The following is a 72,089-nucleotide window of genomic DNA, read 5'->3' on the forward strand; positions in this document are numbered from 1 at the left end:
TCCGATTGTCGGAGAGGTATCTCTGGGCCCACTCGGTAATGCACATCACTTAAGCCTTGCAAGCATTGCAACTAATGAGTTAGTTGCGGGATGATGTATTACGGAACGAGTAAAGAGACTTGCCTGTAACGAGATTGGACTAGGTATTGAGATACCGACGATCGAATCTCAGGCAAGTAACATACCGATGACAAAGGGAACAACGTATGTTGTTATGCGGTTTGATCGATAAAGATCTTCGTAGAATATGTGGGAGCCAGTATGAGCATCGAGGTTCCGCTATTGGTTATTGGCCGGAGACGTGTCTTGGTCATGTCTACATAGTTCTCGAACCCGTAGGGTCCGCACGCTTAAAGTTTCGATGACAGTTATATTATGAGTTTATATGTTTTGATGTATCGAAGGTAGTTCGGAGTCCCGGATGTGATTATGGACATGCCGAGGAGTCTTGAAATGGTCGAGACATGAAGATTGATATATTGGACGACTATATTCGGACACCGGAATGGTTCTGGGGGTTATCGGATATATACCGGAGTACCGGGGGTTACCGGAACCCCCCGGGGTTTAATGGGCCTACATGGGCCTTAGTGGAGAACAGGAGGGGCGGCCAGGGCAGGCCGCGCGCCCCTCCCCCTCTAGTCCGAATTGGACAAGGAGGGGGGGACGGTGAGGGAGTCCTGGATTAGGGGTCCTCGGACAGCTGGACTATATCCTTTGGCCGGACTGTTGGACTATGAAGATACAAGATTGAAGACTTTGTCCCGTGTCCGGATGGGACTCTCCTTGGCGTGGAAGGCAAGCTTGGCAATACGGATATGTAGATCTCCTCCCTTGTAACCGACTCTGTGTAACCCTAGGCCCCTCCGGTGTCTATATAAACCGGAGGGTTTAGTCCGTAGGACAACAACAATCATACCATAGGCTAGCTTCTAGGGTTTAGCCTCTATGATCTCATGGTAGATCAACTCTTGTAATACTTATATCATCAAGATCGATCAAGCAGGAAGTAGGGTATTACCTCCATCGAGAGGGCCCGAACCTGGGTAAACATCGTGTCCCCCGCCTCCTGTTACCATCCGCCTTAGACGCACAGTTCGAGACCCCCTACCCGAGATCTGCCGGTTTTGACACCGACATTGGTGCTTTCATTGAGAGTTCCACTATGCCGTCACCACAAGGCTTGATGGCTCCTTCGATCATCGGCAATGATGCGGTCCAGGGTGAGGTTTTCCTCCCCGGACAGATCTTCATGTTCGGCGGCTTCATACTGCGGGCCAACTCACTTGGCCATCTGGAGCAGATCGAGAGCTACGCCCCTGGCCGTCAGGTCAGGTTTGGAAATTTAAACTACACTGCCGACATCCACGGAGACTTGATCTTTGACGGATTCGATCCTATGTCAGGTGCGCCACACAGTCACGACGAGCACGACTTAACTCTGTCGTCGGACGGTGTTCGAGAGATCACACCTGTGGCTACTCCGGCCCTTGATCCGGAGTCGATGGCGCCATCCGAGGGCGGGTGGATGGACCCCGCCTCGAAGGCCACACACTCAGTGGCGATAGAGCCGAATACTGACTTCACCCCCTATGAGACCTGTGTCGCCAGATCCTCGGATTCATCCCCGGCCACAGGCCCCGAACCGCCTGCGTCCATGCCTATCGAATCTGATTGGGCGCCGATGGAGTTTACCTCCACGGATATCTTTCAGCACTCGCCCTTTGGTGATGTGCTAAATTCATTAAGGTCGCTCTCCTTGTCAGGAGGCCCTTGGCCGAACTATGTCCGGCTCGAGGGGGAGGCGGACGACGAAGAAATCCGTTCCCCACCCACCACCCACTTAATAGCCACTGTCGATGACTTAACCGACATGCTCGATTTCGACTCCGAAGACATCGACGGTAGGGACGACGATGCAGGAGAAGAACAGGAACCACCGCCCGCAGGGCGCTGGACAGCCACTTCATCACACGATATATATATATATATATATATATATATATATATATATATATATATATATATATATATATATATATATATATATATATATATATATATATATATGGTGGATACACCCAAAGAAAACAATGACGAGGAACAGAAGGATGCAGCGAGGGATAGTTCCCTCGAGAAGCAACCAAAGCGACGGCGTAGGCGCCGCTCCAAATCATGCCTCGGCAAAAACAACGATAATAGCGCAAGAAAAAATAATACCCCGGTCGACTCCAGAGGAAACAACGACCACACGGACCGAGCGACAGAGCGGGACGAACCAGCGGATGGTGAACATAGTACAGAGCCGCTGTCCGATCACAGCAACACCGAGGATAAAGCTCATCAACCTCTCTCCGAAGAGGAAAATAGTCCGGACGACGATGCACACATAATCCTGGATAGGCACTTGGAACAAGAGAATCTCCACAGAAGGCTTATTGCCACCGCGAGGAGTCTGGAGAAGCAGAAGCAAAGGCTTAAGGCCGCGCAGAATAAGCTCAACAGTAGATGGAACAAAGTGCTCAACACTGAAGAAAAGTATGGTGGCAGTCGCCACACAAAGAGCTATCCAAAGCGCAAGCTGTTGCCTGAATTCGATGATGAGGCCTTAGAGCCTACACAGCCGAAAAATAAAACGACCAACCGGTCGGATCGACCACCTCGTGGCTGCGATAGGGCGGCTAACGAGGCCGCACATAAGTCAGCACACGATTCACGTGAGGACTTGCATCAATAAGCCGGCATGACCAGATCCATCTACGGATCTAGGAAGCGCGCTCCAGCGAAGAATCAAAATCGAACACTACAACCGTCAGAACGCCATGACACATCCAAATATAGGGGTGCCCCGCACCCCCTATGTTTCACCGATGAGGTGCTGGATCACAAATTTCCAGAGGGATTCAAACCCGTGAACATAGAGGCGTACAACGGCACGACAGACCCTGGGGTCTGGATTGAGGACTTCATCCTCCATATCCATATGGCTCGTGGAGATGATCTCCACGCCATCAAGTACTTGCCCCTCAAGCTAAAAGGACCAGCTCGGCACTGGCTGAAGAGCCTCCCCGAAAATTCAGTTGGAAGTTGGGAGGAACTCGGGGATGCTTTTAGGGCTAACTTTCAAGGGACCTATGTCCGACCTCCGGATGCAGACGATTTAAGTCATATAATTCAACAGCCCGGAGAGTCAGCCCAAAAGCTTTGGAACAGATTTCTCACTAAGAAGAATCAAATCGTTGACTGCCCGGACGCCGAAGCCTTAGCAGCTTTCAAACACAGCGTCTGAGACGAATGGCTCGCCAGACACCTCGGCCAAGAAAAACCGAGGACAATGGCAGCCCTAACAAGCCTTATGACCCGCTTTTGTGTGGGCGAAGATAGCTGGCTGGCCCGTAGTAGCACCAGCGACCCAGGCACATCTGAATTCAGGGATGGCAATGGAAAACCACGACGCAGTACAAGCAAGCGACGAAATAACGAAGACAGCCCAGACAACACGGCGGTAAACGCCGGATTTAGGGGCTCTCGACCCGGTCAACGGAAAAAGCCTTTCAAAGGCAACAGAGATGGACCGTCCAGCCTAAACAAGATTCTAGACAAATTATGTCAGATTCATGGCACCTCCGATAAACCTGCAAATCGCACCCACAGAGAATGCTGGGCCTTCAAGCAGGCTGGCAAGCTAAATGCCGAACACAAGGGGAGGGAGACACCAAGTGAAGACGAGGATGAGCCTCGCCAGCAAAACACTGGGGGACAGAAAAAATTCCCACCGGAGGTCAAAACAGTGAACATGATTCACGTAACAAAAAGAAGGAGCAAACACGCACTCCGAGACATATGCGCCGTAGAGCCCGTCACCCCTAAGTTCAACCCTTGGTCGACCTGTCCGATCACTTTTGATCGTAGGGATCACCCGACTAGTATCCGGCACGGAGGATTGGCTGCCTTGGTGCTAGACCCAATAATCAACGGATACCATCTCACCTGAGTCCTCATGGACGGCGGCAGTAGTCTTAATCTGATATATCAGGACACAGTCCACAAAATGGGGATAGACCGAACGAGAATTAGCCAAAGCAATACTACCTTTAAAGGAGTAATACCAGGCCCAGAGGCCCGCTGCACGGGCTCTCTCGTACTAGAGGTTGTATTCGGTTCTCCCGACAACTTCCGAAGTGAAAAGTTAACCTTCGACATCGCTCCATTCCGAAGCGGCTACCAAGCACTACTCGGAAGAACGGCCTTCGCTCGTTTTAATGCAGTACCGCATTATGCTTATCTTAAGCTCAAGATGCCTGGTCCACGCGGCATCATCATAGTTAGCGGAAACACTGAGCATTCCTTACGCGCGGAAGAATGTGCGGCGGCTTTAGCAGCCGAACACTAAATGGCCTCTCCAACTCGCATAAACGATCGGTCATCAAGACCGCGGACACGGCTAGACGAGTCCGGCGCACCACTAGCTGTAACAGCTTAGATAAACCTGAGATTGAGTTGATGAATATACCCCCGTAGGCGGTGCTAGGGGCTTCCCGCATGTAAAAAAACAAGTCTACAGTTCGGCTCGACATTATTATGAATTTTAATGGTTTATTAAGAATAACCAATTTTTCGCATGACAAATTTCATCTAAGTTCTTCTCTTTTAACAGATGATAATCATGCTACACCCTTCCAGAATACGGCACAACGGAGACACAGGCGCAGACGTGCAGCAGGGCCCCGCTCAAAGGTTTCTTTTTAGATTAAGACCCTGTGTAAACCTTTCTTACTGTCTCTTGTTGCTTCACACCCTCCGGATACTCAACATAACCGAGAGGGATGCTGGCGTTATTGCCATTTCGCCACGTCAGACTAATGCACGTACCTGGAAATTCAGGGTTCAAGGGTGTTACTCAGTCCGGTATATGTTGTAAAGACCGAATACCTTAGGGAGTGTTCGGCGTCGCGAGTTTGGCCTTATATGCATCAGCTCCGAATCATGTCTTTGGTCAAATGTTGGGTTTGCCCGGCTCCCGTGTTTTGCTACCTTACGTTCCGCTCTATCGGCTAAGGTGGCACCGGGAGAACTACTGCGATTGTGCCCTGGTTCATCTGGACGAGCACCTCAGTAGAGAAAGCCGAAAACTGACTATCATGATAAAGCGCGAGACTGGTCAACCACTCGATGACTTAGCGGAATCTTCGGGATTCCTCCGCATTAACGAAGGGCCGGTTTTCCCGGTCATGTACGTATGCGCCCCGTACTCGGATGAGCGCAGAAGTACCAGGGGCTATATAGTAGCCCAACTGTCAAACTCCTATGGTTAAGTGAAAGTGTTAAAGCAATATAGTCCGATTGCCTCGTTCGCCGCGCTACCACCTCCTTAATGGACCAAGACGTTGGATCAAGTGTGAACACGCGCTTTTGCAAACACCCCCGCATTATATGCGTGGGGGCTGAAGCCGACGACTGCAAACTTTCAGGTATATATATATATACATACATAAACGACCGCACAGGAGGCATAATAATACTTTCAGGCAAAAGTATAAACACAACCTTTATAATCATAATAGCATTGTTTTTACAATTGGGATACATGTCACTAGAACATGATACTCTTCGAGCACTGAGCCTCTATTAAACGAGCGCCATCTAGGACTTATTCAAAATAGTGCTCGGCCGATACCCGGCCTACGGCCGAACTCTGGGTTGCAATAGCGGTGGCCTCCATCTGTGCCCAATATGTCTTGACACGGGCAAGAGCCATCCGCGCACCCTCTATGCATGCCGACCTCTTCACACCATCGATATGCGGCACAGCACCAAGGAATCGTTGCACTAAGCCAAAATAACTATTCGGCCTTGGTCCTTCCGGCCAAAGATGATCCACAACAGACCTCATGGCAAGCCCGGACAACCTATGGAGCTCGGCCCACTCGGCCATTTACTCATTTAATAGCAGCGGACGCACTGGAACATTGAACTGCGACCAGAACAACTTTTCCACTTCGTGATCTTTTTGATCTTTGAAAAACCCGGTCGCATCAGCAGCACTCGCTGCCAAATCCAAGTACGCGTCTGCAGAACTCCATAATTGATCCAGAAGGGCATACTTGGGATCTCCGAACTTTGTCCGCAACAAAAAGGGCTTCCCAGCCGCGATATCTCCGGCTTGACGTAGCTCCTCCTTCGCTGCTCTAATTTTAGAGCGGGCTTCCTTGGCTGCTACCATGGCTTTCTCCAGGTCCGCCATCTTCGTTTGGCTTTCCTTTTCAAGAAGCTCATAACGGTCGGCGGAATCTTTCAACTCAACAGCCATCTTGGCTATTTTCTCTTTGCTCTGGCAATGCGCAGCCTGTTCGGCTCTTAGCTCTTCGACCGCCTTTAGGGTGGCCGCATCACTCTTCCTGGCTTGCTCCTTGGCTCGGGCAAGTTCCGCCCGAAGGGTGTCCACGGCGGCAGCTCCATCTGCAGTCATAGCATATTACAGATACTAGCAAGATGCCCGTGCTACGCTACGGATCAAATAAGATTAGGTGAATTTAAGTTACAGTGAGGAACCAATATGTTGTTAATGTATTGAAACATTGACTGAAGTGATGTTTGACAATAACAAATGTATTGCGACATTGACTGAAGCAATGTTATATTGTTGACATGTACTCCATCCATTCCTAAATATGTCTTTTTAGATATTTCAATATGGCCTACATACGGATGTATATAAACATATTTTAGGGTGTAGATTCACTCATTTTGCTCCATATGTAGTCTACATTAAAAATATCTAAAAAGACATATATTTAAGAACGGAGGATGTACATATCAAGCATCATCAAACATATGGTTTTCAATCAATAAACCATCTGATCGAAGCCAAAAATTTTCTTCTCCATCTTCGCCTAGCGAGAAGACTTGTTCTCCCTACTCACCTTTCGCATTGCTCACTATCATGTATCAAGAAAAACCAACCCACACGCATGTGGGAACTTGCGACGACTACTAACTTCATATTTCGGTCCTAGTCCAATGGATTAAACCTATCTTGATCCACCACCCACCAATGTCGCGTGTATGTCATCTCATTATATGATGCAGCATGCCGACCATGACCAGAAGATAATGATGACATACAAAATAAATCGATGTTTTAACATTCCAAACCCCTTTGCAAGATTTGACGAAAAAAGAATCATATCAAATATCACATGATAGTATCTTGAAGATAGCAATCAAGACAATATAGCACACATACTATAGCTTGAGCACACTTATATATGGTTTCATGACAAACAAGAATCAAGTAGAAGTGGTTAACTAAATGCTTTACTAAATATGCACACGAAAAATGAATCTGGATACAATGCCACCATGAAGAGAAGAAATATTCCAAACATAACCTACATAGCTAGTTCCACTTAATTAGTTACATACCTTAGGCATCTATGAGGCCATGGAATCATTTGTCAAGCATAGTATAGTCTTCTTTTAGTTGTTTGCTCAAAACATATGTGCCAACAATATTAGTTCTGTGGTTTTTGCTTTCATCCAACTGCTAGGACATCAGACAATCACTACATCATATATAAATGTCTGATATGTTCAGACAAAAGGAAGAAAACTGAGCCTGTAGAGGGTCTGTAGTATATTTACATAAAAGGAAGAAAACAATGAACAACACTTGCAATACATTTTTTACCAAGCAAAGAAACAAAATGTACTATAAAATATGCTTTGAAATCATGTGTATATAGAAGAGATACATACACAAAATTAGTACCGGACCTCTTGTAACCCCAGGTCGTATGCAACAGAGACAATCCTAAATAACATACAACTACACAATTGTGGCGTTGTTCAGCAAGAAGACGGCTTGTCTTCTATTGGTAGCTGGGCACCACCCAAACATACAAGAATTACAGAGACAATCCGTTTAGTCAGAGCAATAGAAAATTGTTCATGAACATACAGCTTCTAGATCAGTAGTCCTCACTGAAGCCTGCTCTGGACTTATTTCAGCAGCAGAAAATTGTTCATGAACATACGTCACTTCTAGATCAGTAGTCTTCACTGAAACCTGCTCGAGGACTTATTTCACTGCAGATACATATACTGAGAGAAATTAGTGTGATTTCTTTGAAACAAACTAACACAAGAATAGAGACGCAATGGCCTCACCTTACTCGTCAGTGACCCCTCTGAGAAGCTGCCTTCTATATTCTGAAATCCGCAGAAAAAAATCAAAATCAGAGACATGTTAGAACGAGATTATCTCACGAAATATGCACCTAACCGACGGCAGTCGGCAGCTAAGATGGCACCAATAGAGAAAGGGACCTCATTCCCTTCATTGGCAATTTCAGGTCTAGCTCTTTACTTAGCCAAGGTGCATCTCGTCTTCTCTTTCAATACCATTCTTATTATCTACTCATTCTCTTTCATTATTATCCTAATGTCTGCTTCTTCTTCTCCTCCATTATCCTCCTCATGTTTTATTTCCTGTCCTTCAGGTTCAGAGTTCACACATCCTCTTGATAACTGAATCATCACCTTCTTCTTTTTTATCATCCTACAAAATTATTATGTAATTCGGTACTTGCAGGTTTCAGAACTTGCACGGATCTATACCACAGTCCGCACTCAGGAAACATTTATTTTTTACATGTTGCCATAATTAAGGGATTTTACTAAATGCACATGTCATTGTAACAGTAGTATACAGTAGCACAATGCACTGAAATAAGGGGCATAGAGACGAAAAGAATTGTTAGCCTCAGCCTGCAGGCTGTCAAGCATGACTATAACTATAAGAAGGATACACGCATACAAATGTGTTGTGGAATTTACATGACATCATAACGAGCACATATAGATCCATCCCAGGAATATCTTGTTCTATTTACTTCATCCCCTAAAACAAAGCAGTATAACAAAGTACTAAATTTCCCAAATGAACCACACCAGTAAATTGCTTCTCTCTATCTCTTCTACTAAATCGATTTAGACAAAGAAAGAATAACTGGATAACATTCAGATAGAAACATTCCTTTCTTATCAAAACCACATATACATAATGCAGAACCAATGTGTGTTAGAGGGTGAAGATGGAGAAAGCTCACCAGCCGATATCACCAAAAGGAGGACCTCCTATGGTGTATGGGGCTTACATCTAATATATCAAGATCAAAGTCTTCTCACTGTTGCCGGCTACGTATCTAAGTAGCGGATGCCACTGCATAGCCACCAGACGCCTACCGCTATAGCACCGATCCTTTTTCACCAACAGCCTCTGTTGGAAAAGGCAGTGCCTAGGAGGCGCTTAGGCTTGCCTAGGCGCTAGGCAATGGCCAAACGCCTCGCCTAAGGCATAAATGAAGGTCTAGGCAGGGCAAGCAAGGAATTGTCTACCTAAGCAAGAAATCATGCCACATACTGCACTGATGTGCCAAATGGGTTATATTCCAATGGCAGTAGACGGTAATTAACTTATTTATATGCCCTAAACTTATATCAACACCCATATAATAATCACAAATATACTACGAGTAAAAACTATATTACCGCCTAGGCCGCGCCTAGGGCGCTTAGGCACTAGGCGAAGGCCAACCGCCTCGCTTACGCCTACCACTTTTTCAACCTTGCCAACAGCATACATATCTTCATATCATAAAGTGAGTACATAGTAGCAGCAGTCGTAAACAGTAAGCAAATACCAACATTAACAAAACCAGTAGCACCATGAACAAAACCGCAGCAGCCTACTGCAGCTTTCCTATACTAGTAAGCGTGCACGTGCAACGCACGTATTATAATTAATAATTAAAAAAATCTATTTTAAATCTTATTACTGGGCTTTTTTTACCGAGCCATTGAAATATGTCTCATGCCCAACAATGAAAACGCGCGTGCAATACACGATCCACAGATATGTCTTCATGAAAAAAATCATGATCACATAAATTTATTATAATTTTTTACATAATTTTTTTAAAACAACAACTAAACAACATTATGTACTACGCCCTCTGTAAACTAAACTGAAAAATGTTTTATATTAACGTACAGAAGTAATATTTATCTTTGAGATCCTCCTCCGTCTTCATGTATTTTTAGAGGGATTATAAAATATTGGAATGTTTTTAGAGAGATAAAAACAATTAATTGAGTCGCGATTGAAAAAATGATAAATATATTCATGTATTAAAATTTAGAAAGCATAAATCCAAATAAAAAAGGTGATTTTTTTGAAAAATAAACATGCTAATATCACTCAACTTAGTCTAAGTCAACTGAAATCTAACTACACCTTTACAAATACTTCAATTTTGGATATGATTCATTCGTTGCCTACCTAGCAGCTAGCTTGGTCTCCGATTCAAGAACGCAATTGCTAATTAGCCGGTAAAAAAACTCAGCCGAGCGCTGGGCATCAGACGAACGGCTGGGCTGGATTGATTGGACTTTTGGTAATTTTCTGGCCCATATCAATGGACAGGGAGCCGGTTCCTCAGTTAGGCCCCTCAGACCGTAACCTACCTTCCCACCGCTTCACTAAAAAAAAAAAAATCCCACCGCCCCTGACATTTCTCCCCGTCGTTCCCCATTCTTCCTTGGTCGCTAGCTCCCTCTCCCCACCGCCCCTGACATCCCACCGCCACTTGGGCTCTTCCCCGCCTTTTCGACGAATCCGGTCGCCCAAGTGGCCGAGGAGGTCCCTGAGCCTGGCATGCTCGCGAGCATCCCAGCGCTGGGCTCTGTCGGAGGCGCGACACTTCCACGCCCGTGCTCTTCCCCGTCCTTTGAATCCGTTGGCCCAAGTGCCCAAGGATGGGCTTGAGCTCGGCATGCTCACGGGCGACCCAGCGCGGAGGCCCGCAACAAGACAACAAGGAGCGGGGCGTGGGTGCGCAAAAACTTCTGGGCACAGTTCGATGCCTCCACTGGTATGAGTAATATTTTTGTGAAATGAATTCTCATTTCTGTATTGACCATCAGGATTAATTCTGATTTGATCTTAGTCCTTAGACATTACTTCGTGTCAACTCTCTGGATTATCCTTTGCAATTAAATTTTAATTCGTACTGTGCAGTTTACCGTGTACTAATGTGCCAATGTAATTTCAATTAGGTGTGCCTCTGTTTGATGTTCTATTCAAGATCCCTGTACAATTGTGTTATTCAAGATACAATGGCACTCGATGATGCTTGCTAACAAGGTCTGCAATGCAATATGCACTGGACTGTTGCTTGCCAGATGACTGGAAGACGGGTACTCCATCCTCTCTTTTTTCCTTCAGTTTTGAAGCAAGATAAATAAGATTCATGCATTGTAATGAAAGCTGCAGATTTAGCTAAACTCAACTGATGGTGTAATATCTCTTCCTATGAGCAGCAGTAATGGCATCTTCTGTAGGAGTAATAAGGCGTTGCTGCATAAATATACTTGACTTTCAAATGAGCGTGTCAAGAGGTTTAATTAGTGTCGATCCCTACTCTAATTATAGCTGGATATCTCGTTCCTGTACTATTTGAAACTTACCAATCAGATGTACAGAATAACAGAAATTTGCTAGATAAGCTAACGTTACAAGGGGAAGTGAACATTAAACATTTCATATAGTGATTGGGAATATCTGATATGTCATCATTGTGTGTTTCCTGTTGTAGATAAATTTGCTTGCAAGGTTCTTGATGATATATCCATTTTCATCAAATTCTTAAGGGTATGGTCAATTGGAGAAGACATTACTATGACTACAAAGATCTGTTTTTTCAGGTGATGAATTGTAACCTTATATTCTTTATTACTTGGAATTGAAAATCACTGGAAACAATCCGTAATTACTTTGGAGAGAATATTTTATTCTTTTCTGTCTTGCTCTTGTTCAGCATAGGATGCATATCATTATCACTATCATGGTATATTATTGCCATTGAGGAATCTTCCCATGTAGCAAATTTACCTCGAAAGTACAAAACTTTGGCAGATCACCATCAGGTGCAGACAGGTACGTACATTTATACAGAATTTATGATAATTCAAGGCACTTCACGCCCAGGAAAGCAACATTCAGGCAAGTCTCCATCACTACAACTACATCCACCAAGTTAAAGAAAAGGTTCCCAACTCACCTCAATAGCAAACTCAAAGGAAAATAATGGATTCACACAGCTTTAAAGTAGGCTTTTCTGAAAAGAAAATCAAAATTGAATTAGAACACAACTTACAAAATTAAGGCGATTGGGAGATATGACAAAATTCCTGAAATCTCATAACATTTGTATCTGAATGGCAACAGAAAAATGAAAAAAAACTGAATAACAGTAATTAAAAGGATAGAACACATAGTCAAAATTAGAAGGATTGAACAACATTAGCTTTAAATAGAATTAGCTCGTTGAGGCTGCAAGAACAACATACAAAGCTAGCATGGCTCTAGAACTAACAAAGCACATTTCAGGCAAGCACGCCTGACCGGCTACATACCATTTAATCGCTGGTGCTGAAAGAGATAACTGTGAAACGCAGACCTGCACGCCTCCTTTCGTCCTTGGCCATCTGTGTACCTCCCCTTTGTCCAGATGGTGTTCTTCATGTTGCAGGGGGCATCTCCCTCGGGGCTCGCTGACACGTCCATTAGCTTATGCTCATGCTACACCACATCTCCAACCATGATAAAAAAAAGCAAATGATTCAAGTTCGAGTTAGTCAAGGAGTGACCTGATTCTAACGGAATCATTCAAAAGATATGATCCCACTTTGCATATGCAAATAACATCTTTCAGCATTGTACAATTTTCCTTCTACAAGTACTCATGAGAGTTAAAATATGCATACATGCACCGTCTCTTTGCAATAGTGACAACAAGTGGCACCTGCGGTAGGAAAACATATGCAGTTTTAAGAACTATATGCTATGACAGGTTTATAACATGATAAAATCAATGTAAAAAATGAACAGCCCTATAATTAAACTGAATCTAAATGAATTTGATCAAACTTTAGACAAATTTTCTTGATAATCTATCCCAAATGTGTAGAAAACGTCCTAATACAAGTACTTTTGGTAGAAAGAACCAAGGAATTCAGAAAAGCCTCAAGCCAGTTACACTCAACGCCATCTTGTGCACAACCTTCTTCTTCCTGAACTAAAACCAAAGTTGGCACATTAGCAGGGTAAATCCCAAGCTTTAATAGAGCACACCCGGCAATTGAGGTCGGGATCTACCGGTTTAATGTCAGATTTTTCGGTAGATGAGCTCTCAGCTCAATGGTCAGAGTGCAGTGCTGCCTCCTAGACGGCGCGGGTTCCTCACCTCGGTTCTTACACGGGTCTGACATCTCCTTCTTTATTAGAAAACAGCAAGGGCTTTTCTCCCTAATGGTCTATTATGTGAAAATGCACATGCACCAAATCCCTGAAGAAAATGCAAGGTAAAAATGATTCAAATGGGCTGGTTACCAGCAAGGCGACTAATGCCTTCTGTCGGTTTTCTTCAGCAGGATCTTCCTCGCCTTCCACCTTGACACGAAAACAAGGAACATGTACACGTGCTTGAACAAGATCACCCGAGCAGTGGCACAGCTCATCAGGTGATGCTCTCACAAGCTTTTCAGCAGAACTAAGAGCGCTTTCAACCTTGTGAAGACAAAAGAAAGAAAGCTCAGGATCATCCAGTAGTTTTGTCTGGTAGGTATTCAAAGCACTAACTGGAAACTTACACCATCACGATGGTCATGTTTTCGCAGTGCAGCTGCAAGATCACTTAGATGTGTGAAATTCTTCTGTAAATTAGTGTCATCATCTGACAGATCATATGGCTCAAGGGATGGATCATTGAAAATGCAAAGACCTAGTATCACACATTAGTTTAACATGAGAAGAAGTACACATGCAGAGTCATGAGGGACATGAGAATAACTATAGACAGAATCCAGTTTCTGAACTTTGAACTAAAATGCTACATTGCAATATATGAAATGAAAGGGGAATTCCATCCATAGCCTTCAAAATTTAGAATTTGGAGCACAGTGTATCAAAACAAACAGAAAAAACTCGAAGAAATTTACCGATGAGGTATATGATGAAGCCGTGGCAGGGCCACTCTGTAGCGTTGTTCGAGACATCGAGCAGCAACAGCCGTTAGCCACAAGAGAGGCCGACGGACGGGCGCCGCGCGCCATAGGAGATGCCAAAGGGCGGGGCCGGCGGCGGGCGTCGTGCACCATAGGAGATGGAGGAGGGCGGAGCTGGAGGCCGGCGTCGTAGGAGAGGCGCACGGGCGGGCCAATCCGATGGCGAGCAGCGCGAAGTGAGGTTCTGCCGGCGACACAGGAGATGGTGGAAGGGCGGGTCCGGCGGCAGGTGCCGTGCGCCATAGGAGAGGCGGACGGGCAGGACGACGTCGAGCGGGGTGAAGGGAGGTTGCGCGGGCGGCGGGCGTCATACAACCACAGAGGGGAGCGACCCGAAGGCAAAGGGAGCACGGCGGTGGGGAGGGAGGCGGGGGGCGCAGTCCGGGCAGGTGAGGTGATGTTATGAATGGGGGCTCAGATGCGTTTAGCGGCTTGTTGTGTGGTGGCTTGTTTGCGTGAGGGGGGCTGCAGGACGTGCGCAGGGTAGTCTGCCCTGACAGAACATTTAATCTAGATCGTTGATTTGTGTGGTAGATGCTTGATGTAATGTAGAACGTTGGATGTAAATTAGTGGGATCGATCAAACGTCTCTGGTACTTCTGTGTACATTTTGTGGTGTGGTTTTAGGGGAATTCATGTTTGCTCTTTTAATAGTAAGTATAGATTAATAGTAAGTATAGATAAGTATAGATTAATAGTAAGTATAGATATAGATATAGATATAGATGATCTCTTTATATATGCTCAAATAGGGATATCCTCTCTCTCGCGACCGCGTCGCCCGTGGGCGACCGGCCGCGCGACCGGTCTCCTCACTCCAGGTCCCCCCTCCCTCCTCCCTTCCCGCCGCCGTCGTCGGCGCCCGCGGCCGGATTGGCCCCGGTGCTGCTGGTGGCGGCGGCCTCCTTGCCCTTCCCCTCCTGGTAGCTCTCCGGCGCGGGCGGAGCTGCTCCGGGGGGTGCACTTAGGCGATGGCGGTCTGGCGTGGCGGCGGGGTTCCATGGCGTGTGCAGGCGAGCAGCTGGGCGGCGGCGCCGCCGTTGGTGGCGGGGCGGCGCGGCGGCGGGATCTGGCGTCGTCCGCTCGGCCCAGATCTGGGCCCTTCGGGCCCCATCTGGGCCTGGGCGGGCCGGCGGCGGGGATGGTCTCCGGTGTGGCTTCTGGGAAGCGGGGGAGAAGCGACGAGCGGCTGGGTTCTGGCGGCGCCGACGTCGGCCTGCTGCATCGTGGCCGGTGGGGCTTAACGGGCCCGCTTCGGGCCTGGCTGGGCCAGGGGTGGCCCAGCATGCCCCACGGCCGCGTCCGGACGGCTACCGCGACGGTGCCGGAGGCACGGGCCTCCCGCACGACGGCGGTGGAGGTGGTTCCCTCCCGCTCGGCGTCGGTGTTGCTGCTCCCATCGTGGCGCGCTTCTCTCCGGTCCTCTTGGCCTCGTGGTGGTGTTCGTAGTGAGGCGGCGTGGGTGGAGGCGCTACTGCGTTGGCGCATGGTGGTATGCGACGGTTTAGCGGGTCGGTTCCGTCCGGTTGGGTGGTTGGGGTTGGATTGCGGGAGAAATCCCTGCCGGCTTCGGTCCGACGCGGTGACACCTGAGGGTGCCACCATTCCTTCCTGGAGGGTGTCGGTGGTATCCATCCCCCACCTCCCGTGTGCCGGGGGAAACCCTAGGAATCGTCTGGGCAGCAGCGTCGTCGGTGTCGCATCCCTTCTTGGAGGTGCTGCTTGGTACGCTGTGGTTCAAAGCCTCGGTCTGTGGTGGTCTGTATCCGGTGGGCGCCGCGGTGGCGGGTCATCCGCGCTTTGCCGAGCTGCCGTGGTTGGCATTTGTTTCTTTTTCTTTTTCTTTTGGTGTGTTGTGCTGCTCGCCACAGCAATCTCTGTACTCGGTGTTGGTTGGTTTGGAATACAAAGCGGGGGGAAACCCTTTTTCGGTATATGCTCAAATAGTAGTATATCAGGGCAGAGCAACAAAATTAACAACATTAGAGAAACCTTGACGCACTCACCAGCCAGCCAGCGCCCATCCCACCGTTCACGCCCTCCTTCCACGTAGCTACTCCCCAACGTCCACGCCTTCTACTTGAACGTCTTCTTCCTCTGCCCCCAAAAACTCCTGCTCAGTGTCCCGCCCAGCTCAAGCTCCACTGTGCACAGGGGGAGAGAGTAAAAGGGAGGAGAAGGGGGAGCTCCTGCACGCCGCCCTCAGGCGCATGCGCACACGCATATAGCACGTGCGTCATCGATCCAATGGCGCGCCTCGCACGCGTTGGCATGGGGAATTGGGGGCATCAGTGCCATCGTGGGCGGTGGGCCGTTGACCATGGCGGAGAGGATGGGCTCGATTCGTCCTCTCACGTTGTGGTGCTCCTTTGGGTGTCGAGATTGGGACTGTGTTCGGCTGGAGCAGTGGGAGTGTTTCGCCGGCGGGAGAGAGGATGGGCTTCGGTGGCCAGAGATAGGGTGGGTGGACGTGAGGCGCTAGAGATCTGTTTCGTGAGAGGAGGAGAAACGTCTAGACTATTCTGTTTTGGCGCTCAGTACAATACATCTTACCTCAATCTCAACCTTAGATTCAAGATCGGACGATGCATAAGATCCATAGGCAGACACGCCATCATCATCAACTCATATTTTTATAGGAGTAGAGACTAGCATCATGCTCCTCTTAATATATGTTGACCACCGGAGAATACATACCCTGTGCCTCGTCAAGCCGCTTGTTTACAAGCACGATGTCGGCATCTGCCGCTTCAGTTCGGCAAACTCACCAGTCCGGCTAGCCGCCGGACCCTCAGCCGCCTGCACATGAAAACAGTACGGTTATTACCTGGGACTATGATCCTCTGTTTGCCGCCTTTTTCGACAGCAACCAGAGTCTCAGGGGCTACTATCTGCATAGGGCACACCTAGCGTGTGCGGTACCGTCAGTAATATACATATTACTTTGCGTACCTCAAAGCCTCTCAGCAGGCTCATAAAAGCTTCATGCAACCCGCTTTCGGCGGATGAAATCCTCTCAACCACCGTACACATTAGTGTACGATGCGCTTCTGAGATAGCCGCTTGCTCCAGAAGACTCATCAGTGCGTCCGGTCGTGTGCCGGACAGTCCCAGACTCTTTTTGTGGCTCTCCTTAGGAGCCGAATACTCCAGACTTCGGGTGGCCGAAGGGTTACCTTCTGGCCTTGGCGGATCAGGAGAAATCTTCCGTGACGACACCTCAGGGTCGTCCGCCTCACGAGGCGGGGAGGCACAGGGAGGCGTTTCGCTCTCCATCATCTCCGGAAGAAGATCCCCCGAAGACGAACTCTGTCGAGAAGGGCTACGATCCGAACTACAAGACATACGTCTCGGTTATTGTTCTCAGAAATAAAGTAGGATATATTTACTATGAAGTACTTCTGTTTACTTACAACTCGGTGGAGGGCTGAGCCCCTTGCGGGCATTGTGCGGTAAGGACGCCCTCCGAGGCAGGGCTCCCTGGCGAAGATTTCTTCCCTTGTTTGGAAACCATCGTTTCCAAGTCTTCAGAGGCGGTCCTCTTCCTTCCTTGGGGAGAGGGAATTTTAGATTCTTCTCCCCGGTTATACTCCTTTGCGGAGGCACTAATTCCCCCGGTTTGGATGAATAATGAGTGAGGCCCGCTTTCGGCTTCTTTATTCCCCCCTTTATCTTCCCCTGATGGCGCTTGATAAGGCGCAAGCTCAAGCATCCTGGCAAGTACATGATCCGGTGAGCCTTCGGGAAGGGGGGCCGAACACCTGATCATCTTCGCCTTTTTTATCCAGTCCTGGTCACATACCGACTTTTCAGAATGATGTTGTGATAAATAAAGAGACAACATGTTTGGCCGTGGAATTACTTACTTGGGTGTCTGGGCGATTGCAGTTAAGACCCACATCCTCGGTGGTGTCCAAACACTTTATGCGTGATTCGAAGAACAATCCATACATCTCTTCGAGCGTCGCGCCGAAGAATTGCTGAATAGTTCGCGGTCCTTCCGGGTTGAACTCCCACATACGGAGAGATCGACGTTGGCATGGCAGGACCCGATGAACTAGCATGACTTGCATTACCTTGACAAGGCTGACATCTCCCTCGAAGAGATCTCGGATGCGGCTCTGCAATGTCAGCACATCATTAGCTGGCCCCCAGTCCAGCCCTTTGTTGACCCATGACGCCAATTGTGGCGGAGGGTCCGGACGGAAGGCGGGGGCAGCTACCCACTTAGCACTTCGGGGAGCGGTGATGTAAAACCATTCCCGCTGCCATAACTTGGATGTCTCCGGGAAGGAACCCTTTGGCCATGGAGCATCGGCACCTTTGTTTATTATGGCACCTCCGCACTCTGCATGTCGCCCCTCAATCATCTTCGGCTTTACATTGAATGTCTTGAGCCATAAGCCGAAGTGTGGAGTGATGCAGAGGAAGGCTTCACACACGACGATGAACGACGAGATGTGAAGGATGGAATTCGAAGCCAGATCATGGAAATCGAGCCCGTAGTAGAACATAAGCCCTCCAACAAAGGGATCAAGACTAAAGCCTAGCCCTCAGAGGAAGTGGGAAATATATACGACACTCTCGTTGGGTTCGGGAGTGGGGATGACCTGCCCTTGAGCAGGCAGCCTGTGCGAGATTTCGGCGGTCAGATACCTGGCTTCTCTTAGCTTCTTGATGTCCTCCTCTGTGACAGAGGAGGCCATCCACCGGCCTTGAAGGTTGGATCCGGACATGATTGAAGGTCCGAAGCGCTTAGCCTGAGCCTTGAGTGTTGGAATTCAAGGTGGGGGGAAGGGAAGGATCGAGCGTGTGAAGAAAAGGACAAGCCTTGGCCCCTTTATAGAGAGGGTGAATATCAAGCATCCCCCGCGTGGCCGTTTGGAACTTGCCTAAAATCGAGGAGTCATACCAGCAGGCACGATTGGGTTACCCACACCCGTATTGATGAGAATCCCGTGAAAAGAGGGACATGATCTCTGCTTCGACAGGACGTGCCAAGGAAACCGCCTTGCAACACGTGTAGTGGCAGGCTCGGAAAAACGGTTCGTCATGACCAGACCACGGCAGAACGTCACATTATGAAAAGCTGTCAGCAGATTAGATTTGTGGAAATATTATTCTCTCTACAATGGTATGTGGAATTTGTTTTGCAGAGCCGGACACTATCCTTGTGTTCAGAATCTTCTATGGAGTATTCGGAGGAGGAACCCGCCTTGCAATGCTGAAGACAATCTGCGCGCCGGACTCATCGTCATTGAAGCCTGGTTCAGGGGCCACTGAGGGAGTCCTGGATTAGGGGGTCCTCGGACAGCCGAACTATATCCTTTGGCCGGACTGTTGGACTATGAAGATACACGATTGAAGACTTCGTCCCGTGTCCGGATGGGACTCTCCTTGGCGTGGAAGGCAAGCTTGGCAATACGGATATGTAGATCTCCTCCCTTGTAACCGACTCTATGTAACCCTAGCCCCCTCCGGTGTCTATATAAACCGGAGGGTTTAGTCCGTAGGACAACAACAATCATACCATAGGCTGGCTTCTAGGGTTTAGCCTCTACGATCTCGTGGTAGATCAACTCTTGTAATACTTATATCATCAAGATCAATCAAGCAGGAAGTAGGGTATTACCTCCATCGAGAGTGCCCAAACCTGGGTAAACATCGTGTGCCCCGCCTCCTGTTACCATCCGCCTTAGACGCACAGTTCGGGACCCCCTACCCGAGATCCGCCGGTTTTGACACCGACAGGCGGCGCCCCCTTTCCTTCCTCTCTCCCTCCTCCTTCCCCCCTTCTCCTAATCCAACAAGGAAGGGAGGGAGTCCTACTCCCGGTGGGAGTAGGAGTCCTCCTGGTGCGCCTCCTCCTGGCTGGCCGCCTCTTTCCCCCCTTGCTGCTTTATATACGGGGGCAGGAGGGCACCCCAAAGAGACAACAATTGATCATTGATCTCTTAGCCGTGTGCGGTGCCCCCCTCCACCAGAATCCACCTCGATAATATCGTAGCGGTGCTTAGGCGAAGCCCTGCGTCGGTAGAACATCATCATCGTCACCACGCCGTCGTGCTGATGAAACTCTCCCTCAACACTCGGTTGGATCGGAGTTCGAGGGACGTCATCGAGCTGAACGTGTGCTGAACTCGGAGGTGCCGTGCGTTCGGTACTTGATCGGTCGGATCGTGAAGACGTACGACTACATCAACCGCGTTGTGCTAACGCTTCTGCTTTCGGTCTACGAGGGTACGTGGACAACACTCTCCCCTCTCGTTGCTATGCATCACCATGATCCTGTGTGTGCGTAGGATTTTTTTTTGAAATTACTACGTTCCCCAACACATACACCCAATGTAAATGGTTTATAGAATCTCGATCGTAGTGATACACATATTCATAATATTGATGCCAATAGATGCAAAGTTGATAATGATAGTGCAACATATTTGTGGCACTGCCGTTTAGGTCATATTGGTGTAAAGCGCATGAAGAAATTCCATGCAGATGAACTTTTGGAATTACTTGATTATGAGTCATTTGATGCTTACGAACCATGCCTCCTGGGCAAGATGACTAAAACTCCGTTCTCCGGAACAATGGAGCGAGCACTGATCACTTATTGGAAATAATACATACCAATGTATGCGATCCAATGAGTGTTGAGGCTCACGGCGGGTATCGTTATTTTCTGACCTGCACAGATGATTTGACCAGATATGGGTATATCTACTTAATGAAACACAAGTCTGAAACATTTGAAAAGTCCAAAGAATTTTAGAGTGAAGTGGAGAATCATCGTAATAAGAAAATAAAGTTTCTACGATCTGATCGCGGAGACAAATATTTGAGTTACGAGTTTGACCTTCATTTAAAACAATGTGGAATAGTTTCACAACTCATGCCACCTAGAACACCACAACGTAAAGGTGTGTCCGAGCGTCATAACCGTTCTTTATTAGATATGGTGCGATCTATGATGTCTCTTACTGATTTACCACTATCATTTTGGGGTTATGCATTAGAGACAACTGCATTCACGTTGAATAGGGTACCATCTAAATCTGTTGAGATGACACCGTATGAACTGTGGTTTGGCAAGAAACCTAAGCTGTCGTTTCTTAAAGTTTGGGGTTGCGATGCTTATGTGAAAAAGCTTCAGCCTGATAAGCTCGAACCCAAATCGGAGAAGCGCGTCTTCATAGGATTCCCAAAAGAGACTGTTGGGTACAACTTCTATGACAGATCCGAAGGCAAGATCTTTGTTGCTAAGAATGGATCCTTTCTAAAGAAGGAGTTTCTCTCGAAAGAAGTGAGTGGGAGGAAAGTAGAACTTGATGAGGTAATTGTACCTTCTCCCGAATTGGAAAGTAGTTCATCATAGAAATATGTCCCAGTGATGCCTACACCAACTAGTGAGGAAGTTAATGATAATGATCATGAAACTTCAGATCAAGTTACTACCGAACCTCGTAGGTCAACCAGAGTACGTTCCTCACCAGAGTGGTACGGTAATCCTGTTCTGGAGGTTATGCTACTAGACCATGACGAACCTACGAACTATGAGGAAAAGATGATGATCCCAGATTCCGCGAAATGGCTTGAGGCCATGAAATCTGAGATGGGATCCATGTATGAGAACAAAGTGTGGACTTTGGTTGACTTGCCCGATGATCGGCAAGCCATAGAGAAAAAATGGACCTTCAAGAAGAAGATTGACGCTAACGGTAATGTTACTATCTACAAAGCTCGACTTGTTGCGAAAGGTTTTCGACAAGTTCAAGGAGTTGACTACGATGAGACCTTCTCACCCGTAGGGATGCTTAAGTCTGTCCAAATCATGTTAGCAATTGCCGCAATTTATGAAATCTGGCAAATGGATATCAAAACTACATTCCATAATGGATTTATTAAAGTAAAGTTGTATATTATGCAACCAGAAGGTTTTGCCAATCCTAAAGGTGCTACCAAGATGTGCAAGCTCCAGCGATCCATCTATGGACTAGTGCAAGCATCTCGGAGTTGGAATATACGCTTTGATGAATATATCAAAGCATATAGTTTTATACAGACTTGTGGTGAAGCCGGTATTTACAAGAAAGTGAGTGGGAGCACTACAACCTTTTTGATAAGTATATGTGAATGACATATTGTTGATCGGAAATGATGTAGAATTTTCTGGAAAGCATAAAGGAGTGTTTGAAAGGAGTTTTCAAAGAAAGACCTCAGTGAAGTTGCTTACATATTGGGCATCAAGATCCGAAGAGATAGATCAAGACGCTTGATAAGATTTTTCAATGAGTACATACCTTGACAAGATTTTGATGTAGTTCAAAATGGAACAGTCAAAGAAGGAGTTCTTTCCTGTATTGCAAGGTGTAAAGTTGAGTAACACTCGAAACCCGGCCATGGCAGAAAATAGAAAGAGAATGAAAGTCATTCCCTATGCCTCAGCCATAGGTTCTATAAAGTATGCTATGTTGTGTACCAGACCTATTGTGTACCTTGCCATGAGTTTGGCAAGGGGGTACGATAGTCATCCAGGAGTGGATCACTGGACAGCGGTCAAATTTATCCTTAGTTACCTAAGAGGACTAAGGAAATATTTCTCGGTAATGGAGGTGATAAAGAGTTCATCGTAAAGAGTTACGTCGATGCAAACTTTTACACCGATCCGGATGACTCTGAGTCTCAATCTGGATACATATTGAAAGTGGGAGCAATTAGCTAAAGTAGCTCCATGCAGAGCATTGTAGACATAGAAAATTTGCAAAATACATACGGCTCTGAATGTGGCAGACCCGTTGACTAAACTTCTCTCACAAGCAAAACATGATCACACCTTAGTACTCTTTGGGTGTTAATCACATAGCGATGTGAACTAGATTATTGACTCTAGTAAACCCTTTGGGTATTGGTCACATGGCGATGTGAACTATGGATGTTAATCACATAAAGATGTGAACTATTGGTGTTAAATCACATGGCGATGTGAACTAGATTATTGACTTAGTGCAAGTGGGAGACTGAAGGAAATATGACCTAGAGGCAATAATAAAGTTGTTATTTATATTTCCTTATATCATGATAAATATCTATTATTGATGCTAGAATTGTATTAACCGGAAACTTGATACATGTGTGAATACATAGACAAAACAAAGTGTCCCTAGTATGCCTCTACTAGACTAGCTCGTTAATCAAAGATGGTTAAGTTTCCTAACCATAGACATGTGTAGTCATTTGATGAATGGAATCACATCATTAGGAGAATGATGTGATGGACAGGACCCATCCGTTAGCTTAGCATAATGATCGTTAAGTTTCATTGCTTATGCTTTCTTCATGACTTATACATATTCCTTTGACTATGAGATTATGCAACTCCCGAATACCGGAGGAATACCTTGTGTGCTATCAAACGTCACAACGTAACTGGGTCATTATAAAGATGCTCTATAGGTATCTCCGAAGGTGTTTTGTTGGGTTGGCATAGATCGAGATTAGGATTTGTCACTCCGAGTATCGGAGAGGTATCTCTGGGCCCTCTCGGTAATGCACATCATAATAAGCCTTGCAAGCAATGTGACTAATGAGTTAGTTACGGGATGATGCATTACTGAACGAGTAAAGAGACTTGCCGGTAACGAGATTGAACTAGGTATAAAGATACCGACGATCGAATCTCGGGCAAGTAACATACCGATGGTAAAGGGAATAACGTATGTTGTCATTACGGTTCGACCGATAAAGATCTTCGTAGAATATGTGGGAGCCAATATGAGCATCCAGGTTCTGCTATAGGTTATTGACCGGAGAGGTGTCTCGGTCATGTCTACATAGTTCTGGAACCCGTAGGGTCCGCACGCTTAACGTTTGATGACGATTTGTATTATGAGTTATGTGTTTTGGTGACCGAAGTTTGTTCGGAGTCCCGGATGAGATCACGGACATGACGAGGAGTCTCGAAATGGTCGAGAGGTAAAGATTGATATATTTGAAGGTAGTATTCGGACACCGGAAGGGTTTCGGAGTTTATCGGGTACATACCGGAGTACCGGAGGGGTTACCGGAACCCCCCGGGGAAAGATATGGGCCATATGGGCCATAGGAGGGAGGCTAACCAGCCCACAAGGGGCTGACACGCCACCCACAAGGGAGGAGGCCGAATTGGATTAGGGAAGGGGGCGGCGCCTTCCTTCTCCTACTCCCTCTCCTTTCCCCCTTTCCCCCTCCGGAAGAAGGAAAAAATGGGGGGGGGGAGCCGAATCCTACTAGGATTGGAGTCCTAGTAGGACTCCCCTCTCCCTGGCGCGCCCCTGGTGGCCGGCCTCCTCCCCTCCTCCTTTATATACGGGGGCAGGGGGGCACCCCAAAGCACATCAAGTGTTCTCTTAGCCGTGTGCGGTGCCCCCTCCACAGTTTACGCCTCCGGTCATAGCGTCGTAGTGCTTAGGAGAAGCCCTGCGCGGATCACATCACCATCACCGTCACCACGCCATCGTGCTGAGAGAACTCTCCCTCGACCCTCTGTTGGATCAAGAGTTCGAGGGACGTCATCGAGCTGAACGTGTGCTGAACACGGAGGTGCCGTACGTTCGGTACTAAGATCGGTTGGATCATGAAGACGTTCGAATACATCAACCGCGTTAACCTAACGCTTCCGCTTTCGGTCTACGAGGGTACGTGGACACACTCCCCCCCTCTCGTTGCTATGCATCTCCTAGATAGATCTTGCGTGATCGTAGAATTTTTTTGAAATCACATGCTACGTTCCCCAACAGTATCTTCCTGGATGGTTCATGTTCAAAGCATCATATTATACCCTTTTTTACTTCATAAGTTTACTTTACAGGTTATCATAAAGGTTTTTAATGAGGTTATACCAACACAAGCTCATATGTCATACTTTCTGTTTTCACCACCGGGTTTTTTAGGAAATTATATATGGCATATTTATTGTTCTCTGAATTCCATGGGTTTTCTCATATTGAGTTGACAGAAGGCAATAACTATTAATATGTTGCATCATTTTCTCCTTATTTGTCCACTGGGTTTGAAGAAGTTATCAGACGATGAACTACCATACAATCAAGCGGTGATTAGGGAGAGTGTTAAAAATATAACCACAATCAAGCGGTGATTAGGGAGAGTGTTGAAAATATAACCCTTGCGGTTATATGGGATAATCCCTGCTCCTTTTCTCATGCGTGTGGTTCCAGGATTCTAGCAACTGTCATGACGATTCCCTGGAACGACGTCTCTACAAACCGTCGTGTCTCTCATAGATGACCATTCCCACTGTATAAGTCTACGTCATCATCAATAAAGAGTTGGTTCGATCATTTGTTCCATTGTCTCGCTCGAACCAACTCTTTATTTATTGTGCGTGTTTCTTTTTTCCCTTTGCCTCAGCCGGTTTTCTCTTCCACCTTTGTTTATTTGTTCGTGTGCCAAGATCGTAAGATGAGAATGAAAGCGGGACGACGGGATTTTTTTATCCGAGGGCTCGCCACAGATAATGAAAACAAACTTAAGGATTAATTCCACACAATTTTTTCCCAATAACCTTCCAAAACAAAATTAGATATGTTTCTCAATAACAAATCCCTAATCCCACACACTACGCCATTTATTATATATCATTATCTCTACTAGTGAATCACAATCGCAACTTTCCCAACACAACTCAGATATCTTTTCTTATCTTACCAAATTACAACAGAAATGTCCTGCCACTACTTACCAAATTAAACAGAAATCGGAATTTCCGATTCAATTCCTAAGTCTGTTTTCATTCTCATCTTACGATCCCCGCGAACTTAGGAAAAACGAACAAGGAGTGTCTGGCGAATCGATTCGATTTTTAGTGGAGGGAGAAAAAAACTAACATGGAGGGGGTTGATGGGTGGTGAGGCGAAACTAAACCAGTGAGGTGAGACTACCAACTCCCCTTTAATAATAAAGATTTAACGCACCACAAAACAACTATTTATGGTGTGCCACTATGATAGAATACCTAGTCTAACCAAAAACTTACCCTGAAAGCAACAAGTGGTTGAATGATTAGGAGGATGATGGTATCCCAGGTTTGACACTGTCCGGTCTCAGTAATACGGATTAATATCTCAATGGGACACCACATTCCCTTGATAGCGACTTCGCAACTTCGACCATGTTTTCAGTTTTCTTAGAGAAAAGAACTTCTAATTCAATTTATGTTGATTGTTTTTTCAGCGAGAGACGACATCTCTGTTGATAACAAAGCGCTACTCCGACCCGGTCTTAAATACTTAAATAAATATAGACCGATCTATGAGGATTATTCTTTCAGTGAGAGGCGACATTTCCGTTGATAGGGAGAGATAACTTTGACCTAGTCTTCATCGCTACTTAAAAGGAAAATAATAAACCTCTAAATCACCCACATATAAAAAGAAAGAAAAAAGAAAAAAAAGAAAGAAAATATTCACTCGAATCTCAATGTAAGATCAATGACATATGACTTAGATGTGCAATACTTATGGCACATTTAGATGTGCTTTAGCAAAACTGAAAAAGAAAACAGAACTCTAAATCAATCTTAGACGACTCATGCAGCCTTTGCACAAAATTCCCCTGATCGGCTGATCCCCTTCCACTCTTCAGAAACTCTTGCCGATTCTGTGGCTCGTTTTACCATCCTATAACTTGCCTCATAGTAAAGCACTTGTCCAATTATACCAATCTACATAAAGCAAGTTTAAAAAAAACCTACATAAAGCAATATACAGTGCATTTCAATCAAGACATGGATATGAATCAAACGAAAGCGCAGCAATGTGTTGCCCAATCCGGAGGCAACTCAAACGACCCCTTTGCCACATGCGGAAATCTCGCGATCGCCCGACAAAATCACGGACGAAATTCACTTGCTTCCCGGGAAAAAGCGAGCCAGGTACAAGAGCGGCACATGCTAGGTGTCGTGCAAGCAATCTGCTCTCGCCGCTTCCCGTCTTCAGTTCTTTATGCCGCTCGGTGCCAGCGGTGCGGCGGTGCGCGCCCCGAGCAGAGCTAGCTAGGTGATTTATTCGGCGCGGGAATGGTGCCCGGGGCGAGGATTCCGGCGGCGTCCGTGCTGCGTGGGCTCGTGGCGGTCGCCGGCGCGGCCGTCCTGTATTTCTCCGGCGCCGCCGAGGCCCGCGTCCTCCTCACCCTCGACGACTTCGGCGCCGTCGGCGACGGCATTGCCAACGTCACGCAGGTAACGCATATATGCACTCTCTCAGATTGATTGTTACGCGTGGATCGATCGCCGTGGTTAATTATGCTCTCGGCGCGCTCTGTTTTGATGGATGGTTAGGTGTTCGTGGACGCGTGGACGGCGGCGTGCGGCTCCGAGGAGCAGGCCGTGCTCGCCGTGCCCGTCGCCAAGGCCTACCGGATCTGGCCGGTGCAGCTCTCCGGCCCCTGCAAGAAGAAGCTCAAGCTGCTGGTACGTGCGCTCCGCTGCGAACAGGTTCGCGCGGTCCCTTGTTTCTCGCGTGCGTTTCTTGATGTTGGCGGTGGCGCTGGCCAGATTGCCGGGACGATCGTGGCGCCGGCGAGTCCGGACGAGTGGGCGGGGAGGGACCCGATGAAGTGGCTGTACATCTACGGCGTGGACGGCCTGTCCGTGAGCGGCGGCGGCACCATCGACGGCGTCGGGCAGGAATGGTGGGCGCGCTCCTGCAAGCGCAAGAAGACCCAGGTACCACGTCACTAGTAGTAGCTACCAGTCAACCCAACCTGCCTCTCAACTCTGTAAGTGACACATGTATCTTGGTATTTCGCAGCCCTGCAACACAATGTGAATCTTGATTTGGCACTATATAGATAATTTTCTCTATAAATTTGGTCAAAGTTTGTGAATCATGACTTTGCAATTATATCTTCATAGCTATGTTGTGTTGCAATTTGTCGTTCTACTTGTTTCAGCAAACTATTGGCAAGGAAATAAAAGGCAAAAGAGACTAAACCAATTTATCTTGAACTGCTGTTAGCCAAATTGCAATTTGCAAACAATAGTTTCCTAGTTTAAACACAATACGCAAAGCACCTCGATGTTTATTACCTTTGAAATGAGGAGAAACACCTTTTGGACTAGCAAAATGGCTCTTGGGGTGATGGAGGGCAAAACAAAGATTGTACTATGAAAAAAAATGTCGGTATTCTTTATGTTGTATACAAATTTGTATAGAAAATGAGCATATGAACATCCTGGATAAAATACAGATTCAACTTTTGCCTTAAATAATATTAATCTTTAGTGATTGTTTTTCACTCCAGGTAATGATAGTTGGATATTTAGCATGCCACCCATCCTACTATTATGTACATATGTTTCTATTTAAATGGCAAGGTTAAAAGTTTGAAGTTTGGTGTCACATATTTTTGTGCAATAAGCTATATATGTCAATAGTTTTGTGCCTTTGTCGACTCATGGAACTTACTATATTGGACCACAGTGGCAGGGCGAACTTTGCTTGGGGAGGTTTTGTGATGACCAACCATGGCAATGTGCAGGCGGGAAGTTTGTCTCGGGACACAAGAGTATGGGTGCAAGCTACGACCTGCTTCGTCCCACGGAACTCATCCATAAATTTAATATGAGTTCATCGATACTTAAAATTAACACTTCATTTTTATTATGGTGTTGCCCAGTAGCCCGCCAAGCTTGCATCCCTACACAAGAGCACAAAATGCGTGCGTCATGTTGCTATGCTCTAAGAGGATTGTTCTAGAGAATCATGGACCAAATAGCTAGGCTAGTTTGTAGAATATTCTCGAGGTGCCACATGACAAGATCCAGTCAAAAAGTAAATCCTACGGTCGAAGACACTAGGATTTTACACTTCTCCGCCATTAGATAAAACTATCTCTACAACTAATATTTCAAGTTATTTGTACACGATATAGTAAATATAGAATAGAAACCATTATCGAGATATTTGTTAAGCAATATACTTTATAATGTTTATAAGGAAACAATGTAGAAGGATATTAAAACACATAAGAACACACAAACAAACACGTAAAAAACATATGCTAGTTTTTTTTAAAATTATTTCAAATAAGTTTATGCCTTTTTTTGTTCAATTTTGTATTTAAGAAATTGGTTTTAAGGTCTTGTTAAAAGACACGCAATTTTTCCATTTTAAGGAAACAATGCTTCAAAGGGATTTTGTTTCAAGACTTATTAAGGAAAATGTCTACAAATTGCGAAAACTAGTGTAATTACAAAGAGCGTTATATTTAATATTTAGCATCATTGTCATGTGGTTAACTAAGGTAACTAAGTAACAATAGTGAAAATAAGCTAACTATGTTTGATGGAACAAAGCAAGCTAACTAAGTAATAAGAAATATATCCACTTATATTATACCGTGCTAGAATAAATTGTAATAAAGTACAAGAGTTTATTATAAATTATATTTATTTTATAAATTATAAACTATAAATTTAGCATTATGATCTCGCCATCTATTAGCGCAAACTAGTAATTTCTCTTTAGAAACGAGATTTAAAGATCTCCTTGATGTTAAGGTAGCGTACAATCATAACCAACCCAGCATTAGGGTTTTGCAATGTTACTACTATAAAAGACACTGGAAACGGGCACCTCTGGGTGTGTCCATGTGTCAATGACAAACAAAAATCATCATGGGAGAATTCCTAGGCTTATCGATAGGAGGGAACGTAGTGAGTCATTTATTATTATTTTTGCGATCTTTTAATGAAGAAATACCTAGGCCATTGAACAACCTACCAAAAATAAACAAGGCTATATTTATCAACTATACATGGGCCGATCGGAGGGGACAGAGAAGTAGGAGGAAGAGACGGACTGAGAGTTGATCAATCAATTGGATTAATCAATCATCAATCATGTCTTACCTACGCAAAAAATCCATGGATTTCCTCAAGACATTCGAGGTTTCAGCAAAGAATCCTTCAGAGGATGCGCAGCGCCGGTGGCAGGAGGCCATCGGCCGCTCGTTAAGAACTGCTGGCGTCGCTTCCGCATGGTCCCCAACCTCGACAAGCGATCCCAGGCCGAGACGCAATGCCGCAACATCTAGGTTCGTCCATCTGTCCTTCTGATGAGATGCCCTCGGTCTCACCGCATTCTTCTCCGTCGAGCTAGCTAGCTAGTTTATCTACATACTGCCCAGCAACGAGGATTGTTCTGGTTTTTTACATGCTACTAAACAAACTTGCATGAAATGCCCATTGAATTTTCTCTATTATTACCAATGATTTGTTTATTTAATTTCAAATGCAACCGTTAGCAACTTAGCATCAAATGGGTTGTTTCTCTGTTGTATTTATTTTTGCGGAAATCTCTCTTAATTTAGGGTCCTTATCCAAATAACAAACATAAGAATGCGGGGTTTTCCATACTATAGAAAGCATCACTTGTGTTAAGGTGCCACAAGGTTCCAATTCTTTTATGGGTAATCTGGATACATGATTTCATCCCATATTTTTATCCCTATTAAGTGCTGACAACAATATGTCTGGCACTTTGACATTCTTGTGAATATCCTCTAAATATATTTTTTAAAAATAGTTATTGTCTCCTGTCCTATATATCTTACACATTACAACTATGTAGGCCTCAGAGCAATATGAAATACTGCGAAAGTTGAAGCATGTTCCATTGATGCTAATTTTGGCCTTGGTATAGTTGAACTTAAAGAAAGTAAAATGTATTCGGACATACTTATGTAACTGAGTCTGGAAAGTGAGATTCGACACATGAAATTTCACTTTTAGGCCGCTAAGGGGGCAGAATCAGCTAGTGCTTCTCAGATTATTGGCACTGACATTGATACCAAAAAGTTTGATGTTGCCTATAGTTCCTGTAATTTTCTTCATTGTACACATCGTTCCACTGAAAGCTTAGAAACTAGTAGTGTGGTAGAATTTTCCTCTTAAGCTGCATGATCGCTTTTGTTTGACTAATGAAAGAAGGTAGCTAGATTCGTGTTCATGGCTTGAACACTTCTGGAGCCATGTAAACAAGACTGCATATAGACAGTAGGAAAGAAAGGAGAGGGAGAAACCTAGCAAATGAGGTCGTCGAGGTCGCGCGGGGTGAGCCCGGGGAGGGCGCACGAGCAAGGGCAGTCGAGGTCACGATCACGGCACCTACATAGTCGTTGCAGCAACGCGATGATAGGGGGGGACAGCAGAGTGAGTGGGATCTCGCAGGGTGAGGATTGGAGGCCGAGCGAAAACTCTGGGCATTAGGACAGGAGCAAGTCGAGGGCAGGTGATGGTTTCGGCGAGGCGTGGTGGAGCGGGCCGCCGTCATCGACTAGTTCGGGAGGTGGAAGAACAAAGACTGAGAGAGATGTGTGCCTTGTGATAGGGTTATTAAGAAGAGATGGATATATTTGGTATTTCAGAAATACTAAGAACTGGTATATTTTGGTTGACAATTGATGGTAGTAGTATTTTGGTATGAGAAACTAAATGCTACTAGATGATGCCCCACGCATGCTGCGGGACTTGTAGCGGATTTTCATAGTAACCTAACAATGAAAGAGGACAATAATTTTAGTCAGGAATATAATAGATTTCACAAATAGGCAATGATTCAAAAAATTTGGTGGACAATCTTATCCATCAACCGATTAGATTTTTCCTATCGTATTTAACATTTAGAGTTAATAGTGTATTACCCTGAAAATGCAAAAACTTAAAATGATGGCACATAAAGCAAAGGTGACAGGTAAACAGAACATAACACAGTCAAGCAACCATTACATCATTTTCTTTCAACATTGAACAATATGAGACCATATATAGAAATCTAAGTTCAATTGCTATAACTCTTTAAAAAATTATTAAAATTTATACGACAAAGCAAGCATTGCTCGAACATTTCGGACAACTTGCACGATGGCACTATATTTCGCACGCAAACAGAAGACGGAAATCCAAAATGGTTAAGAGAAGCATGAACTTGTCCATGAAACAACCCAATCTACCACCAAAACGTCGATCATACATAATTTCCAATACAATTGGGCTAAACATTCACACAATGGCAGGACGATAAACATCACATATATATCAACCAAATGTGTGGACTGTATCAACAAAGCTCACGCAAATACATGATGATGTATATGCAGTTTGTACCACCGAGAACACATAGAAGTATGAGTATGATACTCGGTTACAATAGGTGGCGATCAGTGTAGTGATTATAGAAATATGCAATACTATACAGGTAACCGGCATGGAAGGAACTGAAGCATGTATTTTATCTTTAGCAAAGTCTGATGTTGCCTTACATCTTGAAGATTTGTATCATTGTTAGGAGGTATTAACTTGATAGTTTGGTGAAGGATGATACCTACAACAGCTTTAGATTTATGTGATGCATAGTACCTTGATATGTAGTTTTCCTAGTGACGTTACTCTGCTTGTCCTCTGCGTTATTGTTGTTTGTAATGCTGCATGAAAATGTAAAGTGAGAAATCAATAGAAAATTGTGATAGTCATAATAAGTGAAAGTACATTAAATTGGTGTTAGTTAAACAGTGAGGATACAAAGTAATGTCAAATCAACGTATGTCAAAACTAGACTATTGCTTTGAATCATATAAAAGTCCAAATGTCCATGCTACAAAAGAAAAGAATATATGATGAACATGTTAGGCACCATTCCACATCAAAAAAAATTGTTTTTATCATTTACCTACTCGAGGACGAGTAGGAATTAAGGTTGGGGATGCTGATACGTCTCCAACGTATCCATAATTTTTGCTTGTTCCATGCTGTTATATTATCATTTTTGGACGTTTTACAATCATTATACACTACAAGAAATCTATTAATACATGACGGTACTTGTCCGTCATAGATTAGGGAAAAACTGTCATGGGTGCTCATCGATGACGGATTTCAAATCCGTCATGTATATCGCGTCATGATTTGACATCATGCTATCCATGACGGATCTTGACCGTCAAGGATCTGCCCGAGGCCCGCCCAACCCAAACCAGGCCCTAACCTTCATGACGGAAACAACCGTCATGGACCCATGCTATGTAGGATTCTCAATGGACACATTGGAATGACATGGCTGCCTACGTGGACACTATTTTTTGTCACAGAAATCATCATGGATGTAGGCACAATTTTAATTTGGTACACCCCATTAGCCTCTTTCTTTCAGCCCAATTTTCATCGAGTATTTTCTAGCATAATGCGTTACACAGATCATATTGCTAATTTTGGGCAAAGATAAGTATTTCCAAAATTCCATACACATATATCAATTAATATGCACCCTGCCGCAGGTATCTACAACATTTGTAGTTCACAAAATCCTCCATGAAAGGATAATTTACAACATAGATTGACAAAATATACACACAGCAAAGTTTAGAAATAGTACACTCCAGTTTACATAAACAAAAGAAATAAACTATTGATGTTGTTATCCAAGTTCTTGCCATCGGCCCTCCTGATGGAAACTATCAGGTCGTGGCGAATTGTGATGAGAAGCACCAAGTAGCCCGCTACTCAATCATACCTAGCATATTTACAAGAACATTAGATATCTGCAGATATGAATAGATAGTAGAAATAAGAGAACTGCAACATGTGGAAAATGAATTACATGCTACCAAAAAAATTTAAATCTTATAGTGCCGACAAATGAGGATAACATAGTATCTACGACATATAATTTTCATGTATATCCGAATTAATTAACACAGCCAAGTGTTAAGTACTTGTGCATATCATCCAAACAAGAAACAAAAACAATTGGCTGACAAAGGGGGACAATAAATAAAGTAGTGCACAAAATTCATTCAATTACCATATGTCCAGTGATCCTTGATGATAAGTTATGGAGGTAACAAAGGGATAGTTGCATTGAGAAAACAAACAGGTACATATTTCTATAGTTGTCTAGTAGTGTATTATTTTCCTAGTCTGGTAAGTAGGCATGAATCATTTTGTCAATATTTGGCAGAATGTCACCTTTGGTTACCACAGATTTGCATAAATTAGGCTAAAACTAGAACCTACCCTGTTAGAGCATTAAGAAATTGGATATACCCTATAGAATAATATCTGCATCTATTGATACTTAACAGTGGAAGCTTAGTACAAAAAATATATAGTGAAAATAAAATCAAAAGTCTATGAAGGGGACAGCAATGGACCTATATAAGAATATGGACATTTTGCCCAAGGATGCATTTCTCTTGCAACCATAAGAGATCATCAACAGTTATCACGCATACAGCTGAATAATTAGTATTTGACAGAAACAATATAAATTAACAAGTGGAGATGCAAAATTACCAGCAGTAGTGAGGTGACACATTTCTCAACAGCCAGGACAACAGCATCCTTACTCTTCAACCCAATGGTAGTGGAGCCTAACTGCAATCCGTAGCAGAAGGATCAGCATCATAAGGATTACATGCAGACCAGAATAAGAACACCAAAATTTTCAACAAAAAGAATACCAAAAGGAAGATATCAATCTTCATTAAGAATACCATTAGGAAAAAACGCATACCACTAGAAATTACGAATTAGTTCTCCAACAAGTAAGAGACGATGTTTCGAACATCTGCCTCACATATCCGACACATTTTATTTGACGCAGAAAAATTAAAACTGCATTATCTATGTGCACCTCTAAATCCCGGAGATATAGATTGTTACAAGACTTCATTATTTTGTTTTATAGCATCAATCATGTCTAAAGGAGCTGCTTATTCAGTGGTAAATCTTTGTGCCTCACATTAAGTAGCAACTTATTCAGTGGTAAACTTATGTGCCTCTCCTCCCTCTCAGCTTTTGTAGATGGAAGAAAGCTACTTCTAAAGCTTGTTGTGCTGTGTCAAATGGCAGAAGTTTCAGACAACATATACCAACATATATTGCAAATATGTGACTTGAATGTCACACACACACACAAACATCCAACATTAATTAAGATAGGAACATGTGCGAACATATGCAGCAAACAAATTTCATGAATACTGATCGATCCTTAAGCAAGGCATGGTCAGAACTAACAAGTATGTGTAAACTAATCAGAACCTTAACAATACACGATTTGCACTCGGATGACACTCGGATGAAAGAGAAGCAACCTTTTACTCAATGTCTTGTTGACTGCTACAACAACACAGCGCTACAGCAACACAGCCATGTCTTTCTACCAGAGAAGAGAACCACCTTTTGTTAGCTCACTTTATATGGTATAGACCTACTTAACTCACATCTGTGCAAAGCAAATAAAATGAGCCTGTTTGCCAACAAACTGGGATGGTATCATGTGCCCCTTCTCCTCTGTTCTACACAATCCTTCCTGCACAAATATGCATGAATGAAACAAGTGTTGACCTATAAATAAGTGACATGAACAACAACTATGAACCAACCATATAATTTCAGATATTCAGATAATTAACCTACAAGACTAGGTGCAATTACAATTTTCAGAGGCCATAACTGAAGGAAATATGCCCTAGAGGCAATAATAAAGTTATTATTTATTTCCTTATATCATGATAAATGTTTATTATTCATGCTAGAACTGTATTAACCGGAAACATAATACTTGTGTGAATACATAGACAAACATTGTGTCACTAGTATGCCTCTACTTGACTAGCTTGGATCAAAGATGGTTATGTTTCCTAGCCATAGACATGAGTTGTCATTTGATTAACGGGATCACATCATTAGGAGAATGATGTGATTGACTTGACCCATTCCGTTAGCTTAGCACTCGATCGTTTAGTATGTTGCTATTGCTTTCTTCATGACTTATACATGTTCCTATGACTATGAGATTATGCAACTCCCGTTTACCGGAGGAACACTTTGTGTGCTACCAAACGTCACAACGTAACTGGGTGATTATAAAGGTGCTCTATAGGTGTCTCCGAAGGTACTTGTTGGGTTGGCGTATTTCGAGATTAGGATTTGTCACTCCGATTGTCGGAGAGGTATCTCTGGGCCCTCTTGGTAATGCACATCACTTAAGCCTTGCAAGCATTGCAACTAATGAGTTAGTTGTGGGATGATGTATTACGGAACGAGTAAAGAGACTTGCCAGTAACAAGATTGAACTAGGTATTGAGAGACCGACGATCGAATCTCGGGCAAGTAACATACCGATGACAAAGGGAACAACGTATGTTGTTATGCGGTCTGACCGATAAAGATCTTCGTAGAATATGTGGGAGCCAATATGAGCATCCAGGTTCCGCTATTGGTTATTGACTGGAGACGTGTCTCGGTCATGTCTACATAGTTCTCGAACCCGTAGGGTCCGCACGCTTAAAGTTTCGATGATAGTTATATTATGAGTTTTGATGTACTGAAGGTTGTTCCGAGTCCCGGGTGTGATCGCGGACATGACGAGGAGTCTCGAAATGGTCGAGACATGAAGATTGATATATTGGAAGCCTATATTTGGATATCGGAAGTGCTTCAGGTGAAATCGGGATTTTACCGGAGTATCGGAGGGGTTACCGGAACCCCCCGGGGGTTAATGGGCCATAGTGGGCCTTAGTGGAGATGAGGAGAGGCGACCAGGGCAAGGGCCGCGCGCCCCTCCCCCTAGTCCGAATAGGACAAGGAGAGGGGGGCGGCTCCCCCCTTTCCTTCCTCTCCTCCACCTCTTTCCCCCTTCTCCTATTCCAACAAGGAAGGGAGGGAGTCCTACTCCCGGTGGGAGTATGACTCCTCCTGGAGCGCCTCCTCCCTGGCCGGCCGCACCTCCCCCCTTGCTCCTTTATATACGAGGGCAGGGGGGCACCCCAAGCACACAATAATTGATCGTTTGATCTTTTAGCCGTGTGCGGTGCCCCCCTCCACCATAGTCCACCTCGATAATACTGTAGCGGTGCTTAGGCGAAGCCCTGCGTCGATAGAACATCATCATCGTCACCACACCGTCGTGCTGACGAAACTCTCCCTCAACACTCGGCTGGATCGGAGTTCGAGGGACGTCATCGGGCTGAACGTGTGCTGAACTCGGAGGTGCCGTGCGTTCGGTACTTGATCGGTCAGATCGTGAAGACGTACGACTACATCAACCGCGTTGTGCTAACGCTTCCGTTTTCGGTCTACGAGGGTACGTGGACAACACTCTCCCCTCTCGTTGTTATGCATCACCGTGAACTTGCGTGTGCGTAGGAATTTTTTTGAAATTACTACGTTCCTCGACAGTGGCATCCGAGCCTGGTTTTATGCGTTGATGTTATATGCACGAGTAGAACACAAGTGAGTTGTGGGCGATATAAGTCATACTGCTTACCAGCATGTCATACTTTGGTTCGGCGGTATTGTTGGATGAAGCGGCCCGGACCGACATTACGCGTACGCTTACGCGAGACTGGTTCTACCGACGTGCTTTGCACAAAGGTGGCTGGCGGGTGTCAGTTTCTCCAACTTTAGTTGAACCGAGTGTGGCTACGCCCGGTCCTTGCGAAGGTTAAAACAGCACCAACTTGACAAACTATCGTTGTGGTTTTGATGCGTAGGTAAGAACGGTTCTTGCTAAGCCCGTAGCAGCCACGTGAAATTTGCAACAACAAATATAGAGGACTTCTAACTTGTTTTGGCAGGGCATGTTGTGATGTGATATGGTCAAGACATGATGCTAAATTTTATTGTATGAGATGATCATGTTTTGTAACCGAGTTATCGGCAACTGGCAGGAGCCATATGGTTGTCAATTTATTGTATGCAATGCAATCGCCCTGTAATGCTTTACTTTATCACTAAGCGGTAGCGATAGTCGTAGAAGCATAAGATTGGCGAGATGACAATGACGCTACAATGAAGATCAAGGTGTCGCGCCGGTGACGATAGTGATCATGACGGTGCTTCGGAGATGGAGATCACAAGCACAAGATGATGATGGCCATATCATATCACTTATATTGATTCCATGTGATGTTTATCTTTTATGCATCTTATCTTGCTTTGATTGACGGTAGCATTATAAGATGATCCCTCACTAAATTATCAAAGTATAAGTGTTCTCCCTGAGTATGCACGGTTGTGAAAGTTCTTCGTGCTGAGACACCATGTGATGATCGGGTGTGATAGGCTCTACGTTCAAATACAACGGGTGCAAAACAGTTGCACACGCGGAATACCCCGGTTAAGCTTGACGAGCCTAGCATATAACAGATATGGCCTCGGAACACGGAGACCAAAAGGTCGAGCGTGAATCATATAGTAGATATGATCAACATAGTGATGTTCACCGTTGAAACTACTCCATCTCACGTGATGATCGGACATGGTTTAGTTGATATGGATCACGTGATCACTTAGAGGATTAGAGGGATGTCTATCTAAGTGGCAGTTCTTAAGTAATATGATTAATTGAACTTAAATTTATCATGAACTTAGTACCTGATAGTATCTTGCTTGTCTATGTTGATTGTAGATAGATGGCCCGTGTTGTTGTTCTGTTGAATTTTAATGCGTTCCTTGAGAAAGAAAAGTTGAAAGATGATGGTAGCAATTACACGGACTGGGTCCGTAACTTGAGGATTATCATCATTGCTGCGCAGAAGAATTACATCCTGGAAGCACCGCTGGGTGCCAGGCCTGCTGCTGATGCAACTGACGACGTTAAGAACGTCTGGCAGAGCAAAGCTGATGACTACTCGATAGTTCAATATGCCATGCTTTACGGCTTAGAACCGGGACTTCAACGACGTTTTGAACGTCATGGAGCATATGAGATGTTCCAGGAGTTGAAGTCAATATTTCAAGCAAATGCCCGGATTGAGAGATATGAAGTCTCCAATAAGTTCTACAGCTGCAAGATGGAGGAGAATAGTTCTGTCAGTGAGCATATACTCAAAATGTCTGGGTATAATAATCACTTGATTCAACTGGGAGTTAATCTTCCGGATGATAGCGTCATTGACAGAATTCTCCAATCACTACCACCAAGCTACAAGAGCTTCGTGATGAACTATAACATGCAAGGGATGATTAAGACGATTCCCAAGCTCTTCACAATGCTAAAGGCTGCGGAGGTAGAAATCAAAAAGGAGCATCAAGTGTTGATGGTCAATAAGACCACTAGTTTCAAGAAAAAGGGCAAAGGGAAGAAGAAGGGGAACTTCAAGAAGAACAGCAAGCAAGTTGCTGTTCAGGAGAAGAAACCCAAGTCTGGACCTAAGCCTGAGACTGAGTGCTTCTACTGCAAGCAGACTGGTCACTGGAAGCGGAACTGCCCCAAGTATTTGGCGGATAAGAAGGATGGCAAGGTGTTGGGGATAGTACCACTGGGCGTAAACCGGCCAGGAGAGGCCGGGTTAACCCCATAAGTAGTTCATCTGTATCCGAAGTCCATGAAGATAGACGGTGACGCTTTATGAAGGCCCAGGGCCCAAAGCCGGTTTAAGGCCTGTAGACATAAACCGGTATTGATATGTAAAATTGTGTTGTAAGATAGAAGTAGCAGAGACCGAGCCGGACACGATTATGAGCCGGCCTCGGGATTCTATAAACCGACGGGCGTCAACCCATGTATATAAGGGGACGACCAGGCGGCGGTTCAAGGACAACAGACAACAACTCGAGACTCAGGCAAAGCGTATTCGCTCCCTGGTCATCGAAACCCCATCAATTCCACACAACTAGACGTAGGCTTTTACGTTCATCGTAAGGGGCCGAACTAGTATAAAACTCTCTTGCGTCCCTTGTCTGCTTTAACCCCTTTAAGCTAACCCGTAGTGATGGCTCCAAGAATAAGTCCTTTCTCTAGGACATCTGTCGTGACAAAACCACGACAGTTGGCGCCCACCGTGGGGCTATCGCACGATGGTTTCAAGTTCTTGGAGGGCAACTTCGAAGGACTCAAGGGTTACGCTGTGGGCCGGATGACCAAGAGTCGTCACGGCAAGCTCTACATCGACAATGCAGGCTGGGGCCCCGAGGCCGGCTCAATCGAGTACGGGTACCGGGTCCCCTTTGGTGGCATACACGTTTTGATTGGCAAGATCGGCGAACCGGGCCCTGAGCCGGACATCTGCACCGACCTCGTTGAAACGGCTCAGCGTGCGAGATCTGCCCGGGTCAAGCCTATCATGAAGCGTGCCTTCGTGGGAGTTATCCATGGAGGGGAATCTGAGGATAGATCGGAATCTGGTGGTGAGACCGTCGTTTATTCTGGTGACGAGTCATCGAACGGAGAGACTGAGTCGTTATATCAGTTACAAGATGGCCGGATTGGGGGCTGTTCCGATGGCGATAGTATTCCGGACCCCTTTGATCTGCCAAACCGGGTTGCGATCTTCATGGCCGGCACGCAACCGGCGCTCCACTCTTCGACCGCAGCGGCGATGATTTCCGGATCGGCAGCGGCGGCAGCGGCCGGGGCAGGAGGCCCTGTGCGACCGCCAGCTCAGGTTCTATCTGATTTGTTTGACGCGTTGGCAACATTGATGACGATGTGGGTAAACTAGAACCCCAGCTAAAGCGGGGTATCTGTTGTTTTTCTTACATCATGTGTGGTTACATGGAGCTTACAAAGCGGCATCCGGTTTACCCCTTGATTTAGCTTCTCAAAGCTTCATATTAGATCACTTGGGGGCTTGGTCGTATCCGAACCATAGCTACACCTCTTGATCGGCGCAATGCCACAGCATCACTTGGGGGCTTGGTCGTATCTGAACTATAGCTACACCTCTTTATCGGCGCAATGCCACAGCATCACTTGGGGGCTTGGTCGTACCCGAACCATAGCTACACCTCTTGATCGGCGCAATGCCACAGCATCACTTGGGGGCTTGGTCGTATCCGAACCATAGCTACACCTCTTGATCGACGCAATGCCACATCATCACTTGGGGGCTTGGTCGTACCCGAACCATAGTTACACCTCTTGATCGGCGCAATGCCACAGCATCACTTGGGGGCTTGGTCGTATCTGAACCACAGTCACACCTCTTGATCGGCTCAAAGCCACATCAATCCGGGGCCAAAGAGAGTGTTGTAAAACAATAGCTCAAACATAGGCACCCACTGAGCACAGCTCACAATGTTGTTTGGAGATTCTTTGCTGTCGAATTTAGGGCCTGGCAGCCCGTGAAAAGCCTCGACTACAACGGTTTTATTTGCCTTTTGCTAAGTTTCTCTTACTTTTGATAAGATTTGTGATGTTTTCAAACCGGTGTTTTTTAACCCGGTTAGGTTGTCAACTACAAGTTGTCAGTACATGATCAAGTTATAATCCGGAGACTATCAGCCCGGTCTGGTTTTGACTCAAAGTCACCAGTATGGAATAAACCGGTGGTTATCACAACCCGGAACGGTTTTATTGTAAACCGGCATCATATAACAGGAGTTACTTTTACTCCGGATTAGGGTTATTACCCTCATTACAAAGTTGGTCAGCCAACACTATGCCTAAAGGTCACAGGTATCATATATTTCCATATTTGGTTATCTTTTACAACCTTGGTCATATATATATTTGGGTATCATGACCCGCCCGGTGGTAAACCGCTAGGGCGCTTTAAGATTTTTATCTGCAGGAACAACTTGAATAAATAGCTATGGATTATGAACATCATATCTTAAGCATGGCGGATTAACACGCATCAGTCGCAGATAAATATGCACGAAGGCATAACAGACCAAGTGTTTTAACTAGCCTATTACAAGGCATTTTAGTGCCCAAAGGGATAATTGTTTCTCAATAAGCATTGCAGCAAGTGGAAGACTAAACCGGCCCCCGTATTATGATTGCTTATCAGCTTGACCTGACGGCTGCGGATCATCTTGCACCGGTTCATCTTCTTCATCTCTACCCAGCGGCTGGAAGTCAACAGTTGTCTAGTCGATCCCAGTTAAAGCTTGGAACACAGCTTCGTCGCTTATAAGGGTTGACGGTTCAGTATCAGGGGCATAAATGTGCTTACGGATTGGAGGGATCAGATTTTGCACTTCTGGAATTGGCGCCGCAACCCGTCTGTTCTTATCATCATAACTTGCCTGATAGTATGAGAGATCAACTTCTTTAGCCAATTGACAAGCCAGTGGACGTACTTCCCAGTTTATGGCGCGGAGATCCTCCTGGCCAAATTCTGATCCGTCTTCTTTTAAGCTTGGGAAGCCTTTAGCCACGTCCACCGGATCAAGATCAGGCACCCACGCCTTTGCCCGGGTTAGAGCGGTCAGAGCTCCGGCCCTTGCCGCAGCTTTCTTTAGTTCTTCAACCCGGGCAGGCATCATGGATAGCCTTTCTAAGGTGTCCTTGATCAATGTTGGAGGAGGTTTATTGTGTGAAGCGGTGCAGATGATCCGCTACGCACCGGTATACAGCTGCTCTATCAGAGTATAGGACGCTTTCAATTTCTTCTGTACGTCAGAGCCCAGATGGCTAATACGAGTTCCTGCATCATTATAAACGTCAGTAAACCAGCAACACATGGGAAGATATGTTGAAAGTATAAAGCAAGGATGCTTACCAAACACAGCAGCAGTCATAGCATGTACTTGCCGTTTTACACCAGTCAGCTCGTGTACCACCGGTTTGAGAGCTGCTTCTACGTCTTCAGCTCTTTTCCGCAAAGCGGGTTTCTCTGTGTTCCAATCCGCCCGCTCCTTGGCGAAGCTCTCGTTTAGCTTTTCCATAGCGGCTAAGGCGCTCGTCAGCTCATCTTTTGCTTTGGAAGTTTCGGCCTGTTGGGGCTTGATGTTCTCTTGCAGATCAGCGGTTTGGCTTTCCTTTTTGCTCAGTTCAGCCTATAAAGAGACAGATACATAATGAGTTGACAGTATATATTTGAAGTACCAAGCACATAACAAGTTATGCCCTTGATACTTGGGGGCTAATGCATATTTTCTCCTTATCAGAAATTTCTACAAGTCCCAAGCACAATACAAGTATTATTCTTGGCACTTGGGGGCTAATGTGTGTTTGCTCAAAAACTGTTGGCATGGGAATTCTTATACAGTCCCGGTTCATCTTTATAAAGCTAAACCGGCCCTTGGGGGCTATACCGGTGAAAGAGAAGTATGGCAAATTTTAAGGAACCGGTTCATCTTACAGAAGTAATTCGGTCCCTGGAGGCTAAATATGCAAAGTTAAGTTATGACAAAAGTCCCAGTTTAGATTGGTATCATAAACCGTCACTTGGGGGCTGCTAGAAGTTGATAAAGTGCAATTGGACAAAGAGAAAAATAGTAGTTACCTCATACCGCTCCTTCATCAAGTTTACCAAACTAGCTTCATAGTCACGGCTGGTATACAGACGGTTCAAGAAGCCAGAGTGAATGTCTTGAGCATTGAGATGGGCGTAGCTTGATAAATCGGCATTCCATTTGCCTTTGCCGATAGCAGAGAGCTCGTCCTTGGCCGTATGCTTTGACAAAGCGACATGATTGCCAGGAGTGGTGTGGCCAGTTCCAGTAATCATAAAGTCATCATCTTGGTCATCAGCAGCCTTCACTTGAGTTGGCGGTTTGTCAGTATCCTTAACTGGACTGACCGGTTTGTCATCAGTTCGGACAGGGCTGGTTGGCCGGTCTGCATGGCTTGTAGTGTCAACTTGCACTTGTTCGGCAAGGAAGTCATGATCTTGAGGCGGCGGATCGTTAAGCATGTCGTCAGCGTCGGTTTCTTCCGGATCTGGCGTTTTTTCCGGTTCAACAACTACATTATCATCAGCAGGGTTGCTTAACCGAGCCTTCTTGCTGGGTCTCGGCTTGGCGCTGAGAAAAGATAGACATGAGGATCAGTACAGTATGAAAAGATAACACATCAAGAATAAAGACATGTGCATAGCTCACCCAGGAACTGTTTTGAGGGGTGGAAGCTGTGTGGCCGATGACTCGCCAGAAGATGAGTGAGAAGTACCCTGATCCTTACCCTCCCACTGAACCCTTCTTTCTATCCAAAAAAAGGAAGAGCGCACCAAAAAAAATCCAGAAAAAACTCCGCAACTTACGCTCTCATTGCAGCGGCACCTATTAAAGTGGCGGCGTGAAATTCTTTTTCCTTAAATGGGAGCAGAGCAGGTTTGAAAAAGGATCTTAGAGTGTCTAGGGTTGGGCCAGGAGGGTCTCTTAACGCCTTCCGCAAACAACAACGTTCCTTCCCCATATGGAGTTCGGGACCCAAGGATCAGCAGGCCTTTAACTGAGTTGTTAAAGAACTACCCAGAAAATGCCCCCTTTTCCGGTCCGGTTAACAAAGCCTGTAAACCAAGAGCGGAACGAAGAGCAGTCAGGCCTCCGATTCCAAGGAGTTGATTCAGCAAGTTCCCCGCGCTACCCCGTGGGCATGCAGGAAAATCACTTGAGCAGTGACAGGTCAGCATCAATGGTTTTGAGATGAAAAAATCAGTCAAACAACCCCACACCGGATATGGACCGAACTGTCTCACGACGTTCTGAACCCAGCTCACGTACCGCATTAATGGGCGAACAGCCCAACCCTTGGAACCACCTACAGCTCCCCAAAAGCCCCTGAGCCGACTATCTCCTGGCACAGCCAAAGCATTTCCTCGCCCGAGGCCTGCTCAAAGCTAACTTGAATCCGCATTCATTGATTGAGAGAATAAGCTGAAGATAGATCCATTGCGATATTGGTTTGGAAGAGCCTCAGCCAGTCATCCATTTCTCTGGATATGAAGTTTACAACATCAAAAAAAATGACCCTTTTCATAATGAAATCCATTACATGCCATCAGACGGGTTAAGAGGCTAGCGGAAACAACCTGCTTTGGGGTATGAAGTATCAATGGGATAAGAGACCTCTGATCGGCGTTTCCGAACCGGACTGTTCGGTAAACCGGCGGAGGTAACTACCTGGCCGCTGTGCCGGGTTGTACGGCGAGCCTCGTGCTGCTGCGTCTTCAAAAGAAAGTTTGGGTCCAAGTAAGCAAGAGGGTGAGAAAATTTTACTTTCCGGTTTGCTTGACGGATTTTTTATGTTGGCAGAGGATCTGAATCGGAGGAAAGAATGGTTACCTCTACGTCCTCAGCATGACTGCCTTCAGCGTCGTCCTGATAATAATCATTGTCAATGAGATGTACGAAAAATGAACCAAGAGAGTCAAGTTCTACCTCTGGTTCCAGATTACCCACATCGTCATCAGCTGGTAGACCGGAGGATGCAGTGGTCCTTTTCTTGGCAGGTTTTTTAACAACCTTGGTCTTTGGACGAACTGGCTTGACCGGTTTGTCTTGCGGCTTCGCCGGTTTGTCTTGTGATGGTTTCTTGTTCCAGAACGGATCATCACCCTGTCAGAAAATAATCACACTTTCAGAGAATATTTGGACAAGAGCAACTTCAGATAAAAAGATTATATGATTCTTACAGCTGGTGGTTTGTTGAAGGTGCAGAAAGGGAGTAGTCCGGTTTGGGTACAGACAGCCTCCGGTTCGTTCAATATCTTTTTTACAGCCTCAGTGACTTCTGCATCTGTAAGCTGAATGTCAATTTGCCGCTGAGCATCCTTCAAGGTCCCCGTATACTCACACATCAAACCGGAGCGCCGGCTTAAGGGCAGAATACTCTAGCTTATCCAGCAACGAGCAAGATCAACTCCTGTCAAACCATTCGCCATGAAGGCTCTAAGCTTTGATAATTGGGGAGCATAGTTGGCCCTTTCTCTTGCCGTCAACCTCTGAGGAAAAGGATGTGTGTTGCTAAGGCGTTCAGGGCGGTAACCCGGCAGGGGATTTTCATCAGGTGGAGATGTATCCATGCAATAAAACCAAGTCTGGTTCCACTCTTTGGGGTGACTGTGGAGTTCGGGATGAGGGAAGGTGACTTCTTTCCTTTTCTGAACCGCCATTCCGCCCAGTTCCGTATTGGGTCCATCCGAGAACTCTGTGCGACGGTTTAAGTGAAAGAAATCCCTGAACAGTTTGACTGTAGGTTCCTCTTGCAGATAAACCTCACAGAAGACTTGGAAGTGGCAGATGTTGGTCACAGAATTGGGACCGATGTCTTGAGGACGCAGCTGAAAATTGGCTAGCACATCTTGAATTTTTTTTGAACCGGGAGGGCTAAAACCTTGTCCAAGATGATCAGCAAACACAACTACCTCTCCGTCCTTGGGTGTAGGAGGATTTTCCGGGCCAGGGACCCTCGAGTGGATGACATCTTTTTTGGCTAAAGCGCCCGTTTTAACAAGATTGTTTAACTGTTCTTCGGTTACTCGAGAAGGAGCCCAATTGCATTCATAGAATTGCTTGGCCATGGCAATGAAAGATCTGAAACATGATTATTGCCGGTTTAAGATTTACAGTGGACAACTATACAGCGATATCAGGATACAAGCATATTGATAAACCGGATTTGGTTATTCGTAAACCGGAGTCTGACAATGGAAACAGTGTAATGCATTGGCAGTTCAACAGGGGACTAATGGTATCTACCGGGTCATCATTTTTTCTGTGAAGTTAAACCGCCCAATCTGGTATTAAAAGTGTATAGGTGAAGAAAGAAACAAGTTTCACATCTTGCTATGGTAATTTCAGATCTACCGCGCGTTGGAAAAACAAAATATATTCTGACCTAATTTCCAGCGTGCTAAAGGTTCACCAAGTTGAGATGAGTTGGATATCAAGCAGGTGCCTTAACAAAAGAAAGGAGTCTAAACTACAAAAGGCATTGAAAATAGTCAGATCTAACCGGCCATTGGTGCTACTGAAGGAAGAACAGTTTCAGGCTATGAAGAACACCGAACCCTAATGGCGGATCTAGGGAGAGAAGAAGAGAGACTTACTGGTGCAGGAGGAAGCATCGGAGGATCACCGCTTTTCTCTGATACGATCAGGTTGATGCAGCGGCCTTTGTCGAAGCAGAGGCGAAGGACGACGACGGCGGCAGAGCTTGAGGGCCGGTCGGCGCGAGGAAGATGACGACGCAAAGAGGCACGAGGGGGAAAATGGAAAGACCCCCTGGTCGTATTTATAAGGGCACAAAGATAAGCGTCAGGTGCGAAAATCGAGGAGCCTAATTTTTGGATATGAGGCGGAGCTGTCGCCTCAATTGTCGGAGGCTCATTAATGAAGGTGGATTATACACAGTTTAAAAAAAAGGTGACGTCACGGCGGTTTACCATGGTCCTAGAAGATGATGTCACGGTGGTTTACAAGATCATGTGAAGATGTTGAAGAAGAAGTTTTCCTAAGTATTGAGGATTGACATGAATCAGTTGAAATCAATCTGGGGCCTAATGTTGGGGATATTACCACTGGGCGTAAACCGGCCAGGAGAGGCCGGGTTAACCCCATAAGTAGTTCATGTGTATCTGAAGTCCATGAAGATAGACGGTGACGCTTTATGAAGGCCCAGGGCCTAAAGCCGGTTTAAGGCATGTAGACATAAACCGGTATTGATATGTAAACTTGTGTCGTAAGATAGAAGTAGCAGAGACCGAGCCGGACACGATTATGAGCCGGCCTCGGGATTCTGTAAACCGACGGGCGTCAACCCATGTATATAAGGGGACGACCCGGCGGCGGTTCAAGGACAACAGACAACAACTCGAGACTCAGGCAAAGCGTATTCGCTCCCTGGTCATCGAACCCCATCAATTCCATCACAACTAGACGTAGGCTTTTACCTTCATCGTAAGGGGCCGAACTAGTATAAAACTCTCTTGCGTCCCTTGTCCGCTTTAACCCCTTTAAGCTAACCCGTAGCGATGGCTCCACGAATAAGTCCTTTCTCTAGGACATCTGCCGTGACAAAACCACGACACAAGGTGAACAAAGGTATATGTGATATACATGTTATTGATGTATACCTTACTAATGCTCGCAGTAGCACCTAGGTATTTGATACTGGTTCTGTTGCTAATATTTGCAACTCGAAACAGGGGCTACGGATTAAGCGAAGATTGGCTAAGGACGAGGTGACGATGCGCGTGGGAAATGGTTCCAAAGTCGATGTGATCGCGGACGGCACGCTACCTCTACATCTACCTTAGGGATTAGTTTTAGACCTAAATAATTGTTAGTTGGTGCTAGCGTTAAGCATGAACATTATATCTGGATCTTGTTTGATGCGAGACGGTTATTCATTTAAATCAGAGAATAATGGTTGTTCTATTTATATGAGTAATATCTTTTATGGCCATGCACCCTTGAAGAGTGGTCTATTTTTGTTGAATCTCGATAGTAGTGATACACATATTCATAATATTGAAGCCAAAATATGCAGAGTTGATAATGATAGTGCAACTTATTTGTGGCACTGCCGTTTAGGTCATATCGGTGTAAAGCGCATGAAGAAACTCCATAATGATGGACTTTTGGAACCACTTGATTATGAATCACTTGGTACTTGCGAACCGTGCCTCATGGGCAAGATGACTAAAACGCCGTTCTCCGGAACTATGGAGAGAGCAACAGATTTGTTGGAAATCATACATACAGATGTATGTGATCCGATGAATGTTGAGGCTCGTGGCGGATATCGTTATTTTCTCACCTTCACAGATGATTTAAGCATATATGGATATATCTACTTAAAAACATAAGTCTGAAACATTTGAAAAGTTCAAAGAATTTCAGAGTGAAGTTGAAAATCATCGTAACAAGAAAATAAAGTTTCTACGATCTGATCGTGGAGGGGAATATTTGAGTTATGAGTTTGGTCTTCATTTGAAACAATGCGGAATAGTTTCGCAACTCACGCCACCCGAAACACCACAGGGTAATCGTGTGTCCGAACGTCGTAATCGTACTCTACTAGATATGGTGCGATCTATGATGTCTCTTACTGATTTACCGCTATCGTTTTGGGGTAATGCTTTAGAGACGGCCGCATTCACGTTAAATAGGGCACCATCAAAATCCGTTGAGACGACGCCTTATGAACTGTGGTTTGGCAAGAAACCAAAGTTGTCGTTTCTTAAAGTTTGGGGCTGCGATGCTTATGTGAAAAAGCTTGAACCTGATAAGCTCGAACCCAAATCGGAGAAATGTGTCTTCATAGGATACCCAAAGGAGACTGTTGGGTACACCTTTTATCACAGATCCGAAGGCAAGACTTTTGTTGCTAAATTCGAAATCTTTCTGGAGAAGGAGTTTCTCTCGAAAGAAGTGAGTGGGAGGAAAGTAGAACTTGATGAGGTAATTGTACCTGCTCCCTTATTGGAAAGTAGTTCATCACAGAAACCGGTTTCTGCGACGCCTACACCAATTAGTGAGGAAGTTAATGATGATGATCATGGAACTTCAGATCAAGTTGTTACTGAACCTCGTAGGTCAACCAGAGTAAGATCCGCACCAGAGTGGTACGGTAATCCTGTTCTGGAGGTTATGCTACTAGACCATGACGAACCTACGAACTATGAAGAAGCGATGGTGAGCCCAGATTCCGCAAAATGGCTTGAGGCCATGAAATCTGAGATGGGATCCATGTATGAGAACAAAGTGTGGACTTTGGTTGACTTGCCCGGTGATCGGCAAGCAATTGAGAATAAATGGATCTTCAAGAAGAAGACTGACGCTGGCGGTAATGTTACTGTCTATAAAGCTCGACTTGTTGCAAAAGGTTTTCGACAAGTTCAAGGGATTGACTACGATGAGACCTTCTCACCCGTAGCGATGCTTAAGTCTGTCCAAATCATGTTAGCAATTGCCGCATTTTATGATTATGAAATTTGGCAAATGGATGTCAAAAATGCATTCCTGAATGGATTTCTGGAAGAAAAGTTGTATATGACGCAACCGGAAGGTTTTGTCGATCCAAAGGGAGCTAACAAAGTGTGCAAGCTCCAGCGATCTATTTATGGACTGGTGCAAGCCTCTCGGAGTTGGAATAAACGCTTTGATAGTGTGATCAAAGCATTTGGTTTTGTACATACTTTTGGAGAAGCCTGTATTTACAAGAAAGTGAGTGGGAGCTCTGTAGCATTTCTAATATTATATGTGGATGACATATTGCTGATTGGAAATGATATAGAATTTATGAATAGCATAAAGGGATACTTGAATAAGAGTTTTTCAATGAAAGACCTCGGTGAAGCTGCGTATATATTGGGCATCAAGATCTATAGAGACAGATCAAGACGCTTAATTGGACTTTCACAAAGCACATACCTTGACAAAGTTTTGAAGAAGTTCAAAATAGATCAAGCAAAGAAAGGGTTCTTGCCTGTGTTACAAGGTGTGAAGTTGAGTAAGACTCAATGCCCGACCACTGCAGAAGATAGAGAGAAGATGAAAGATGTTCCCTATGCTTCAGCCATAGGCTCTATCATGTATGCAATGTTGTGTACCAGACCTGATGTGTGCCTTGCTATAAGTTTAGCAGGGAGGTACCAAAGTAATCCAGGAGTGGATCACTGGACAGCGGTCAAGAACATCCTGAAATACCTGAAAAGGACTAAGGATATGTTTCTCGTTTGTGGAGGTGACAAAGAGCTCATCGTAAATGGTTACATTGATGCAAGCTTTGACACTGATCCGGACAATTCTAAATCGCAAACCGGATACGTGTTTACATTGAACGGTGGAGCTGTCAGTTGGTGCCGTTCTAAACAAAGCATCGTGGCGGGATCTACATGTGAAGCGGAGTACATAGCTGCTTCGGAAGCAGCAAATGAAGGAGTTCATATCCGATCTAGGTGTCATACCTAGTGCATCGGGTCCAATGAAAATCTTTTGTGACAATACTAGTGCAATTGCCTTGGCGAAGGAATCCATATTTCACAAGAGAACCAAGCACATCAAGAGACGCTTCAATTCCATCCGGGATTTAGTCCAGGTGGGAGACATAGAAATTTGCAAGATACATACGGATCTGAATGTTGCAGACCCGTTGACTAAGACTCTTCCACGAGCAAAACATGATCACCATCAAGGCTCCATGGGTGTTAGAATCATTACTGTGTAATCTAGATTATTGACTCTAGTGCAAGTGGGAGACTGAAGGAAATATGCCCTAGAGGCAATAATAAAGTTATTATTTATTTCCTTATATCATGATAAATGTTTATTATTCATGCTAGAATTGTATTAACCGGAAACATAATACTTGTGTGAATACATAGACAATCAGAGTGTCACTAGTATGCCTCTACTTGACTAGCTCGTTGATCAAAGATGGTTATGTTTCCTAGCCATAGAAATTAGTTGTCATTTGATTAAGGGGATCACATCATTAGCAGAATGATGTGATTGACTTGACCCATTCCGTTAGCTTAGCACTCGATCGTTTAGTATGTTGCTATTGCTTTCTTCATGACTTATACATGTTCCTATGACTATGAGATTATGCAACTCCCGTTTACCGGAGGAACACTTTGTGTGCTACCAAACGTCACAACGTAACTGGGTGATTATAAAGGTGCTCTACAGGTGTCTCCGAAGGTACTTGTTGGGTTGGCGTATTTCGAGATTAGGATTTGTCACTCCGATTGTCGAAGAGGTATCTCTGGGCCCTCTCGGTAATGCACATCACTTAATCCTTGCAAGCATTGCAACTAATGAGTTAGTTGTGGGATGATGTATTACGGAACGAGTAAAGAGACTTGCCGGTAACGAGATTGAACTAGGTATTGAGATACCGAGGATCGAATCTCGGGCAAGTAACATACCGATGACAAAGGGAACAACGTATGTTGTTATGCGGTCTAACCGATAAAGATCTTCGTAGAATATGTGGGAGCCAATATGAGCATCCAGGTTCGCTAGTGGTTATTGACCGGAGACGTGTCTCGGTCATGTCTACATAGTTCTCGAACCCGTAGGGTGCGCACGCTTAAAGTTTCGATGACAGTTATATTATGAGTTTTGATGTACCGAAGGTTGTTCGGAGTCCCGGATGTGATCACGGACATGACGAGGAGTCTCGAAATGGTCGAGACATGAAGATTGATATATTGGAAGCCTATATTTGGATATCGGAAGTGTTCCAGGTGAAATCGGGATTTTACCGGAGTACCGGAGGGGTTACCGGAACCCCCCCGGGGGTTAATGGGCCATAGTGGGCCTTAGTGGATATGAGGAGAGGCGGCCAGGGCAAGGGCCGCGCCCCCCTCCCCCCTAGTCCGAATAGGACAAGGAGAGGGGGGCGGCGCCCCCCCTTTCCTTCCTCTCCTCCACCTCTTTCCCCCTTCTCCTATTCCAACAAGGAATGGAGGGAGTCCTACTCCCGGTGGGAGTAGGACTCCTCCTGGCGTGCCTCCTCCCTGGCCGGCCGCACCTCCCCCCTTGCACCTTTATATACGGGGGCAGGGGGCACCCCAAGCACATAACAATTGATCGTTTGATCTTTTAGCCGTGTGCGGTGCCCCCTCCACCATAGTCCACCTCGATAATACTGTAGCGGTGCTTAGGCGAAGCCCGGCGTCGGTAGAACATCATCATCGTCACCACGCCGTCGTGCTGACAAAACTCTCCCTCAACAGTCGGCTGGATCGGTGTTCGAGGGACGTCATCGGGCTGAACGTGTGCTGAACTCGGAGGTGTCGTGCGTTCGGTACTTGATCGGTCGGATCGTGAAGACGTACGACTACATCAACCGCGTTGTGCTAATGCTTCCGCTTTCGGTCTACGAGGGTACGTGGACAACACTCTCCCCTCTCGTTGCTATGCATCACCATGATCTTGCGTGTGCGTAGGATTTTTTTTGAAATTACTACGTTCCCCGACAATAACAAGCATCAATGGGTCCTTGCTTTGCTTGCTTGTTGAGGCAAAAAGTGGAGGTAACAGGAACAGAATCCATGCATTCTTAACTGAAACAAAATAATATATTTGCTCATATATATGTTCAGTCAAAGTTAAACCAAATTGACACAGAAATTGAACCAAGGTGTGATGCTTATTCTTATGCATCTACAGATGCATGTGCCATCTAGATAGTTTCAGTCAACGTTTTTAAAAATGGAACCATACAAACTGAGCCAAACAATGGCGCTTATTCATATGGATGTACGTACAGATGCAAGTGCCATCCAGATTTGGGGGTGGATGGGAAGGGGGGAGGGGGAGAGGAAACTCACCACGTCCACGTCCATGTTGGAGTGTCGCGTCGAGGAGGAGGCGAATCCAAGCGGGTGAGGATGACCTGTACATCACCGGATGGGTGGACGGGGTTCAGGGGCGGGGGTGTCTTTGCTGTATCGGCGCGCGCCTCTTGGAGATAGAGGACGAGAAGAGCACCGACGCTCGCCGCCGCCATCTTCAAGCGGGACTAGGCCGTCACGCCCGCGCTCATCTCGAGCAAGCCGATGCAGGGTGCGCTGTGTCAGCACATCCTGTGGGAGGAGGCCTTCGCGATGTCCTATTCTAGGAGCACCATCCAGCAGATGGTAGGCGACGTAGAGGATCCGCCGGAGCTGCACCGTCACCGAAACCCTAGCCATTGGGAGGTATTGCAAGCGAGCGTTGGTGGCCGGTAGCGTTGAATCTAGCCGGAGGGGAGGAAGGAGCGGAGCAAGGGGAAGATGTGGGTGTGCTGCGCGCTTGCAATAGCTGCCGGAAATCGCCGGAATCGGGCGGCGGCGGCGAGGAATTGCGTGGGGAAGAGTTGCTAGAGATAGAGGAGTTGGGCTGCGCGGAGGGAGGGAGGAGGGGGCTGAGTAGGAATGCTAGGGTTAGCATTTTATACGGGAATGATTAGGCGGGCTTCAGTGGGCTTGAGCGGGCTTGCGGGGCTATACTAGGCCGTCCATGACAGTTTTCACGAATGTCATGGGAAATCCGTCATGGATTAACGGATTTCTTGTAGTGATAGCAATTTTATATCATTTTTTGGGACTAACCTATTGACATAGTTCCCCGTGCCAGTTCCTGTTTTTTGCTTGTTTTTTACTTCGTAGGAAATCAGTACCAAACGGAGTCCAAACGAAGCGAAATTTTTTGGAGAATTTTTTTGGACCAGAGGACACCTATTGGGCCAAAGAAGTACCATAGGGGGCTCCGAGGGGAGCACAACCCACCTGCGCGCGCCTGGGGGCCCAGGCGCGCCCTGGTGGGTTGTGCCCAGCTTGGCCGCCTCCCGCACCGCCTCTTTTCTCTATAAATACCCCGAAAATCCAAAAACCCTATGGGAGTCGACAAAACACAATTCCAGCCACCGCAAGTTCTAGAACCACCAGATCCAATCTAGACACCATCACGGAGGGTTTCATCATCCTCATTGGTGCCTCTCCGATGATGCATGAGTAGTTCATTGTAGACCTACGGGTCCGTAGGCAGTATCTAGATGGCTTCCTCTCTCTCTTTTGATTCTCAATACAATGATCTCTTGGAGATCTATTTGATGTAACAGTACACCACAACACTTGATTGGGGGCAGTTAACTGCCGGGAGAAAGACCTGTTTAAGGGCAAATAAACTGCCGGGACATGTGTTACTGCCGCTAGAAGCATGTTAAGGCGGTGTAACTGCCGGGAGAACTTTAGTAACAACGTCATCTGCACTGCCGGTACACTTTACGGCCCATAGTCTGCCGGGAGAACGAAATCTCGGCCCATAATCTGCCGGCCCATGTCGGAGACCGTCTTTGGCGCGAAACGGGAAAACGGCCGTAATATAAGCGCGCGCCGGAGAGGAAAAAAAGCACGCGGCTTGACGAATATTTTGGCCCACTGAGAAATAATAGCGCCGGCCCTCCCACGACCAGATCCACAATGCCACCCCCAAATCCCCTGCCTCCACCAGATCCCCCGCCACCGCCCCAAAACCTAGCTAGTTCGTGCACCGCGTGGCTGCCTCGGCGGTCGACCACCGCGCGCCAGCGTAGCTCCCCCGCCCCACCGCGCGCCGCCGTAGCCCCTCACCACCGAAGCTCCTCTATGCCGCGGACCCCAATCCGCCCTCTACTGGACCGCAGGCCACCACCGCCCCCAACTATCCACCGCCGACGGAGGCCCTCCAACCAGCAAACCACTGCCGCCGTCTCCCCCCATCACGCGCGGCAGACACTCCGCCCCTCCGCCGCCCCAACTGCCACTGCATCCTGCTGCCGACCACTGCCGTCGTCACCCCACTACAGAGCGGCGCCTCCGAGCACCCCGTCGGCCACCATCGTCATCGCCAAGCCAGACCACCGGCGGACACGTCGCAGCAACTACTACACTCGTGCACTTCCTACCCGAGCAGGCTTCACCGAGCATCAAGTCACGGGTCCGCCTCCTCCACAAGCGGTGTGTTTGTTGGGATCCGATGAACTTTGAGTTTATGATCAGATCTATTTTATCCATAAAAGTTATTTGAGTTTTGATCTCTTATATGTATGATTACTTATAGCCTCATATTTCATCTTCGAATCTTTGGTTTAGTTAGGCCGACTAGATCGATTTTTCTTGCCATGGGAAGAGGTGCTTTGTGATGGGTTCGGTCGTGCGGTGCTCTTTCCCAGTGACAGAAGGGGCAACAAGACACGTATTGATCGTTGCCATTAAGGATAACAATATGTGGTCTATTCCTACATGAATAGATCTTGTCTACAACATGTCATCATTCTTATTGCATTACTCTATTTTTCCATGAACTTAATACACTAGATACATGCTGGATAGCGGTCGATGTGTGGAGTAATAGTAGTAGATGCAGGCAGGAGCCGGTCTACTAATCTTGGAAGTGATGCCTATATAACGATCATTGCCTGGATATCGTCATAATTATTTGAAGTTCTGTCAATTGCCCAACATTAATTTGTTTACCCGTCGTAGGCTATTTTCTCGAGAGAATCCACTAGTGAAATCTACGATCCCCGGGTCCATTCTTTATCATATTTGCTTTCTGATCTATTATTTGCCACTTTTATTTCCAGATCTATTATTCCAAAAACTTAAAAATACCTTGCTGCAATTTTTTGTTATTTATTTGCGAGATCTATTTATCCAATCTACTACAAACCAATCTATCTTTTACCTGAGAGGGATTGGCAACCCCTCTTTTGCGTCGGGTTGCAAGTATTTTTTTCTTTGTGTGCAGGTACCGTTTACATATTGTTGCTTGGTTTTCCTACTGGTTCGATAACCTTGGTCTCATTACTGAGGGAAATACCTACCGTAACTGTGTTGCATCATCCCTTCCTCTTCGGGGAAAATACTAACGCGGACACGAGCCATCAGAGTACTGTGCATTCAGGGGCGGAGCCAACGGCTCAATAAAAATCTTATTTTTACTCAATTTTCTGCTAACTCATTAGATTTATATCTGAATTAGTCCTATGTATATAAGCTTTTTCCAAACTAAGGGCCGTACATTTGCACACCCATGTCCTTATGTAACTCTGCCCATGTGTGCGTTGCCACGGGACAACAAAAATAATAATAATGAGACACTAATTAATGAACCTCCTCCTAGTCATTCTTCCCCCTTAACCACCCTTCTCAAAAGCTTGCATGTGAGTTCCTCAAATGTAAAAGATACCAAAATAGACATAACCATGCTCATCTCAGTACGAAAAAAGACTTACATAGTAAACGCCAAATGCTCATTTTTAGCCATTTTAACCAAACTGGGAGATAGAGATGTCTTGTTTCTGTAAGTGAAAAGTAAAAGAATCACAAAGTTGCAAGCAGACTCAAGAAAAAAAATCTTGTGGAAGAACACGAAAAACAACAAGTGTTTGGTTATACTGAAGCAGAAGGCTACATGAATCAGTTCGCCTTAATAGCATATCCATGTCTTACAAAAACAATTGTTCATGTTCTAATATGATCTCAAACCTCAGTGTCATAGTAATGGGAGGGCTCCGCGTCGTTGCGCGCCCACTCGTCCACAACGCCGTCATCTAGGGCATGGTGCGAGGCAACATATGTGCATCGTGCTCCATGATCGTGAGAGAGCCCACTCGAGGGAGAGCTGAGCGAGGCAATGGATATACCGCACGCACTCGCAGCGCCTAGGGTTTTGGCGTGGAGAATTTGTACCCCCCTTGCCATCGCCATGGATGGGAGAGAGGAAGAGACGCCTTCCCTGTGGTCACCACTATGAGGTGCGATGGGAGGAAAACTGCGGGAGGCATTAGAGTGATTTATTAAATGCAAGGGTGGCGAATAGCAAGCTGATCTGGAGCCCTAGTAGCCCCATTCGTCCATCGATAGATCGATCGATCTCCTCTAGTGCCCATGCTTGATGGCATCACCATGAAGCTCATGCGTGAGCAGGAAACCCATGAAGTTCAGAGGCTCTCGTAGGTAGCAAGATCGATCCGGCCTGTTTCGTGGTGCTCGAAATCTTATCGGCAAGTCCATCTTCATCTCTTGTCGCATTGGAGAGGACAGGAGGACGGTATTAATGGGAGAGATGGGATCAACAGAGATGAGAGAAGAGGAAGACGGTCGGGCAAGCCGATCGTGCGTGTTTCTTTTTTCCCTTTCCCTCAGCCGATTTTTTCTTCCAGCTTTGTTTATTTGTTAGTGTGCGAGGATCGTAAGATGAGAATGAAAGCGGGGAGGTGGTGGTTTCTTATCTGAGGGCTCGCCGCAGATAATGGCAACCGACTTACAAATTGATTAAACACAAGATTTTTCCCAATAAGCTTCCAAAACAAAATTAGTTAGTATTTCTCAATAACAAATCACTGATCCTGCACACTATGTTATATATCACTATCTCTACTATTGAATCACAATCGCAACTTTCCCAATACAACATAATTCACATATCTTTTCTTATCTTACCAAATTACAACAAAAGTGTCCCGTTACTACTTACCAAATTCAACTTGGAATTTCCGATTCAATTCCTAAGTTTGTTTTCATTCTCATCTTACAATCCCCACAGACTTAGAAAAACGGAACAAGGGGGGGGGGGGTCCAACGAATCGATTCAGTTTTCAGTGGGAGGGAGAAAAAACTAACATGGGGGGGGGGGCGCGAGAGATGAGGCAAAACTAAAACAGTGAGGCGAGACTATCAACTCCATTTAATAGTAGAGATTTTCTTGCAGGTATTTAATAATAGAGATTTAACGCACCACTAAAACAAAGTGTGACACTGATAAAATACCTAATTTAATCCGAAACTTACCCCGAGAGCAATAAGTGGTTGAATGCTTAGGAGGAGGATGGTATCCCAGGTTTGACGATGTCCGGTCTCACTAATACGGATTAATATCTCAATGTGACACGACATTCCCTTATTAGCGACTTCGCAACTTCAACCATGTTTTCAATTTTCTTATAGAAAAGAACTTCTAATTCAATTTATGTTGATTATTTTTTCAGTGGGAGACGACATCTCTGTTGATAAGAAACGATAGTCCGACCCGATCTTAAATACTTAAAAAAATATAGATCGATTTCTACGGATTATTCTTCCAATGAGAGGCGACATTTTCGTCGATAGAGATCTAACATTGACCTAGTCTTCATCGGTACTTAATTTTTTTTAAAAAATCTCCTCTAAATCAATCTTAGACGACTCATGCAGCATTTGCACAAAATTCTCCTGATCGGCCGATCCCCTTCCACTCTTGAGAAACTCTTGCCGATTTCGTGGCTTGTTATACCATCCTATAACTTACACCATAGTAAAGCACTTGTCCAATTATACCAACCTACATAAAGCACAGTGCATTTTAATCAAGACATGGCTATGAATCAAACGAAAGCGCAGCAATGTGTTGCCCAATCCGCAGGCAACTCAAATGACCCCTTTGCCACCTGCGGAAATCTCGCGATCGCCCGACAAAATCACGGATGGAATTCACTTGCTTCCCGGGAAAAAGCAGGCCAGGTACAAGGGCGGCACATGCTAGGTGTCGTGCAAGCAATCCGCTCGCCCCGCCCGTCCGTCCTCTCGCCGCTTCCCGTCTTCACTTCTTTATGCCGCTCGGTGCCAGCGGTGCGCGCCCCGAGCAGAGCTAGCTAGGTGATTTATTCGGCGCGGGAATGGTGAGAACTCCGGCGGCGTCCGTGCTGCGTGTGCTTGTGGCGCTCGTGGGCGCGGCCGTCCTGTGTTTCTCCGGCGCCGCCGAGGCCCGCGTCCTCCTCACGCTCGACGACTTCGGCGCCGTCGGCGACGGCATTGCCAACGACACGCAGGTGACGCATATATACACGCTCTCTGACAGATTGTTACGCGTCGATCACCGTGGTTAATTCTTAATTGATCTCCGGGCGCGCTCTGTTTCGATGGATTGGTCAGGCCTTCGTGGACGCGTGGACGGCGGCGTGCGGCTCGGAGGAGCAGGCCGTGCTCGCCGTGCCCGTCGCCAAGGCCTACCGGATCTGGCCGGTGCAGCTCGCCGGCCCCTGCAAGATGAAGCTCAATCTGCTGGTACGTGTGTTCCCCTTTGAACAGCTTCGCAGTCTCTTGTTTCTTGATGTTCGCGGTGGTGCTGGCCAGATTGCCGGGACGATCGTGGCGCCTGCGAGCCCGGACGAGTGGGCGGGGAGGGACCCGATGAAGTGGCTGTACATCTACGGCGTGGACGGCCTGTCCGTGAGCGGCGGCGGCACCATCGACGGCGTCGGGCAGGAGTGGTGGGCGCGCTCCTGCAAGCGCAAGAAGACCCAGGTACCACGTCACTAGTAGCTACCAGTCAACCCGCCATCACCTGCCTCTCAACTCTCAAAGTGACACATGTATCTTGGTTCCCCGCAGCCCTGCAACACGCGGCCTCCTCCTAGGGTGAGTGGACCTCGACACCCCCGTTTCTCGCCGGCGGCGAGGAGCGCCGGACGGCGAGATTAGTCTGATGGTTTTGGGATGCTGTTCTGTTGCTGCAGGCGTTGCATTTCGAGGAGTGCAGGGGGGTGAGCGTGCAGGGCGTGACGCTGCAGAACGGGCCGCAGTTCCACCTGTCCTTCACGCGGTGCGTGGACGTGAAGGCCAGCTTCCTCCGGCTGGTGGCGCCGGCGGACAGCCCCAACACCGACGGCATCCACCTCAACGACTCCTCCCGCGTCCAGATCACGGACAACCTCATCTCCACGGGTACGTTGTCACTAGTGTCGAGTGTGCCCTGTATGGCTGTATGCTCTGCTGACGTTTCGCCGTCAGAGTCAGACTGCGACGCCTTAACATTATCCTTGCTTGCAAATTTTGTCTTTGAAAGGCAGTTTTCTTCTGAAAGATAAGGTCGAAGCCGGCGGCTGGTTGAACCTTGACCGAATATAATCTGACAAAATAGATAGCAGCCGTGATACGAAGAATAATGACGTACATGGATGTGAACTTGACAGCAATGTGTGCGTTTCATGTAGTTCGGTCCTACATTGCTGCGGATAATTAGATTTTCTGTTCTGAAATTCAGATTCACACACTTCATTTGCAGCACACAGTCACATAGTCTAGTAGCATGATTGATTGATCTACACTAGTGTGATCGCTTTGTATGGATCAGGGGATGATTGCGTGTCGATGGTCGGCAACTGCTCCGACGTCCGCGTAAGAGACATCTCGTGTGGGCCTGGTCACGGTATCAGGTACTACTCCTGTGCAACACCTCTTTACTACTCACTGAACCCAGCTGCTGCTAGAATTTAGTGATGTGCAGCACTAACACGCAGCACGTTGTGTTGGTCAGCATTGGGAGCCTGGGCAAGAACCGGACCACGGACAGGGTCGAGAACGTGAGGGTGGACACCTGCTTGCTCACCAACACCACCAACGGCGTCCGGATCAAGAGCTGGCAGGTAATTTTAATAGACAAGAACAGTTTTGTTACAGAAATAGTAAAAACACTCTCATTGCAACATGTGCAACCAACTTGTGTTGTGTTGCTTCAGGGAGGGATGGGCTCTGCCCGCGACCTGAGGTTCGAGAGCATCGTGATGAAGAACGTGTCCAACCCCATCATCATCGACCAGTACTACTGCGACCAGCCGACGCCCTGCGCAAACCAGGTAGGGTTCGCCGTCTCGTCTCTGAATCGTACCGAATGATGCAGAGTAATGAAGCGTGAACTGAACTTGTGTGGGCTTGCAGACGGAGGCGGTGGAGGTGCGCAAGGTGGAGTTCGTGGACGTGAGGGGCACGTCGGCGACGGCGCGGGCGATCAAGATCGCGTGCAGCGACACCGCGCCGTGCACGGAGCTGGAGCTGAGGAACGTCAACCTCACCGTGGTGGGCGGGGGCGCGGCGACGGCCTCCTGCTACCGGGCGTCCGGCAAGGCCGCCGGAGTCGTCGCCCCGGCGTCCTGCCTCGCCAAGGGTGACCCGTGATGGTCGTGGAACGATGTTTCCACCGTCTGTTTGTTTGCGTAGTCTGCCTGCCGGTGTTTTCGACATATAGCTTGGTAAATATTTCTACACAGTGCATGTGACATGATCACATGAATTAGATATGGCTCTGTTTTCACAATATGAAACATAGTGCAAATGTTTTTGGCAACACTAACTGATTTGTTGCTCGCATAGAGGCGGTGAGTGGCTTAGGGACTTTTGACATACAACCCTTGCGGTAGTCTCATAACATGTCACAAACAAGTTCATATCACTAATGATGCCGCGAGTGTCATTTTGCTGCTTTTCCACGATATAGCTCCTTTGTGCGATGGTGGAGATTTACATGACGTGAAAATTTTAATACCCACACACCTCACAAATAATACCAGAGTAACCTCGCAAAAAAAAAAAGAAACCCCACAATTTTGAGGTATCATACTCCTTACAAGTGGGCATAAAATTATATTAAAACATGCCCATGCACATACTGATACTTTGTGGTGGCTTTCCAGTGGTACAATTTCAGATTAAGCGTACATTTGCCAAGTATCCCATCATAAATAAGGGTGTGTTCATAGTTCCACCAGTTAAGCATAAGGAACCAATATTATTTCGTTAGTTTTAACGGCTTGCTTTGACATTAAAAATGTCCCAACTTAATCATCATCAACATTAGGAACATGTTAGGCAGAATACTTGTCCACAGTGTGAACCTTGATTTGGCATTATATAGATGACTTTCTCTATAAATTTGGCCAAAGTTTGTGAATCTTGACTTTTGTAATTATATCTACATAGCATATTGTGTTGTAATTTGTCGTTCTACTTGTCTCAGCAAACTATTGGCAAGGAAATAAAAGCCAAAAGAGACTAACCAATTTATCTTGAACTGATGTTAGCAAAATTGCAATTTGCAAACAATAGTTTGCCAGTTTAAACACAATACGCAAAGCACCTCAGTGTCTATTACCTTTGAAATGAGGAGAAACACCTTTAGGACTAGCAAAATGGCTCTTGGGGTGATTGGAGGGTAAAACAAAGATTGTACTATGAAAAAAATTGTCAGTGTTCTTGATGTCGTATAAAAAATTGTATAGAAAATGAGCATATGTACATCGTGGATAAAATACAGATTCAACTTTTGCCTTAAATAATATTAATCTTTGGTGATTGTTTTCTCTCCAGGTAATGATACTTGGATATTTAGCCTGGCACACATCCTACTGTTATGTACATATGTTTCAATAAAAATGGCAAGGATAAAGTTTGAAGTTTGGTGTCACATATTTTGCGTAATAAGCTATATATGTCATAGTTTTGTGCCTTTGTCGACTCATGGAACTTATGTTGGACCACAGTGGCGGAGCGAACTTTGCTTGGGGAGGTTTTGTGAAGACCGACCATGGCAATGTGTAGGCGGGAAGTTTGTCTCGGCACACAAGAGTATGGGTGCAAGCTACGACCTGCTTTGTCCCGTGAAACTCATCCATTAGTTTAATATTTCTTTATCTTTACTTAAAATTAACACTTCATTTGTATTATGGTGTTGCCCAGTAGCCCGCCTCGCTTGCATCCCTACACAAGAGCACAAAATGCGTGCGTCATGTTGCTATGCTCCAAGAGGATTGTTCTAGAGAATCATGGACCAAATAGCTAGGCTAGTTTGTAGAATATTCTAGAGATGCCACATGACAAGATCCAGTCAAAAATGAGAAGTAAATCGAATGGTCGAGGACATTGGGATCTTATACTTCCCATTTTATATTTCGAGTTATTTGTACACGATATAGTAAATATAGAATAGAAACCATTATCGACATATTTGTTAAGCAATATACTTTAGAATGTTTATACGCAAATAAACTGGAAGGATATTAAAACACATAATTTTTTGAAAAAATATTTCAAATAAGTTTGGAATTGCCTTTTTTGTTCAATTTTGTACTTAAGGAATTGGTTTCAAGGTCTTGTTAAAAGACATGCAATTTTGCCATTTTTAGGGAAACAATGTTTCCAAGGGATTTGGTTTCAAGACTTGTTAAGAAAAATGTCTACAAATTGTGAAAACTAGTGTAATTAGAAAGAGCATTATATTTAATATTTAGCATTATTGTCATGTGGTTAACTAAGTTAACTAAGTAACAATACTCAAAATAAGCTAACTTTTTTTGATGGAACAAACAAATCTAACTAAGTAATAAGAAATATATCCACTTATATTATACTGCGCTAGAAGTATAAGAGTTTATTATAAATTATATTTATTTTATTAATTATACGGGCACCTCTAGGTGTGTCCACGTGTCAATGAAAAACAAAAATCACCATGGGAGGATTCTTAGGCTTCTCAATGGGAGTGAACGTAGCGAGTCGTTTTTCATTATTTTCACGATCGTGTAAAGAAGAAATACCCGGGCCATTGAACAACCTACCAAAAATAAACAAGGCTATATTTATCAAATATACATGGGCCGATCCACTATGCGTGGCAAATATAGCGCGTCGATGGAGGCCTGCATCTAGGCAACAGGATAACATTGAAAATAGACTTTGTTCAAATGGTTTCTAGGCTCAACTCGGAGGGGGACAGAGAAGTAGAAGGAAGAGACGGACGGAGAGTTGAATAACCAGTTAGATTGATCAATCATCAATCATGGCTTACCTACGTAAAAAATCCATGGATTTTCTCAAGACCTTTGAGGTGTCGGCGAAGAATCTATCGGAGGACGCACAGTATGGCGGGAGGTTATCGGCACGCTCGTCAAGAACCGTCGACGCCGCTTCAGCATGGTCCACAACATCGACAAGCGATCCCAGGCCGAGACGCAGCGCCGCAACTTCCAGTTTCGTCCATCTGTCCTTCTGACGAGACGCCCTCGAGCTAGCTAGCTAGTTGATCTATGTACTACCCTGTAACAAGGATTGTTCTGGTTTTTTACATGCTACTAAACAAACTTGCATGAAATGCCACTGATATATTTTTGCTCTCTTATTATCAATGATTTTTCTATTTACATTTCAAATGCAACATGTAGCAATTTAGCATCAAATGGGTTGTCTCTCTATTGTATTTCTTCTTGCGGAAATCTCTCTTTATTTTAGGGTGCTTTATCCAAATAACAAACATAAGAATGCAGGGTTTTCCATACTGTAGAAAGTATCATTTGTGTCAAAATGCCACAAGGTTCCTGTTCTTTTAGGGTAAACCGGATACATGATTCCCTCCCATATTTTTTTACCCCTGTTAAGCGCTGACAACAATATGCCTGACACTTTGACATTCTTGTGAATATATTAAAACATGCACATACTGATACTTTGTGGTGGCTTTCCAGTGGTACAATTTCAGATCAAGCGTACATTTGCCAAGTATCCCATCATAAATAAGGGTGTGTTCATAGTTCCAACAGTTAAGCATAATGAACCAACGTTATTTCGTTAGTTTTAACGGGTTGCTTTGACATTAAAAATGTCCCAACTTAATCATCATCAACATTAGGAACATGTTAGGCAGAATACTTGTCCACAATATGAACCTTGATTTGGCATTATATAGATGACTTTCTCTATAAATTTGGTCAAAGTTTGTGAATCTTGACTTCGTAATTATATCTTCATAGCTATATTGTGTTGCAATTTGTCGTTCTACTTGTTTCATCAAACTATTGGCAAGGAAATAAAAGGAAAAAGAGACTAAACCAATTTATCTTGAACTGATGTTAGCAAAATTGCAATTTGCAAACAATAGTTTGCCAGTTTAAACACAATACGCAAAGAACCTCAGTGTCTGTTACCTTTGAAATGAGGAGAAACACCTTTAGGACTAGAAAAATGGCTCTTGGGGTGATTGGAGGGCAAAACAAAGATTGTACTATGAAAAAAATTGTCGGTGTTCTTTATGTTGTATACAAATTTGTATAGAAAGTGAGTATATGTACATCCTGGATAAAATACAGATTCAGCTTTTGCCCTAAATAATATTAATCTTCAGTGATTGTTTTCACTCCACATAACCATAGTTGGATATTTAGCATGCCACACATCCTACTATTATGTACATATGTTTCTATATAAATGACAAAGTTGAAGTTTGATGTTTGGTGTCACATATTTTGCGCAATAAGCTATATATGTCATAGTTTTGTGCCTTTGTCGACACTTATATTGGACCACACATAGCCAGGTGGCGGAGCAAACTTTGCTTGGGGAGGTTTTGTGATGACTGGCCATGGCAATGTGTAGGCGGGAAGTTTGTCTCGGCACACAAGAGTATGGTGCAAGCTACGACATTCTCCGTCCCACGAAAGTCATCCATTAGTTTAATATTTGTTCATGGTTACTTAAAATTAACACTTCATTTGTATTATGGTGTTGCCCAGTAGCCCGCCTCGCTTGCATCCCTACACAAGAGCACAAAATGCGTGCGTCATGTTGCTATGCTCCAAGAGGATTGTTCTAGAGAATCATGGACCAAATAGCTAGGCTAGTTTGTAGAATATTCTAGAGATGCCACATGACAAGATCCAGTCAAGATGAGAAGTAAATCCAACGGTCGAAGACATTGTGATTTTACACTTCTCCATTATTAGATAAATCTATCTATGCAACTAATATTTCAAGTTATTTGTACATGATATAGTAAATATAGAATAGAAACCATCATCGAGATATTTGTTAAGCAATGCACTTTAGAATGTGTATAAGCAAACAATCTAGTAGGATATTGAAACACATAAGAACACACAAACACACACGTAAAAAAATATGCTAGTTTTTTTCAAAAACTATTTCAAATAAGTTTGGAATTGCCTTTTCTTCAATTTTGTATTTAAGGAATTGGTTTCAAGGTCTTGTTAAAAGACATGCAATTTTGTCATTTTTAAAGAAACAATGCTTCAAAGGGATTTGGTTTCAAGACTTGTTAAGGAAAATGTCTACAAATTGCAAAAAAATAGTGTAATTACAAAGAGCATAATATTTAATATTTAGCATTATTGTCATGTGGTTAACTAAGGTAACTAATTAACAATAGTCAAAATAAGCTAACTTTTTTTTATGGAACAAACAAAGCTAACTAATAATAAGAAATATATCCACTTATATTATACCGCGCTAGAATAAATTGTAATGAAGTACAAGAGTTTATTATAAATTATATTTATTTTTTAAATTATAAAGTATAAATTTAGCATTAGGATCTCACCATCTCTTAGCGCAAGCTGATCATTTCTCTTTAGAAACAAGATTTAAAGATCTCCCTGATGGTAAAGTAGCGTACTATCATAACAAACCCAACACTAAGGTTTTGCAATATTACTACTATAAAAGACGCTGGAAACGGGCACCTCTGGGTGTGTCCACGTGTCAATGGCATACAAAAATCATCATGGGATGATTCTTAGGCTTCTCGATGTGCGGGAAAGTAGCGATTCATTTTTCATTAGTTCCACGATCTTCTAAAGAAGAAATAGCTGAGTCATTGAACAACCTACCAAAAATAAACAAGGCTATATTTATCAAATATACATGGGCTGATCCACTATGTGTAGCATGCCAAGCACGTCGCTGGAGGCCTGCATCTAGGCAACATGATAACACGGAAAAAGGACTTTGTTCAAACGATTACTAGGCTCGACTCGGAAGGAGTACATAGAAGTAGGAGGAAGAGACGAACGAAGAGTTGATCAATCAGTTAGATTGATCAATCATCAATCATGTCTTACCTACGCAAAAAATCAATGGATTTCCTAAAGACCTTTGAGATGCTGGTGAAGAATCCATTGGAGGACGCGCAACGTCAGTGGCGGGAGGCCGTCAGCACGCTCGTCAAGAACCGCCGGCGCCACTTCCTCATTGTCACTAACCTCGACAAGCGATCCTAGGCCGAGACGTGGCGCCGCAACATCCAGGTTCGTCCATCTGTCCTTCTGATGAGATGCCCTCGATCTCGCCGCATTCTTCTCCACCGAGCTAGCTATCTAGTTGATCTACATGCTGACCTGCAACAAGGATTGTTCTGGTTTTCTACAATGTACTAAACAAACTTGCATGAAATGCCCACTGTTTTGTTTTTGCTCTATTGTTACCAATGATTATTTTTATTTACATTTCAAATGTAACAGTTAGCAACTTTGCATCAAATGGGTTGTCTCTGTTGTATTTATTTTTGCGGAAATCTTTCTTAATTTAGGGTCCATTATCCAAAGAAAAATTATAATAATGTAGGGTTTTTCATAATGCAGTATGCATCATTTGTGTCAAGATGCCACAAGGTTTACGTTGTTTTATGGGTAATCAGATACATGATTCTGATACGTCTTGAACGTATCTATAATTATTGATTGTTTGATGCTATAATATTATCAATCTTGGATGCTTTATATGCATTTATATGATATTTCCTAGCTTTTTTGGGACTAACCTATTAACCTAGTGCCCAGTGCCAGTTTCTGTCTTTTTGCTTGTTTTTGGCTTTGCAAAAAATCAGTATCAAAGAAGTCCAAACACGATGAAACTTTATGCTGATTTTTTCTGGACCAGAAGGGACCCTAGAAGGTTCGGGAGGAGGCAAAAAGACCTACGGGAGAGCCACGAGCTCACAGGACACGCCCCAGGGCGTAGGCGCGCCCCCTAAGCTCGTGGGTCCCACACAACCTCATTTGACCTAATTCTGCCTCTATAAATTCATAAATATTTCCAAACCAATAGAGAGCCATCCGAAAAGCCTTTTCCGCAGCCGCAACCTTCTCTTCTTCTGCAATCCCATTTGGAGGCCTTTTCCCGTACTTTGCCGGATGGGGAGTCGATCACGGAGGGCTTCTTCATCATGCTTGCTACCTTCCAATGATGCGTGAGTAGTTTACCACAGACCTACTGGTCCATAGCTAGTAGCTAGAAAGCTTCTTCTCTCTATTTGATCTTCAATACAATGTTCCTCGATTTTCTTGGAGTTCCATCCAATGTAATCTTCTTTTGCGGTGTGTTTTTTGGGATCCGGGGAATTGTGGGTTTATGATCAGATTATTCAGTTAAAGTAATTGAGTATTTTCTGAACTTTATTATGCATGATTGTTATAGCTTTGTATTTCTCTCCGATCTATCTGTTTGGTTTGGCCAACTAGATTGACTTATCTTCACTGGGAGAGGTGCTTTGTAATGGGTTCAATCTTGCGGTGTCCTCACCCAGTGATTGAAGGGTTAGTGAGGCATGTATTGTATTGTTGCTATTAAGGGTAAAACGATGGGGTTTAATCATATTGCTTGAGTTTACTTTGTCTACATCATGTCACCTTGTTTAAGGCGTTACTTTGTTTGTCATGAACTTAATACCATATATGCATCTTGGATAGCGGTCGATTGGTGAAGTAATAGTAGTAGATGCAGGCACGAGTCGGTTATTTTTCACGTACGTGATGCCCATATACACAATCAATACCATGAATACGTCAAAATTATGTGATTTTCCATGAATTTTTGTTCAAAACTTTGCCTGCTTCCACCCCTGCTACGCCCTCTTCTACTGACGATCCACCCAGTCCGGACTACGTCGATCACGTTGCATGGCCATGCGTCCCTCCCCACTCCCCGCCGGGCACGTCTCCCACGCCCACTAGATCTTCACCTACTGCCTCGTCTGGCGCACCCACTTCTTCTGCTCCTAGGCCGCCTTCACCCCCTTCCGGCCATCCTCTCGCGAGCCCCCGCCAGCCGCTTTTGCTCTTCATCCTATGATCACGCGTGCTAGGGACGGCATCTTCCAACCTAACCCTCGCTACGCCAAATCCAATCTCGCCGCCACACCTCTCTTGCCTCTTCCCAACTCTGTTCATGCGGCGCTTTGGGACCCTAATTGGCGCGCCACCATGCAGGCCGAGTATGATGCTCTCCTCTCCAATCTACCTGGTCCCTTGTTCCTTTCCCTGCTCTCACCTCTATGGTCACTGGAAAGTGGGTTTTCCGGCATAAGTTGAAGGCAGACGAATCCCTGGACCGCTACTAGGCCATGTGGGTCGTCCGCGGCTTCACTCAACGCCTGAGGATAGACTTCGACAAAACATTCTCCCTGGTCATCAAGTCGGCAACGATCCGAACTGTTCTCACTCTGGCGTGCTCCTGCGACTCGCCGGTGCACCAGCTAGACATGAAGAATGCCTTTCTCCATGACGTCCTCGACCAAGAGGTTCACTGCTTCCAGCCCGTTGGCTTTGTCGATCCCGAGCGGCGTGATCATGTCTGTAGACTCTCCACGTCCCTGTATGGACTTAAACAGGCACCACGTGCGTGGTTTTAGCGCTTCGCCGGCTTTGCCGCCACCATTGGCTTCACCCCGTCACGCTCGGACGCCTCCCTTTTCATCTTATGGTGGGGGACCAGAGTCGCATATCTACTGCTGTATGTAGATGAAATTGTCTTAACCGCCTCATCTTTGGCTCTTCTCAGCACCATTGTCTCCTAGCTGCAGCGCGAGTTCTCCATGAGGGATATGGGTCCCCTTCATTACTTTCTTGGCTTACAAGTTTGCCGCACCCATAGGGGTTTCTTCCTCAGCCAAGCTCAATACGCTGAAGAACTCCTACAACGGGTTGGTATGACACAAGGCAAATCTTCTCCAACACCAGTAGACACCCAACCCAAAGTTGTTGCCGCTTTAGGTCGACCTGTCTCTGATCCTTCAGAATACCGCAGCCTCGCTGAGGGTCTTCAGTACCTCACTATGACCCAGCCAGATCTCGCTTACGCGGTGCAGCAAGCCTGCTTGCATATGCATGATCCCAGGGACTGTCACCTTGCAATTATCAAATGGATTCCGCATTATGTTCGCCACACCACTTCCTTCAGGCTTCTTCTACCAAAATCTTCATCGACATGCATTGTGGCATATTCCGATGCAGATTGGGCTGGCTGCCCGGATACACGTCGCTCCACCTCTAGTTATTTGAGGATAGGAGTATTAAATATGCAGAGGCATTTAGTATGCAATGTTGAATAATAATTTTAGTGATTTGCTACAGTTGAGAATGATAAGGTTTTTGCATTAGTTTATACTAACTTATCTCTCAAGCTTGGGGATGCCCAAGGCACCCCAAGGTAATATTCAAGAAGTCTCAAGCATCTAAGCTTGGGGGTGCCCCGGTAGGCATCAAACCTTTCTCCATCGGCAATTATCGGTTAGTATCGGTTGATCCTAAGTTTTTGCTTCTTCACATGATGTGTGCTATCCTTGGAATGTCATTTTATTTTGGTTTTGCTTGCTGTTTTAATAAAGTACTTAGTGAAGGAAATATGCCCTAGAGGCAATAATAAAGTTGTTATTTATTTTTCCTTATATGATGAGAAACGTTTATTATTCATGCTAGAATTGTATTAACCGGAAACTTAGTACATGTGTGAATACATAGACAAACAGAGTGTCAGTAGTATGCCTCTACTTGACTAGCTCATTGAATCAAAGATGGTTATTTCCTAGCCATAGACATGAGTTGTCATTTGATTAACGGGATCACATCATTAGAGAATGATGTGATTGACTTGACCCATTCCGTTAGCTTAGCACTTGATCGTTTAGTATATTGCTATTGCTTTCTTCATGACTTATACATGTTCCTATGACTATGAGATTACGCAACTCCCGAATACCGGAGGAACACTTTGTGTGCTATCAAACATCACAACGTAACTGGGTGATTATAAAGATGCTCTACAGGTGTCTCCGATGGTGTTTGTTGAGTTGGCAAAGATCGAGATTAGGATTTGTCACTCCGATTGTCAGAGAGGTATCTCTGGGCCCTCTCGGTAATGCACATCACTATAAGCCTTGCAAGCAATGTAACTAATGAGTTAGTTGCGGGATGATGCATTATGGAACGAGTAAAGAGAGATTGAACTAGGTATTGAGATACTGACGATCGAATCTCGGGCAAGTAACATACCGATGACAACGGGAACAACGCATGTTGTTATGCGGTTTGACCGATAAAGATCTTCGTAGAATATGTGGGAGCCAATATGAACATCCAGGTTCCTCTATTGGTTATTGACCGAAGATGTGTCTCGGTCATGTCCACATAGTTCTCGAACCCGTAGGGTCCGCACGCTTAAAGTTCTGTGACGAGCGATATTATGAGTTTATGTGTTTTGATGTACCGAAGGTACTTCGGAGTCCCGGATATGATCATGGACATGAAGAGGATTCTCGAAATGGTCGAGACATAAAGGTCGATATATTGGACGATTATGTTTGGACTCCGGAATGGTTCCGGGTAAGTTCGGGCAATTACCGGAGTACCGAGGGGTTACCGGAACCCCCCGGGGAGTATATGGGCCCTAATGGGTTTTAGTGGAGAGAGAGAGGGGCGGCCAGGGCAGGCCGCGCCCCCCTCCCCCTTGGGTCCGAATTGGACTAGGGAAGGGGGGGGGGCGGCGCCCCCTTTCCTTCTCCCTCTCTCCTCCTTCCTTCTCTCCTACTCCAACTAGGGAAAGGGGGGAATCCTACTCCCGGTGGGAGTAGGACTCCTCCCAGGGCGCTCCATGAGAGGGCCGGCCCTCCCCCTCCTCCACTCCTTTATATACGGGGGAGGGGGGCACCCCATAGACACACAAGTTGATCATTGTCCACCATAATCCACCTCGGTCATATCGTTGCAGTGCTTAGGCGAAGCCCTGTGCCGGTAGCTTCATCATCACCGTCATCACGCTGTCGTGCTGACGAAGCTCTCCCTCGACACTCAGCTGGATCAAGAGTTTGTGGGACGTCACCGAGCTGAACGCATGCATATCGCGGAGGTGCCGTAATTTCGGTACTAGGATCGGTC

The 72,089-nt window shown here is 45.4% G+C and overlaps 2 protein-coding genes and 1 long non-coding RNA gene across 4 annotated transcripts; 2 read left to right on the forward strand and 1 right to left on the reverse strand.

Moving 5' to 3' along the window:
* Positions 1–7,709: 7,709 nt before the first annotated feature.
* Positions 7,710–14,713, reverse strand: LOC123494167 (uncharacterized). Its single transcript, XR_012187225.1, has 4 exons — positions 14,062–14,713; positions 13,714–13,844; positions 8,170–13,630; positions 7,710–8,088 (listed from the first exon to the last, which is right to left on the reverse strand). It is a non-coding gene; the product is annotated as an uncharacterized lncRNA (long non-coding RNA).
* A 12,063-nt stretch (positions 14,714–26,776) lies between these two features.
* LOC109786756 (probable polygalacturonase At1g80170) lies at positions 26,777–30,979 on the forward strand. Of its 2 annotated transcripts, none has more exons than XM_040390439.3 (4): positions 26,777–27,361; positions 27,461–27,592; positions 27,677–27,847; positions 28,605–30,979. In XM_040390439.3, the coding sequence occupies exons 1-4, from the start codon at positions 27,200–27,202 to the stop codon at positions 28,878–28,880; spliced, it is 741 nt and encodes a 246-aa protein (XP_040246373.1). In that variant the 5' UTR covers positions 26,777–27,199; the 3' UTR covers positions 28,881–30,979. The 2 variants fall into 2 exon arrangements, with proteins under 2 accessions (XP_040246373.1, XP_040246376.1); XM_040390442.3 differs by having other exon boundaries at positions 26,786–27,361; positions 27,677–27,900; positions 28,605–28,784.
* Positions 30,980–58,695: 27,716 nt separating this feature from the next.
* LOC109786760 (probable polygalacturonase At1g80170) lies at positions 58,696–61,450 on the forward strand. The gene is made up of 9 exons (XM_020345321.3): positions 58,696–59,150; positions 59,254–59,385; positions 59,455–59,625; positions 59,713–59,739; positions 59,838–60,045; positions 60,455–60,536; positions 60,638–60,746; positions 60,840–60,956; positions 61,039–61,450. Exons 1-9 carry the CDS (start codon positions 58,998–59,000, stop codon positions 61,273–61,275), a joined length of 1,236 nt encoding a protein of 411 aa, XP_020200910.1. The 5' UTR covers positions 58,696–58,997; the 3' UTR covers positions 61,276–61,450.
* The last annotated feature ends 10,639 nt before the right edge of the window (positions 61,451–72,089 follow it).

Source organism: Aegilops tauschii, chromosome 1 (genome assembly GCF_002575655.3).
Source record: "Aegilops tauschii subsp. strangulata cultivar AL8/78 chromosome 1, Aet v6.0, whole genome shotgun sequence".
Taxonomy (NCBI): Eukaryota; Viridiplantae; Streptophyta; class Magnoliopsida; order Poales; family Poaceae; genus Aegilops; species Aegilops tauschii.

What these genes read in the sequence shown, in the direction of transcription:
- LOC109786756 (XM_040390439.3), top strand. Translation starts at nt 27,200, where the DNA reads ATGGTGCCCGGGGCGAGGATTCCGGCGGCGTCCGTGCTGCGTGGGCTC. An exon ending in GCATTGCCAACGTCACGCAG is followed by an intron (nt 27,362 to 27,460) that starts GTAACGCATATA and finishes ATGGATGGTTAG; the next exon opens with GTGTTCGTGGACGCGTGGAC. An exon ending in GCAAGCGCAAGAAGACCCAG is followed by an intron (nt 27,848 to 28,604) that starts GTACCACGTCAC and finishes ATTGGACCACAG; the next exon opens with TGGCAGGGCGAACTTTGCTT.
- LOC109786760 (XM_020345321.3), top strand. Translation starts at nt 58,998, where the DNA reads ATGGTGAGAACTCCGGCGGCGTCCGTGCTGCGTGTGCTTGTGGCGCTC. An exon ending in AGATGAAGCTCAATCTGCTG is followed by an intron (nt 59,386 to 59,454) that starts GTACGTGTGTTC and finishes GGTGCTGGCCAG; the next exon opens with ATTGCCGGGACGATCGTGGC. An exon ending in ACACGCGGCCTCCTCCTAGG is followed by an intron (nt 59,740 to 59,837) that starts GTGAGTGGACCT and finishes CTGTTGCTGCAG; the next exon opens with GCGTTGCATTTCGAGGAGTG.